The sequence below is a fragment of the Gossypium arboreum genome, chromosome 5 (assembly GCF_025698485.1).
Source record: "Gossypium arboreum isolate Shixiya-1 chromosome 5, ASM2569848v2, whole genome shotgun sequence".
Taxonomy (NCBI): Eukaryota; Viridiplantae; Streptophyta; class Magnoliopsida; order Malvales; family Malvaceae; genus Gossypium; species Gossypium arboreum.
Window position 1 is genome coordinate 10,064,559 of NC_069074.1, and position 69,156 is coordinate 10,133,714.

The window sequence follows — 69,156 nt, forward strand, 5'->3', positions numbered from 1 at the left end:
TTTTTTAAAATTTTAATTATCAGTTAATTTGGTTTGAAATTAGGTAATTAACTAATTAATCGAAATAAATAATATATATTATATATAATTGTTAACTTTTTGTTTGGTTATTAATTTTCAAGATTTATGTAGTGTTTCTAATATTTTATTTGTTGTTTTCACCTTCATTCAAAGGCGAAGCTAAGGGAGCTAATAGAGGTCGGACCCCCCTAAAATAAAAAATTATTATTTAGGCCTTTTAAAAAATTTTAAAATTTAAAATTAGTAAAAGTAAAATTACACTTTGCCCCCTAAATTTATAAAAATTTAATTTAATCTTTTAAAAATTATAAAAGTATAGACTATAAAAATTAAAATTTCATTCTATCCCTTAAAAATGTTGTTCCAACTTTACCCTTACCTTCATTTAAAATTTTTAAATCATTTCACTAGGCAAATCCGCCCCCAAAAAAAAAAAAGCAAAAGGGAGAATATTAATAAAAAAAAGAAAGATTTTTAAAAATTTGGTAGGGCCTAATTGAATAAAAGGATAATGCTTCTTAAATTAACTTAAAGTGGACCTCCTTAGTCTTTACTATTAAACTATAACTAGTGGAGGGGCTAGTTTTAGAGTAAGAGGCAAAATGATGGAAAGAAGAGTGTGACAATATATCTTTATTAATACCGTACAACCCATTCTTGTAGGTCTTCTAGCTGTACCAACTTCTATATAAATTCACAAAGAATAACAAGAAAACTGCATCCTCTTTACCTTTGGGTATTGCTTTCCCCCTTCATTTAGATTGGATAATAGAGCATTGTATCCCACACTTATGTATCAAATATAAATGCTTTCAATATGTTCTGTTATTATTATTTTGAAGTATTTATTATTATTATTATTATTGTGTGTGTAAAACATATTCTTTTAATGTCCTTTGAAGATATTTTTGTGAGTAAATTAAACTTTTTTTTAGAAAAAATAGGAATTTCAATATTGGGAATTAACTTTCTGTGCAAAAACTATGAAAACAATTTGTAAAGGAAAAATAAAAACAAAGTAGATAAGAGTTGATGTGAACAACAATTAGTCACGTAATAATTCTCAAATAATGCTGCATTTCTTTTGACAAATGAAATGGCCTTATAGTCAATTTGATAATTGAATCATTTAAAGAATCCAAGACTTCATGATTGAGCTTAAGCTGCAACATAATCCAATAAACAATAATAATCCCCCCACCTCCCCCAAAAAAATCCTCAAATCAAATTTGTAAAAAAATTAAAATTAAAATTATTATGTGATGCATTTAAAATTTGCAATCGAATTAATATATATAGAGGGGAGAAATCGGGGTGCTGGCAAGTTTTCGGTTCCTTAAAATAAAAATTTTACATTTAAGTGTTTTAAAATTTTAAATTAATAAATGTAAAATTGTCTGTAATCCTCTTAAAAATATAAAATTTAATTTAATTTTTAAAAAATTATAAAAATATAAACTATTAAAACAATAAAATTACATTTTTATTATCGTAAAATTACAATTTAATTTTTACTCCTAAATTTTTTTGTAATTTCGCCTTTAAATAAATTAACCAACTATTGGTTTAATGGCAAAATAGAGATACTTTAAAAATTAAAAGTGATAAAATAATAATTCACAAACAATACTTTGAACGAGAAAAGAATCTGAATGTATGGAACTTTATGTGAAATGGGACCAAAATAAAGGGCCCATTACGACATCAGCAGGTGAGCGTGGGAAGCAATACAAATACCATTATTTAAAAATAATACCATGTGATAGGAATAAATAAATATATTGAAATCTCATTAAAAAACGATTATAATATGAGAAATAATATGAACAGGAAAAATTATTGTGAAGAGCAAATAGGATGAGCATAGGGTAGGGGGTGACTCGACTCATTGTCATGCTTCAGCAGTCGGCTTTTTACGTCTTCCGAATTTTCATGTTTTCAGTCACCCTTTTGTCTCATACACCGCTGGCAAAAGTCTCGTTTCTTTTGACCTTCTTATTTTGAGATTATCATTTTTAAAAATTTTATAATATTTTATTATACTCTCAAATTTTGCTTCCAACTGTAAGAAAAAGGAATTTTTTTTTTTTTGAAATTTTCAATCCAATTTGAGCAGAGAATGAATCAAAGAATTTAGATTTTTAAGATATTTTATTTTGATTTTTTTTTACAATTTTATCACTATCATTAAAAATTTGTTTTAATCACTCGAGATTGAATTTTTCTTTTTTTGAATTATAAGAAGAGAACAAGGTCATAATAGCTACATAATTAACATGACTCGAACTAGACCACACTTAAGACGATGAATACTCTAATTATCAAGTCAATACACAAGATTCCACAAACAGTCTTTTTTTTTATTATTTTTTTTCTTTTTTTTTCTTACACTAAGCATCCAATCCCTTTTACTTCTATTTAAAATATAATATAAGTTCACATCATAACTAACAGTATATATTGAAAAAATGTTTGAAATGCAAAAAATTTAAAGAATATTTTTGAGCAAATTTTAAATATATATATTAAGAAAACGTTAAAATTAAAAACAGTTTTGAAATATTTTAAAGATAATTTAAAATATTTAAACATGTTAAATAAATAAAACATTTTTGTTATTAAAATCAAAACAGATTTTTATTTAATAATACAGTTTTGATTAAAAATTTCACAACTTCCCAAATAATTTACAACATTATTTAAAACAAACCATAAAAACAATTAATTAAAATAAATTTAAAAACTAATTAAGATTTATATTAGCCAATGTATATATAAAATAAAAAACAAACTTAATTAAGATATTATTAAATAAAATATAAAATAATTAACTAAATAATATTAGTTTAATGTTTTATTTTTATAAAATAGTTTAATATTTATGTCAAGTCAATTGAACTTTAGCTAAATTGGCACAGTTATAATTACAATAACCATAAGGATATGGTTTTGAGTGCTTTTTTTCACTGTTTGAGTTTGAAGGAGTTTATGGGTAAAAAAGGATATTGCATAAAAATAAATATTTATATTAAAAATAATACTTTAATATTTGTTTATACATATCCACGTTTTCAATTATAACAAATTTTAAAATATTTTTGATAACATAATTGTTAAAATTTCATTTTGTAAAACCGTATTTATTAACAAACATATAATGGATTAGTATAAATAATTATGTTTTAATAAATTAAATTGAATTCTATTTTTAAAATAACACGTTTTTGAAAATAAATTTTAAAATTAAATTATCATTTTTAAACTAATTATATAAATAACATTTTATATGTTAAAAATTCCAATAATTACACTAAATTATAATTTGTAATTTTAGTAAGTAAAAATAAAAAATATATTTTATAATTATAGTCAATATACATTATAACTCTATCTCTCTCTCTATATTCTATATAATAGATAAATAGATATAAACTTTAAAAACAGAAAAAATTTAATACAATAAAAAGTATTAAATAATATAAAAATTAGTAGTTGGTTAATATTTCACATAAAGATTTTAAAAATTAAAAATTATTTTATTTTATTTTCTCAATCATAATATTTTTAAAACGTTGTAAATTTTAATAAAAATTTTAAAATATATTATAATTCTCCAATAATTAATTAAAATTTCTTACATTGAGGTTGATTTTAAATTTGTTGGGATTCAGCAGGAACAATAAATGAAAACAAGTGAGGATAAATAAATAATTTGACAAGGCATATTTCAAAGTCAGAGATTGACGGGGGAGAAAAAAAAAAGTCAAAGATTAATATTCATTTAAGTTTTTGTTAACCTGTGTTTTTAAAATAATTTATTAATAATATTTTAATTGAATCAAATTTTATATGAAAAACAGTCACGTGAATTATCATATGAAAACTTTCTTCCCGCATGTTATCAAGCGGGAATTTCTAGAAACCACATACCTTATAATGAAGAATCAAACACTGATTGGGCTCTAATATCAATATTTTTAATTAATTATTTTTGTAAAATTGAAATGCACATGGAGTAAGAAGCACAGCGAACGAAGTAGGCAATTACGCCGAAACAAATCGCCTAAAAGATGCGGGTGGTTCAGAAATCGGCGCATGCGGCCGCGGTTATTTGTGAAATGGGTTAAATAAAATATTGTTTGAAATTTATTTTGTTTTTTAATAAACAACTTTTATATATATTAATTATTATACGAAGTTAAAGAAACAAAATATATTATTATTTACAGTAAATTAATTTCATGCACCATTTTGTCGTAATTTAATTTTATATTTTATAAAAATAAATAAATTTAAACTGGAGAACAGATATAAACAATTAGGATTTGTTTTTCTCAAATGATGAGATTCATTCATAAAAAATGAGTTACAATATAAAAAGCAAAGTCTCAACAATAGCAACAATACAAAATCCATGGAATGAACCCATTCGATCACAGGTAAGCCAACCCCCCAAAAAAAAAACCTTAATAGTGAATTGCCTTCTTTGTATCACGTAGTAAGTATTAAAATTCGAATTACTTAAACTGGTTTGATTCATTAAATACGTAGAGAAATTTATCTACTTAAAGTCTTTATGGTCTAATAAAGTACTTAAAATTTTTTTTTATACAATGCTTAAAATTACTAAAAAATATATAAACTAAAAAACGGGTTTGGACAAAAATAAAACTCATTTTATTAATGGCCAGGTCTCGCGTAGGAATTTTTTGCTCAAGTCCGATCCGATCCGAATCAACCAAACTTTTTTTTCTACTACCTTTTGCTATCATTTTGCTACTATTTTATTGTAATTATTTGAATATTGTATAACTCTTATTTTATTATTAAATTTGATACTATTTTAGAGGCATTTGATTATTAAGTTCCAACTATTTTAATATTATTTAAGTATAAATATTTTTAAAATAGATTTTTAATTTATTGAAAACATTTATTATAAAAATAATGTTTTAATGCATTTAATGTATTATATTTATAAAACTTATTTTATATAAAATAATAATAAAAAGTAATATAAGGGCAAATGAATTAGGCTCAGATTTAGCATTTTTATTTTAGACCGAGCTTGGACAGAATTTTAGACTAATTTTTGATCGATCCAATCTTGAGTCTAGAAAAAATATCTAAAATTTTTCATCAAATCAACCCGACCATGATCAGGCCTACTTATAACATTTTCTCAATCCTTAAATTTAAAAATAAATACGAGTAAAGTATATTCAAATTTATATTTTAATGTGTTGATAATAATATCAATATTAATTGAATTAATATTCAATATTTTCAAACTATAAGGGAGATAATAATAAAAATTTATAAAGTGGGCCTTTAATTTTTTAAATAAAGCAAAAATGTAAATAATTTACTTGGAAACATAATTTTCTAGAAAGGGCAAATCAGTCTAACTGACGAAGAAACTTGTCGACAGAAAGGAAATGAAAGTGAAAAGAAATCCACGCCGGACTTAAGTGGTGTCAGATTAAGAAATTTTATTCAATTAATCATCATTTCCTCCCATAATTATGAAGTTTATTATCTATTTAATTAAAATTATTACTTTTTAACAAGTGAACTAAACGGATTTGTTAAAATTCATCTTTTTAAAATTACGATCCTTTTAATAGAATCACCTATTATAAGGATTAACAAATTTGTCGATAATTAACTAGAATAAACTAACATTTTAATTTAAAACAGTAAAATTTTATTACCGAGTCAATCATGCGATTTGTTAAAATTATAATATATAATATTTTTTATTTATACTAATAATTATTAAGTAGTTTATTGAATTGTTGTCATATTTCGTGATTAGGAAAATTATAAAAATAATATTTCATGATTAAAACAAAATATTATTATTTTAGAGTATTTTAAAATTTTTATTTTAATAAAAATCAATAAAAATATATATGTAATGAAATTTGAACCCACAACAATTAGATTAATAAACTTTTAAATTTACCACTCAATTAAAGATTCAATGTAAATTATACAATTTTAATTTTTGGCCAAAATTTATACATTTTATTTAATATGCACAATTTATTATCTCTATCAGTTATATATCTATACTTATTATTTTATTAAGTGTTTTATTGAGTTGATATTACCTTCAACCGGTCACCAACTAAGTTAGAAAAATTATGAAAATGCCATTATGTAATTAAAACAAGCTATATTATTTAAGAGTATTTTAGTTTTTTTTAATTTAAAACAAAAAATCGATATAATGGGATTAGAATCCATGATAATTAAATTAGTAAAATATTAAATTTACTACTAAACCAAAGCTTCATTGTAATTTTTTACACATTTTATTTTACTATGCACGCTTTATTACCTCAATCATATATGTAAATATACTCACAAGTTAATCTAACTTATAATATATTTTATTATCATACATATTATTTAATGTTTTATTATGAATTAATCGAATAAATTTAAAAATTAAAATATGTTTTATTATTAAAAATATGTTATTAGTACTTTATTTAATTTAGAAATCATTAAGAATTCTTAATTTTAAAAATAACAAATATTGATAATTATTTTAATCAAATAATACTATAATAATTGATAAGATTTAATTTACTACATGCATTTTAAACTTCTAGCATAATCAATATAAACCACAACCTTATTTAATTCTAATATAAATTTTTATAAATTTATTTTATTTATTAACATATTATTATTATTATTGTTATTTAAATGTGTTGTACCTTTTCATTTTTAATTAAGTTATATATATATATATGTATAAAAATTAAATATTGTATTTTCTTAAAAGTATTATTATTGAAATGCGTATATCCAAAGTTGTCATTTCACTGTTATTATTTAATTTTATATATTAAATATTTTAATAAATTGAAAAGGCCATTCATCAATACTAATTTATTAAAATCATTAAAAAGCTAAAATAAAATTAGCTTATAAACTTTATCATTGAAAAGCAGTAAACTTACTTTTGTTGCATCAAATACATTTTTTTTTTTCAGTTTGTATCAAATAAGTTTAATTCTTAATTTTCACACGATTGTTTTATTTTATATTCAGAAAAATTCTTAATTCTTAATATTTATATTATTTATAAAATATTTAATTAAGTTAGTATTACTAATTAATCAACCACTAATCTATTTAAGAAAAAATTAATAAATTAATCATTTTAAAATTATAAAGTAATATATCTTTTAAGAATTATAAATTTTAAAAATCAAATAACTTAAATTATAATTTTTTAAAAAATCTAAAAATTTAATAACGATTAAATCGAAACACTTAATAAATTTTGGTACAATTTTGATCATTGATAGTTGATACTATTTTTTTTCTTATAGTTTTGATAACTCATAATATGTTTGTCATTATATCATATATAAAATAATAACTTATTAGAAACTTATTTCAAATAAGAGAAAATCTTGTACTTCAAACACATATGTAATATATAACAATACGAGGGAAATAGTTTGTGTAACGAAATTGAAATATATAAAATGTTAAAATAAAATCTTGATTAAAGTGATAAAGAAAAAGTCTTACTGATACTATTAACATTAGTTCAAATCTTAAAATTTGTGATATCGATTAAATTACACACTTTAAATAATAAAATAATATAAACATATAAATAAAAATAAAACAAATAAAACAGGATGAAACAATGTTTAATTAAAATTGAATATATAAAATAATAAAATAAATAGTTGATTGAAATAGTAAAAATATTCATAAAACTTGGTGGCATGAGTTTGAATATTAAAATTTACAATTTATTATTATTAGTTTTTAAAGATAAGAATAAGACAAAAATATACTTGTAATGATATAATTTATTTAGAATGTATAAGGTAGTTTTAGTAATTTATAGATTGAGTCGAGTTAATTTATTATGTTAATTCAATTACATATTTAAATAATAATAAAATATATAACTTTGAAAATATTTTATTTAAATAAAATTAAACTATTTAAATTATAAAAAATAAAAACAAACTAAACAAATAAAGCAAGAAACCCCCCCACTAAAAAAAACTCAAATTCCAGTAAAGAAACAAAAAAATAAAAAACGAAGTACAACGAAAAGGGTAAGGGGAGAAAACCAAAGAAGAAAGGAGGACGAAAACAAAGCGAGAAAAGAAGAGGCAAATTCAATCTATACTGCCCAACTGAATTAGAAGGAAGAATAAAATATTTGATTTAATTTGCAAACAAAGAAAAAAGAAGAGCCTATAATTGATGGGAGTTTCGACTGACGACGATATCCGGCACCCGTGAATTGAATGAAAGTTTTAACTTTTCCTCAGTCGGAAGATGGTCGATAGACCACCATTGTATCCGGCATTTGAATCGGTTTTCTTCAAGGTTTCAACTCCAACATAAAATTGTTTTCTAAAACAAACTTCTCTCTCTTTTCTTTTGTTTTGGTTTTTCAAATCTGGGAGAGTATATCGTGGCCGTCCGATTGGGATTTTCGATCATGGTGATGAGAGCTTGGATGGTGGTCGAAAAAGCTAGGAGGATCGTACGGACGGCTTTTTTTATGGTGGCGATGTTGGCGTCACTTCTAGCTTCGTCTCTGCCGTTGCTGGTGGCGATATGCGACATCGCGGTCCCTTTCCTTTTACTCTCAAGCTTCACGTGCGTCACGTGCTACAGTTTCCACGAGCACCTTCGTCGTTATGCTTTCAAAAACTCCTTAACTGATATCCCTCTCGTCTCCATCCTCAGATCTATAATCATAACTTGTACGATTCCATTTTTAATAACTTTTTAGCAAAAAAAAAAAAAAACTGCTAATTCAAAATTTCTCATTCTTTTGTTTTCTGGGTTATAATTGGCAGGTGTATATTCGTTGTGTGACGGTCCAGCGTTATCCCATGGATCATACTTAGGAACGGTTACTTTATGTTCATTCCTTTCGATTCTCGTACTTTCGGTTAAAGCATGTGTTTTTACGGTGATTTCTCAAATAGAGGCAGGGGCGGATGCAGAGGCATCGCCGGCTTATTCCATTGCAAAGCAAAGGCTTCATTTGAAGAAATCATGGGGGATGCCTGTTTTGTTTCTTTCCTCGGTAGTTTTCGCACTTGGTCACACTGTAGTTGCGTATAGAACAAGTTGTAGAGCAAGAAGAAAGCTTTTGCTTCATCGAGTTGACCCCGAAGCGGTAAGTTTTCGTGCTTTTCATTCCTGGTTCAGTTTCAATTTTTTTTTGTGTTTTTGTTTACATAAGGTAGCATTTCGTTATTGCTTTCGCTACTCTTTCTTTTTTCCTTTCTTTCGCCAGAGGCAAAATCCAGAAGATAAGTTAAAGTTTGGATTTTTTTCCGACAACTAAATGCATGATTTTACGTAATATATTGAAATTAAAGTTTTTCTTTGTTTTGTTTCTTTTCAACAACAATTAACTTTGCTTTCTGACTCAAAAAGCTAGCTTTAATTTTTTTTCATAACTATTCGAAGTTAATCTTTTAATGATTCTTTTGCATAATAAAAATGCATTTTTTTTTACGATAACATGAACTTATGTTAGAACTAATTTTGCATTTTAGTCGCTTGTTTCTGTTTAGTCTATAGTGATTTTGCTTTCTATCATTATCTTTATCTTTTTGTTTTTTAGCAATTATTTTGGGCACAATATTTAAGCGGCAAATAGCAATAACGAAATGGATTCCAAAAGATTTGGTTATCTTTTTCCATGAATTTAAGTTTGATTATTCTTTTTCTAAATTTATTGAGAAAGAAACTGAAATTCAGTGGTTTTAGCTGTTAATCTTCAAACTTCTATTGTTTTTCTTATTTTTGATAAGTGATACAAATATTTATTGTTTCTCTAAGTACAACTGAATGTATTTTTCATTCCATGAGATGTAAGCCAGTAGTTTGATTTTACATAGCTTAGACTAATGCAACTGCAGTGCCCTTTATAGCTGTTTTTGGTTCGTATTGATATTATTTTTTGTAGTAACATTCAAGTTATTGCAGGTTCTTTCATGCAAAAATGTTTTCTCTGGCTTTCAGAAGGTTCCCCGATCTCCCACTCCCTCTGCAGGGAGAACTCCAAAAAGCGATAGTGAAACAAGGAGAAAGCCTTTTGGGCAATCTCGCGATGAAGGGGAACTCCCTGTTAGATTACTTGCTGACCTAGATAGTTTATTCATTAAATTGCAAGGGGTTACCATTCATTACAAGCTCTGCTTTCCTGGTTCACCCCCTAGGTGTTTGTCATCCACTACCTTTCTAGAACCTAAAGTTAGTTCTACATCCCAAGTAACTCCTGGAAAGCTAAAGTTTGATAGGCAAGCACTTAGTGTGTTGCCAAAGACGCAATATAACCATCTTCATAGAAGCTATAGCAATCAATTCCACAGCTCTTCACTCTATGCTCCATTGTTGGATGGTTCCCCAAACTCTCCTGTTCTTTCTGAAGATATTCCTGTTTTAAGCCTTGAGGATTCAATTGCACAAGCTGAGACAAGTCATTTGAACTCTGGGACTTTAGAGCAAGATATAGAGGCAAATGTCCAGTTTGGCATTGTTTTAGTGCATGGGTTTGGAGGGGGAGTCTTTTCTTGGAGGCATGTGATGGGAGTGCTTGCTCGCCAGGTTGGTTGTTCAGTTGCTGCTTTTGATCGCCCTGGCTGGGGATTGACTTCTAGGCCAAGCAGAAGGGATTGGGAGGGAAAAGAGTTGCCGAATCCTTACAAGCTCGAAACTCAGGTCTGGTTAGGCACTCTTTTAAATGTTACTTGGTTCTTGTGAGTGAGCTGCATTTCTGGTGCTGAGGATGAATTACCAAGTTAAATGCCTTAAATTGTTTGCTTGTGCCATGTTTATAAACAGTTCTTTATGAGCGCTCTAGGGCTTACATTACACATAAAATACTAGAAGATCTTTTTGAGTTTTTAAGGACTTTCTTTCTGTATCTTTGTATATGAAGTTAATGACCTGTTATTTTCAGGTTGACTTGCTTCTTTCCTTTTGCTATGAGATGGGATTTTCTTCAGTGGTGCTTGTTGGCCATGATGATGGAGGCTTGCTTGCTTTGAAGGCCGCACAAAAAGTCCAAGCCTCAATGAATTCTTTCAACGTGAGTGAGCTTTCATGATATTATCAGTCTGGATGATTTAGACAACAAAATTTATCTTTACTTATATCCAGTATTTTGATCTAATGTTTCACTTACTCATTGGTGCTTTTATTGGTGCATAGCTACTTCATCTGTGAAATAAGAAAAATCTTAGGGCTGCCTATAATAAAACCTTGTTTTGTCAGAAACAGCATATTGTCAAATAAACAAAAAGGAATTCCATTTGTGTTGAGCCTGGAAGAGTAATTTGTAGAAGGGACTGGTTTGGTTGTTTTATTGTGGAGATTTTTTAAGGAGTCTCAGATATTCTCTATATGTTTTATTACAAGCATCATTTTGCCAATTTGACCTCTATTGACAACTTTATGTCAGGTAGGTAAACCCCCATGAATATTTACTAATGAATCCAAATAAAGAAGGATAGAAAAATTAAACCTTGGTATGTTTAAGTCCTTCTTTGCTCAATGAAAGGAGTGGCATTTTACATGGAGAGTAAACAGACCAAGAAGAAAACATCTAGAGGGGAGGATGTTTATTTATTTATTCCTGTCAGCTTTCCTGTTTTAATAGACTGGTTCCTGATGTTTGAAGAAACGTAGTTGTGGTTTTGACTTACTGGAATATAACACAATTAAAAGATCATTAAATTTGGAAGAATACACCTAGAGAAAAATGTTCAGTTATTTATTCTTCTCAGATTTTCTATTTCAATTTATTGGTTCCTGATGAGTAATGTCTAAAGATTTTATTTGTGATGTAACTAACAGAATATTGCACATGAGGTTTAAGTTAGATATTCACAAATTTGTAGCTGTATACTGGAGTGTTAGTTCTCATTGAAATTCCAAATTATATGCTTAACATTTTGTGAGATATTCTTTTAAATGTTTATGACCCATTTCATCTCTGTTAGTAGGAATGGCTTAAAATGATTAAGCTCGGTTCTTACTGTTTATCCTCTGTTGATTTGGTGGTTTACCCAGATTAAAATCAAAGCAGTTGTTTTGCTAAGTGTTAGCTTGTCAAGAGAAGTTGTCCCTGCCTTTGCAAGGATACTCTTGCGCACTTCACTTGGGAAGAAGCACTTAGTTCGTCCGCTTCTCCGAACAGAAATTACCCAAGTGGTGAATAGGCGTGCTTGGTATGATGCAACTAAGTTAACAACTGAAGTTTTGAACCTTTATAAGGTATATGTTCTGCAAAATTAAAAGTAGAATTGTTATCTTGCATATGAATGAGAGAAAATCTGAGAAGATGTTGTAGAATCAGGGCATCGGAGTCTCAACTGTATTCATTTTACTTTTGAAACAATGGTCTATGTTGCAAAATGAGTAAGGGTTTCTTCAAAAGAAACCATGTCAAAACCAAAAAGCATAAAAGTTCCAGGGTTAGTGCACATATGCAGAATGATGACATTGACAAAAAGTACAAATTTCTGCATTTGGATGGATTGATTTTCACAAGTCTCCGTGATTGCCTAACTTATAAACCTTAAAATTGAAAGAAAAACAAGGGGAGAGCAATTTCCATCTGTATTACTACAGTTCTATAAGCATAAGAACTAACACACAACTACTATGAGGAAAATTTTGTAGCTTTTTTTAGGCTCCTGAAATTGCAAGATATCTACTAGTTTGAAGTTTCAGTTTGTTTACCTATTTGATTTGCTGAATTCATCTTGCTTCAATCAGGCCCCACTATGTGTAGGGGGTTGGGATGAAGCACTTCATGAAATATGCAGGTTGTCACATGAAACAATCCTTTCACCACAGAATGCGACATCGCTTTTAAATGCTGTTGAAGAGATGCCGGTATTGGTCATTGCCGGTGCTGAAGATTCCCATATTTCTCTTAAATCTTCTCAGGCCATGGCTTCAAAACTTGTAAATTCTGTATGGGCAATCTTCTTGGCATATCATTCTTTTTCTATCCTCTATTCTCAAAATTTGAATATTCCAAGGATGGGCAATCTTCTTGGCATATCATTCTTTTTCTATTCCGAGTTGTAGTTTTTTCAAGAAATTTAAATTCTTTCACACAAACTCTGCTAAATTCCTTGTTGAGTGTTCACCTCAAAACAATGTTCTTGTCTGGACAGAATGTAGCCTGTTTCAGGGTTTTGTTACTTAATTAAATGTATTGTTCACTAAACAACTACCTATCCTGTGTTGCTGATGTTGCTATGTTTGTTGCGATGCAGAGGCTGGTTGCAATATCCGGGTGCGGCCATCTTCCGCATGAGGAATGCCCCAAGGCATTACTTGCAGCTATTTCACCTTTCATAAGCAGATTGCTAATCCAAACCAGAATTGCAAAGAGTCAGTAGGACACCTTTTTAACTTACGTAAGTAGGAGCTTTCTATCATTTTTTTTACTTTTGATTTTTCCTTCCACATCCCCCCTTTTCTTTACTTAGTTTCCAAACAATTTACCCCGAAAGGAAGAGAGAAAATTGGAGCTTTTTTTTTGGGTAATTTTGATGTGTTCTGAGCCTTTTACCTTAACCCCTAATTCTGAGGGGTGTTTGTTTGTATGTAGAGTTTTCTCACTTGTAATTTTCTTTTACATCTTTTGTTTTCCTTCCTTCTGATTTTGGGTTGTCCTTAACAGTGTTAAGTATCAACTAGTGATGCAATGTTTGACAAGTTAAATATTATTTGCCACGTAAAAGGAGTGGCAAAATGGCAGTATTTGTACATATCTTTTCTCAATATTAGCAATGAATACATATGAGCATTGTGTCAACATTCCAAGATATTTTGGATTTTGGACAGAATTTGTTTCTTGGTTTTAATTTATTTTGATTTTGGACATATGAGCATTGTGTCACCACTTTGAAAATTGTGCATAAAAAAAAAAAAAAAAACACTTAAAGTTGGATCGATCTTAAGTGACTCAATCATATTTTTCTTTAGATTGAGATATGTTATTTTACTGAAAATGATTATTATAATATTTCTTTAAAATTAATTGGATTAAGTCTTCTTCATTAAAATTTAATTAACTAAAATAAATATTTTAGTGATTTAATTTTTAGCTTGTATTAAAAAATATTTTATTTTTATCACTTTAAAATGGTTTTTTTTAAAATTTTGCCTGTGAAGTTAAAACTTTTAAAATAACAATAATAATGTATTAAATATTTTTAATTAAGTGATAAATCTAAAATTACATATGAATTTTGAGTTCAATGTTTATATAAGAATTTTAATTTTTTTTGTGATTTTATACATAATATTCTGATTTTATTCAATCTTCACAAAATCCTAACATCAAAATTGAATCAAAATCAAAATTTAATGTATATAATTTTATAAAATTATATATAATTTAATTTTAACCCTTTAACCAATAATTCCTAACTTAATTCAAATTTAAATATTAAAAATGTAAAATTTCCTAAATGTCTAAAAAGTACATAATTAGCTAGAATTTTGGGTTTTTAGATGAATAATATAAAATAAATCAATATATGCGAAAATAGGATAACAAGAATAATATTTATGAGAATAGGCAAAATACACAGTAAAATACGAGTGTCGCCTGATCAATCGGCTGCATCACTTTATTTCTAATAAAAAATTTATTTTTTGGGTGCAGTTGGATCAATCGGCGACGCCAGTCTTTTATATTGTAACTACTAGTTTTTTTTTAATATATGGGAAAAAAGAAAAAAATATTTTTTTATTTGGTGCTGCCAATGTGTCAAGCGACGCCCAAAAAGTTGAAAAAAACTCGTGTTTTAATTTTTTTTATATTAAAAATACGAACTCCTGACCAAATGGGGGTTGGGACCAAACCAAGCCCCTTTTATAATAATAAAAATTATTATTCTAAGTTTATTTTTAGCTGAAGTTAAAAAAAACTTGTGTTTTAATTTTTTTTCCGATATTAAAAAATAAACTAGTGACCAAATGGCCACTTCCGTGCCTGACGGCAGACATGGAAGTGACTATTTGTGTAAAGACCCGATAGTCGGGTAATCAAAAACTATTTTTTCGGGTCTCCGTTTTCGACAAACGGATTCATAAATATTTATTAAAAATATTTACGAAATTTATTGTGTAATTAATTAGGTTTTGATTAGGTGTGTAACACCCCTATACCATATTCAACTCAAGGAACCAAATATAGAATTATTACATTTGGTGCCAAAGTAATTCTTGGCTAATCACTAATGTAACAGCTCAATTTTAACCCTATTTGGAACGGTGGTTTCGGGACCCCGAATCTGAGTCAAAATAATATTTAAATATTATTTTCTATGATTAAAATGTGTGAAGTTGCTTTTGTGAAAGTATCGTTTAAAAATTTTTGATGTTTGGAGGTCGATTGATGAAAAAGGGTTTAATCGCGTAAAATAAAAATTTAAGGGTTAATGTATAAGGGCCAAATTATAAATGTTTTTATACTATGGAATATTAAGATTGCAATTTAGCCATAATTAGGAATTAGTGGCCGGCCAAAATGCATGAAATAGTAACTTGAATTGTTTATTATATATTATGACATTACGATATATTTTAATATATATTAATATATTATATTTGATAAAAGATGAAAGTGTTCATCTTTTTATTCTCATTTGGCCGAAACTAAGAGAAAGAAAAAGAAAGTCTAAGCTTTGGTATTTTCGGTCCTTGCAAATTCAATTAGGTAAGTGATTTGAGTTCGGTTTTTATTAATTTTTACGTTTTTGAGATCGTTGCTATGAATATTATAAAGCCCATGCTTGAAATTTTGAAATTGATTATGTATTCATGAAGTGTCATTGTTAATAGTTTGATGAAATTTATGTTTGATGTTAAAAATAAGATAAATGTGTTAGATTAACATTTTTGGTATTGAATATTTTTTTGGTAATTTTGAGCATTTAGGGTTAAATTTTGAAAATATTAAATTGAAGGATTAGATTGTGAAATTAGTGAAATGGGAGGACTTATATAAGCCTAGTGAACATTCGGCCTTAGCATTGTACATGCAAATTCTTTATATTTTGTATTTTGTAAAAATTGGATTAAATTGTAAAAGTGCATAATGTTAGGGGTGATTTGGTAAATTTCCCAATTATGTGTATTTGGATTTAAATGAATAAAGTTTTATTTGAATGAGCTTAATTTGGAACTTTTTAGATCAAGAACCAAAAAGATCGGACGTGGATCGGGGAAAATCAAAAATCGTTGAGTAGTCAAACTCAACTGTCCGTCGATATCCGAGGTAAGTTATTAAGCAAATTTTTGTGTTGTTGATATAAATTTAAATCAAATTAAGTAGAAGAGCTGAATTGAATTACATGAAAGATTGATGTTGCCGAATTTAAAAGAAATTGATGAACTTAAATTGACGTGTATTGAGTAATAGAATTTAGGCACTAAGTGTGCGAGTGTAAACGATTACGGATGTGAATCTTGCACTAAGTGTGCGAATGTGGTTATTGAGCACTAAGTGTGCGAGTTTAAATATTAAGCACTAAGTGTGCAAATTGTATATATATTTTCCGAGTAAACATTGGCGCTAGGTGTGAGATTTATTTGAGTAGTTCAGAAATGGTTGAATGAATTAAAGCTTCAAATTTCTTGATGAATAACTATGATGTATAGCTCAAGTTTGTGCAGTGAGCATCGATTCTATGTGATGAGTATTATAAATTGAAAGTATGTATAAAGATAGATTGGATTTAATGGCTTTGTGATCGAATATATTAATGTTATTCGATGATGAATGTTAAATGCATTGATTTTTTTTGTGTTTGTGAGTAATGTAGTATATTATGGTTGAGCAGATGCATATTGGGCATATGATTAATAAATTATTTTGAATGTGGTAAGATATTGATTAATTGATCTAGTAGCATGACTTAGTTAGATAATACTAGCCTATTAAGTTTAATTTGGAGTTGTTGAAGCTTATAACTTACTAAGCTATGGTAGCTTGCTTTGGATGTGTTTTTCTTGTCTCTATTTTATAGATTTTGGAAATCGTTACGTGCTCGGGGATCGTTAGTAAAGTCATCCACACTATCTTCAATATTTTGGTACTTTTAAAAGTTGGTTCGGTACTTATGGCATGTATAAGCTAATAACTCTTTTGGAGATGTTTAAATTTCATATATGTTTAATGGTTAAGTCATGCGAAAATGACTTAATTTACATGTAAAAGTTTGGTTATATTTGGTTGTGGTTTGAGTTTGCCTTTATTTGTGATGTCTAAATTATGTGCATTTGTTTATAGTAATGATCAATATGGTATATATATGTTGTGGTAAGTGAGTTGTTTTATATGTTATTGGTTTATAATCGAAAATTTTACTTATAATTTGGTCAATTGTGGGTTGGATATTGATATTCGGTGTTAATGGCAAGCATGAATATGTTTTAAGCTTAGTGATTGATATTTATATTTGGATTATTACCTACATGATTTTGCTATGTATATTGAATATATATATATATATGGTTTTATATAGATGTTCAAAATGATTGAAATGGACATGGTTATTTTACTTAAACATTGATGACAAATGATGCACATTTGGTCTTGTTATAATCTTATTTCATGCGCATAACTTTTTGTTAAGTACTTATATATATACACCTTATTTTGTTGAGTAAATATCAAGCATTGATGGCATTTGGTTTAACCTATTATTATTATTATTATTATTATTATTATTATTATTTGAATTAGTAAAATGGTGAATTGACCTTGTTAGTAAGTATAAACAAATGAGTTGTTAAGTTTATATTTAAATTTGGCTTGGCAACATATTATTATACAGTTATAATTTACTATATGAATGTTCAAAGGTTGTTGTGATCGTTAGGTAATACCTCATAACCCCTCTAGCGGCAGAATCGGGTTAGGAGGTGTTACAACTAATATATTAAAATAAAGAAGCGGAAAAATAATAAATTTAAATCATTTATAATTTAGTCCTTACTACTATTTGAAACATACTTGATTTTTCCTAAGTACATCCCATTCTATTCAAAATTTTAAAACGTACCCTCTTGTCGCTTGAAGATGTGATGAGATGAAAACTCATAATCTCAAATACAACTCTTCTAAACTTTTGTACCTAATTTGTGCACGGAAACAAACCGTACGCTAAGTATACACCCAGTGGTATTTCTAACAAACCGTACGCTAAGTATACACCCAGTGGTATTTCTATAATTCAAATACTTAAAGTAAAAAAAATAAATATGCACTATTTTACTTTCAATAAATCATTATGCATTTAAAACTTTAAATTTTCTTAGTAATATGTAATATCCCGAATTAGGGCCTAATCGGAATAGTGGTTTCATGACCACAAATCCGAGATAGAAATAATTATTTTATAATTATTTTGAGGTTTATGATATGAATGCATAATTGTGTGAAGATTTCGTGAAGAAATTTTGGGCATAACAAGTTTAATTTAAAGTTAGGGACTAAATTGAATAAGTTGCAAAATTTGCATTCTAGAAGTTTTAGTATGAAATTACTTTGAAATATTAATTAGGAGGTCTTAAATAGCAATTTTACCAATTTTAAGTTCATGGACAAAATTAAGACATGGAAGGAATTTTGGAAAGTTTAGTAGTAAGGGTATTTTGGTCATTTAGTTATTAAAATGAATTAAAAACAAAATTAAAAGCCAATTTTGTCCATCTTCTTCATTAGGCCGAAATTTCAAGGGTTCTCCATAGCTAGGGTTTGTTTCAAGCTTCCAAGCTCCATAGTAAGTGACTCAAGCCCGCTTTTAATGATTTTTACGTTTTGAGATCCCTAAACTCGATAAAGCTTATGTTAGCAATAATTTAACCTAGGGTTTATATTTGGAAAAATACCCATAGGTGAAATTTGTGTATTTTGATGTTTCATGATAGAATATAAAGTTTTAAATTATGTTAGACAACTTGTACTACTCGATTTTAAGCAAAACGAGTAAAAGGGCTTAGTCAGGTAAAAATACCTAATAGTCACAAGTACATGTTAGAGTGAGAATTTGATGTTGCCATAGAAGAGAAAAGTGATCAGCATGTTGTAAAACATAAGAATAAGGAATAAAGTTTAATCCCGAGCCTAGGGGCAAAAATGTAAATATGCAAAAGTTTTGCCAAAATTTGAGTTAAGGATTAATTTGATAATGTGAGTATTAAATAAGCTAAATGTGTTATTTTAGATCAAGAAAGACGTGGAATCGACCTCAATCGAGGAAAAGAAAAGATTGTGGACTAGATTGCAAAATCCTTGTATTTTGGTACCAAGGTAAGTTCATGTGTAAATAATGTAGAATAATGGTTATTTTTAAGTTATTGATGTTAATTATATGTTATGCTGAATTTTATTATGAAATGTATGCTTTGTGGTTAATTTCAAATAATATATAAATTATGTGAACTACTTGTTAAATATAATTGTTACCGAGTATTGATTTCGGCATTCTACGGAAGACGGCAAGGATAAGTGTTCGAGGAAAAGCCCGTTTGAACCTTAGGAATAGATTAGGATACAAGTGACATGTCACTAGGATGGTTGAGCATCCGAACTCGTTGAGTTGAGTCCGAGTTCACTTATGGATGCGAATGTCCGAACTCGTTGAGTTGAGTCCGAGTTTGTGAGATGTAACTAGGCATCCGAACTCGTTGAGTTGAGTCCGAGTTCACTTATGGATGCGAACGCCTGAGCTCGTTGAGTTGAGTCCGAGTTCGCTTATGGGCGGGTTACATGATTGCTTGATTGCATATATGGCACTTATGTGCAAGTTATCCATGTATCCGAATTATATTCCGATGTGTTCAACGGGTAAAGCTCTACTCAAATGGAGGAATATTTGAGATGTAAAGAGACGTATTGGTAAGTGATGTGAAATGGATATTTTGAACAGGTATGTATTTAACCCTCGGGTTGAGTATTGATACAACCACGATAAGGTAATAAGATGATGAAAAATGATTAGAAATGTGACATGTGTTTTAGTGATGCATGCTAATGTTGATTGGTATGACTGTTTGTTATGTTACTTATTATTTGCATATGAACTTACTAAGCATTTATGCTTACTCCCTCCTTCTTACTCATTGTAGTTTTGGCCAAGCCAGCTCAGGAGTCGGGATAGGTCGAAGGCTCAGTCACACTATCCGGAAGACTTTTGGTAAAGGCTTGTAAATTTAAGTATGGCATGTATAGCAATATATCTATTTTGTGTAAATGATCTTATGGTATGGTAATGGAATGGTTGAGGAAATGTTTGATAATGATAAATTATGAAAATGGTTAGTTTAGATTATGTTTGATGATAAGGAAAAATTAATAAGATACTTAGTGTATAAAAACTCATCAAAAGGGATGAAATTTGCCATAAACAGGATACTGCAGCAACACTGACGTGAGTTTGAAAATTTACTAAAATCATAGAAATTGAATTTGGTGATGGAATACATATCAAATTGAAGCTTATTATGTCTAGTTTCACATGAAATAAATGAAACAAGAAAAGGAATTATATGTTAGAAGATATTATAATTTTAGTGAAACAGGGTCATAGCAGTTTCTGAATCCCCTGTTCCAACTTTAAAAATTCACCATAAATTTTAAAGATATAATTAGGTAGTGTATTTTATATTATCAGAATCCTTATTGAGTCTATTTTCAGAAGAAATAAACCTCATATTCATATGAAGTTTGTACAGAGAGAAATATGGTTCGTAGTAAACAGAGGTCAGACCAGTCAAGTCCTGAAACAGGGGTAACTTTAACTAATAAACTGTACTAAATGGCCCAACCAAAAATTCTAGAAAAACATTAGTAGATAGGTATATGAGTCTAGATTCAGGGAAAATTTACGGATCTTGATTTCGAGTTTCGTAACTTGAGATATGATTTTTCTTGTGACTGTGATGCAAGTAGCTTAAAAGCTGCGAATGTAGAAATAAATAATCCAAAGTTCTAAATATGTTAAATTAAGCTTAGTAACACCTCATACTCGACTCCGACGACGGTCTCGGGCGTGGGGGCGTTACATAATATGTATCTTACTATATCAATATTCATTTCATCAATAACCATTTCATAAAATCATTATTTCATATATTTCATTTCTATATTTCAATTCAATAACTTATTCTATTTCATATCTAAAACCTTACAACGTTAGTCTTTCAATAATTATTTAAACCAATATTTTTCAATAAAATAATTATAATTAATTCATATGATTATATTCAATTAACTCATACACTATTCCATTATTTCCAATTCATTCTATTTTCACTTCTTACTTGATATTTTAACAAATTCATGAACCTTAAGTTTATACTTCAAATCTCATGTCTCAATTCAATTCATAATTCAACTTATAATTTCTTTCTCATATTTTTAATAGTACGATCAATTAAATTTATTTAATTTTCTCATTTCAGTTATTCACCCTATTAAAAAACTCGGACCTTGGTGGATACACGGATTCCAACCAAACGCACCAGTACGATACATTGTGCCTAAAACAGCACTTAGTACCTAATCAATATATCGGAAATAGTATCGATACATAAAGTGCCTGAAACGACACACGTGGTGTCTAATACGACACATATAGTGCCTGATCGGCAAAGCCGATAAATTCTCATACTCTTTCAATCCTATGGCATGCCAACTATATCCGATTAATAGAGTATTCAAATCATTTTTCTATTTCAAATTCACTTTCCACTTTCTAATCAATATACAATTCAATACCAATACATATTTCAGATATTCACATATAATCATACTTCTATTCAATTCAAACCACTTTTCAATCAATACACAATTCACATATTCACGCATATTCATAATTTAATTCACTTTTATTCAATTCATATTTTTAATTCATTTTCCAATCAAATTCAAATCACTATTTGCTTTTCAATCAAATATACCTTTCAAATACTCACATATTTTCTTCATTTAATTCAATTTGATTCAATTCAAATCATTTTAGTTTCCAATCAATACACTTTCAAATATTCACATAATTCATAATTCAATTACTTAATTCAAATCACCTTTAATTTCCAATTTGTTCATGTTCAATTTCAATAGCCATAAACATTTTTGAATCAATTTCATTCAAATTAATATTATCATTTCAATTGCTTACCTAATTTTACTTACCATGCATTTTAATTAAAATATAACAAATAATAATAAATAGATTTGAATTATAGTAATACAAACCGTGATTTCTCATTTTTACTCATTGTCCACTTTTTCTTTTTCTTTCTTCGCGGATGCCTCGGGTGTGATATTGGCAATTTGAATTTGAACCTTGAAAACCCTAAATTATTTCTTTTTCTTTTTCTTTCTTCTTTCTCTCTATTTCGTCCATGCTATTATGTTGTTTTAATTTCTTTTTTTCTTTACTTTACTATATATATAATATAATAATATAATATAAAATATATAATAAAATATAATAAATATCTTTATTTTTAATAATATAATATATATTAAACTTAAAATCTGAGATTTTAAGGATTAACCGCCTCAACTTATGCTTTTGGTTTAATTTCCTTTTAGTCCTTTTCACTTTCTTTATATTATATTTGTTTATTACTTTAACAATAATATAATATATAATTATAACAAATATCTATTACTTAAATAATAAGTAATTTTATCATCACTTTACACTTGTCTTTATTTATTTTATTTTATAATATAATAATAATTAATAAATATCTTTTACTTATTATTTAAGAAAATATACAAATATATTACAAGTGTATTTTCATGTATTTTACACATATTTATTGTCATCACCATACATTTGTCACTATTTTAATTTATTTAATAATAATTTTAATATAAAACTATAATAATATATATAATATATAATAGAAGAAAATCATTTTCTTCCCATTTGTCGCTCACCTAATGAAATAGACATAATTGCCTATTTAATTCTCTTTATTTTATTTTAATCTATAATTAAACTTTTACCCTTTATTCAATTTAGTCCTTTTCTTAATTTTTCCTAACTAAGTTAAATTCACCTAATTAAAGCTTAATTAAACACACTACTAGACTCATAAATATTTTTAATAATTATTTACTTAATTTGGTTTATTAAGACGGAGGCCCAATAATACACTTTTCTAATACCGGTGAATTTTGGGTCATTATAAGGTGAATTAGTTTGAATTAAAGTTAATTAGGTATAAGGATTAAATTGAATAAAGTATGAAAGCTTAATTATAGAATAGAGAAAAGTTGAGGGACTAAATAAATAAATAAACCAAATTGTGAAAATTGTGTTGTAAAAATAAAATACATGTGTAATAAATATATATATATTTGCTTATTATTTAAGTAATAATTATTATAATATAATAATATAATAACATAAATAAAAGAAATAAAACAAATAAAGGAATGAAAAGAAAGAATAAACAAAATAGAAGAAAACGAAATAGGGATAAAGAAAGAGGAAAGAAAAAGAAAAAAAAATTAGGGTTTAAAGGTTTCAAGCTTAAGTGGGACGGGTATAGTGTGTTACAATTTGGTCATAAGTTCGTATTTTTAATATTGAAAAAAAATTAAAACATGAGTTTTTTTTTTCTAGCTAATCTTTTTTAAAAATTGGTTTAGCCAAGTTGTCAGGCAATACCAACCTGACCGAAGTGACTATTTGGTCACAAGTTCTTTTTTTTAATACCAAAATAATTAAAACACTAGTTTTTTCAGCTAATTTTTTTAAAACTTTTTTCGTGCCTTCTATTGATCCAACTGCACTTAAAAAAATAAATTTTTGTTAAAAATAAAGTGATACTGCCGATTGATCAAACGACACCCGTATTTTACTGTGTATTTTACTTATTTTTATAAATATTATTTTGTTATCTTATTTTTATATATATTAATTTATTTTATATTATTCATGTAAAAAAAAACCCTAGAATTTCATTAAAAATTCCTAGAAAGTTCTTTTTAAAAGGCCCGTAAGAGAAAGGCGCGTGGAAGAGAAAATCCCGTTGGTAGCGAGTAGGGTGATTCAGGCGCAGGTTGAGCCTAGGCCAGTCGCCCATGAACTCTATAAACAGGCGGCATCCTTAATTTATTTTATTGTTCCAAACGAATAATATTCACATATATTTGTACTCAGCAGTTAATTTCCTTTCCATGAAGCTTGTCATTGTCATTGCAGCCTTTAATTGCTTTCTGCTTTTCATATCACTAATTTTCAAATAGAAACTTATGCTCCCCGTATCAGTATCACCCTTCCTTCCTTGAACAAAAACAAAGCCCCTCCCCCGCCCCCAAGAACAAAAAAAAATAATCAATTTCATTCTCACTTCCTTCAGTCCGAATACATTTTACGTTTTTGGGTTTTCCTTCCTACCTTTCTTTCTAGTAATAATGTAATATATTAGTAGTTTGTAGTCCTTTTTCTTTTTTCTGTGTGATTTTGGATGTGTTTTTTAAGTATTTTTTGCATGAACAGCGACAATGTGAACATGTAAACATTGTGTTCTTGTACTGTAAAAAAAGGAACAAGTATTTTTTTTTATGCACCCTTTTTGTTTTTGTTTTTGTTTTCTTTGTTTTTTGTTAATGCAAAATGTCACATATCAGAGAGAAGAATCGAGAAGAAAAAAACCTTGGGTTCAAATGGGGTACTTCGATAGGGGCTGGAGCGAAGAACAGCGACATTATGTTTTACGAGTCCTTTATCTTTAAGGGTGAAGAGTATTTTGTTTACGATTGTGTTTACTTTGACCTTGGACAACCCGAAGCTTCCATTGGTAAACTAGTGAAGTTGTTTGTGGGTCCAGACCATGTTAAGAAAGTTAAGGTTGTTTGGTTTATGCGTCCTAGTGAAATCAGGAACTATTTGGGTGATTATGAGCCTCGATGGAACGAGATTTTCTTGGCTTCGGGTCATGGACGTGGGGTTTCCAATATCAATCTCGTGGTAATTATCTCATCCGTTTTTATTGTTTATTTTGTTCTAACATTTTCTTTATTTTGCTTATTTTTATAATTTTAGTCATCATTTGAAATTGTTCTCGTGTCAATTTATTTGTCTTGATTGTTATATAGTTTGACTCTGTAGTAGGCCTCGTTTTGACTACTCATGATGATTGTGATCGATCATAAAAATGTGCAGCTTTTGCAATTGAGTGTAAGTTTTATGGCAATCAAGATAATATGTAAATTAGTTATGCATGATCTTCATGTTTTTACACATGTAGGAATCGATTGTTGGAAAATGCAATGTCGTCTGCACATCAAATGATCATAGGAATCCACAAGCATATTCTGAAGCAGATTTGAGACGGGCAGACTATTTCTTCTGCTGCGTTTTCGATGTTGGAGAGCTTGCAATATCGGATACTTTTCCTGATATGGTGGATAGAGTTAAAGGTTAGATTATTATCTGCTCCGAAATTTTAGATTGAAATAAACACAAGCGATGCTGTAGAAGGATTATTTGTTTCTCTGAATGTTTGCAGTGGAGCACTTCTTCAACAAGAAAACAGAACAAAAGCTGTTAGGCCGAATCAATCTCAAATCAAATGTTAAGAGGCAAACTCAAAGACCAAATTTATCTTCCAAGATAAAAGTAGTAACAAAATCAAATGGTGTTACTGTAAAAGATGATAATTCTGGTAGTAGAGTAAGCTCATTGGTGAAAGGTGATTTCTATGTATTCTTTTCTTTGATAATGTATCCGTAAACTCAATAATTAGATGAAATTAGATTGCACTTGGCACTTGCAGAATCAAAGGTAGAACCAGTTAGCATGACCAAGCAAGTGCATCTTCCAAGTGAGAATATCCCAGTAAGGCCTAAGACATCCAACTCTAACAGTAGTACTCAGCATAGCGAAAGCTCACAGTGCGAAGCTCGAGATGAAATTGATAAAGCTGAAGTGAAATTTCCTAAAGATCCACTTACTAGCCCTGATGAGGTCCAGCCTTACAAAAAGAGGAAGCTTTTTCTGGATGAGAGGACAAATGATAAAGTTCATAATTTTGATGGTCAACTAGGACATGATAGGGGTATAAACATTGATAATCAGCTTGTACAGGTTTCAAGAGTACCAGATGATGTACTTTCCACATCTTTTTAGTATGAGATATCGACTTGTATGTTTCTCTTAGGACTTTGGCAACCCTTCTAATATCTTCCATTTTGACTGTTGCAGGATAGAAGGAATTGGTTCGAGCAACAAGTGAGTTGAAGCCTTTTTTCTATTACCATTCACCATTATTTTCTCTCTAGTTGTTTTTCCAAGTTTTCATGTAGTTGCTTCATCCTTTTTTTTTTTGTCACCATATCTCTAAAATGTCTCCCAACATAGTTCATAGCAGATGTTTACCATTCATATAATCTTTTGTAAACATTATCCTTGCTACTTTGAAGTCTTTTTGGTGTTTCACCTTCTTTTGTGATATATAACTTTCATAGCATGAAGTATATTAGCTTAAGGCTAAAGTTTAAACATGAAAATTGGTCATTTTTGAGATAGACTGGTTGATAATATCATCTCTTGATAAGTTTTATCTTTTTTTATCTCCTATATTTCATTAGCCTTGGGAGCAAAGACTTGAGAGAGCTCAGGAATCAGGTAGTCTGGTCTCACTTGAAAATGTGGATCCATCCTACACGTCAGAAGAAGTCGAGGTTTGTGATATTTTTCTTGGTTACTAGTTCATAGTGTCAAATTCCTTGCTGGTGATTTTACTTGTTTATTTTTTAATCCATTAAATAATATTTTTATTCATGTAATTAATGTAAATATATTGTTCAGAGCATTGAACATAATTAAAATATTTCTACAATAAACAATTTCCAAATTATAATTAAAGTTTGAATTAAAATAATAATGAAGTTTGAACTTTCTTTTAATGATATTTTAGTTACTAACTGAATGAAAATACTTAAATGTTAAATGTTAATGCATTTTTTTACAACGGTGAGTCCTAATTTTACATTATTGAAGTGCAAGTCAAAACCAAATAAGTTAAATCTTAGTGAAAGTGTAATTTTAATTTTAATAAAATATTTTTCTAATTTTCAAAATTTTACAATGAAAATAAAATATTATTTTAATGCTAATTTAGTAATATAATAAATAATAAAAAACATTTCTTCGGTTCAAAAGTTTCTCCAAAATCATGCTTATATATGTTCTAGATTATAGATTACTCAAATCCAAAAAAAGTAGTTTGTGTGGTATGAAACTATTGTGAATAAAATTTTAGATTAAAGTTGTTAAATTACACATGCATGTTGCTATTCTGCTTGGAAATGCTAAGTATATCATAATCTTGCAGAAGAGACTTTGTTGAAGTTTCCTGGACCCAAATATATATATTCCTCATCATTTTGTTTACTAGTTTATCCGGAATTTCATTGTCAGGATCTTGTTTGGCATGCATTTAATGAGAAGGTTGAGGCCAAAATGATAGAACAGACAACATTTTCTTGCCCTTGCTATGGTACATCACCTCCTTATGGCTTTCATGCTCAAAGTAACTTTGTGTAACAATCACATGAACTCATTGGTAATTGATCCTTGAGTCATCTGTTCTGCAACTTCAAGCCTGAAAGTGTGAGAACAATCCTGTGTTTGAATAGGTAAGGCTCTTATCATATTCAAGTCAAAAGAAGCAGCTAACTCAGCAATTTTCCAATTAATGAAGAGATGCTTAATGCTAGCTGATGGGAGGTATTTAATAAGTTCATCATATTAGATTGTTTTCCTTGTTTTTCATTTGCAAACTTACAAATTTTCTTTCAAGTTAGATTGTTGCTTGCAGATGAAGAGGGAAAGAATAGTAAAGAAAATGGGGAAGTTGTAATTGATAGGGTTGCAACAAGAACTTAAAATTTTGTATACGTTGTTAAGCACCCAACATAAGCATGGAGATGTTCGACTTAAATATAAGATAACAAGAACCTCAAAACTTAATTGATATGAGATATAACATTTCTCGACGTGTGGTTCAGCAAGAGCTTAGACATGGGCAAACCCACAAGAGGTGGACAACCTCACGTGGGGCAATAAAATAGAATAGAACTCAGGCTTTGATATTACATTGAGTATCTAGACTAAAACTAACTGGTAATAGCTGAAAAAACTGTTTAACTTAATATAAGATGATAGGAAAACCCTAAGTTGAACACATGTGAGAGCACTGTATTAGCATATCCACATGTTTTAGTAAATATCAATAACATTTTGGTTCATACTTTCATTATACATAAATTGTAAATTGCCTTATAGAGTTCTTGATATATTAACGTACTGAGGTATTACTTTGTTGGCAGAAGAGGTGTACTAGTACTACTAATGGTTTTCTTTACTTGCAGACCACTAATTGCGAGGAGAGAGTCTTTGAGGAAGGGTGCCAAAGTGGGATTTGTTGGCCATCTTACCGTTGACAAACTCCAACTTCAAAGGCAGACTGAAGATATGGTAAACTTAATTTTTGCATCAACTAATTCATGCTTTGTTGAAGTATCATCTGCTCTTCTCTTTCATATCGTTTTAACTATGCTTATTTGTTTATAATTAGGGTCTATTTGAAATGTCTTTTTTTTTTTTTTATCCCAGAAAAAGGCAAAGTCAACATCACATGCTTCTCAGCCCAATAACATTGAATTTGATATGGGAATGGAATGGCGATTGCTGCAACTACAATCAGATATGTGGTGGAAGGCATTACATGAGGTGCTTCCAATGCCATCCTAACTTCTTTCTATTTACTTACGTGCTTATATAACTTAAACCTTAAAGTTGAGCACAAAATGAAGATTAAATGTTTATTTAGGTATAAAATAAAGACTAAGAATTGATTTATAATGAAGGTCCAGCCTTTTTTTTGGTTATTTTAGCTAAAAAAGAGGAGACAATTTTAGTAAAAATAGGTTTTGGAAATAAGAATGGGGTTATACAAGATTAAAATAAGCATGCTATAAAAGTAGATGTTATGGAGACAATTTACCAGCCAATTTTCCCATTGTATTAACCTGTAACTTAAACTTTTCTGAGGGGGCTAAACTGAACTTTTACCATTTTTGGGTGGCCAAGGCCAGTGCCACCCCTGCAATTTGCTCATCAATGTTATCCTATCCTACCTATAATTTTTTGTTCTAAATATGACCTATTTGGATTTAGTTACATACATTATAGTTCCTTTTCTATTTTTACTGGTTTCAAGATTGTTATATCTCTGGTTTTCTAACTCCTGTCTCAACAGCGACAAGCAAAGGAGATAGAAGCTGTTAGAAACCAGCTAAAGATGAAATGGCAGTAGATAGCAACCATTTGGAGGTATTAACATATCTAAATACAGGCAGGGTTCGAATCTTACAGGAAGGATTTTGCTTTTATGCATCGCTAAGATGTATACGGATTAGGACCCCATTAATACACATATCATTCTCCATATTCAGGTGTGGGATTCACATTTTTGTTGTGAAACCGTACTTGTGAGTGGTGATTGAAAAGCAATGAGAGGAGATATCTAGGCAGACGAGATGCATGCGATAGGGGTGGCCTTTATTTTGGATTAGCATACAATACTTGTAGAGTCAAACTCAGCTAGGTTAGGGGAGTTTGTGAAATTAGAAATGGGATGAGATCTTCCAATTTTTGTGTGCAAGTTCTTTCCGAATCCTATTTGGCTACCTCCCAGTTTCCAGCTGAACAATGTCAATACGCTTATCAATGTACAAGTAAAAAATTCCTTCAGTTTATGAACATTTATTTCTCACGATAAGCTTATTATGACTTAGATTCATAGTCCTATGGAGGGAAATATATTATTGGTAATTCAAGTTTTTGGGTCTTACATTCAGTGTCATCTGGCTCTTTAATCACCAAATTATTAAAATGATATTTTTCCTTACACGGGACTAAGAGGCATGAATCTATCGTATTTAAGTTTTGTGTGATTTCATGAACAAGTAACGATAACGTTATTTACTCTTACATGAAGAATAATGGCATGGCAGAAAAATTGAGCAAAGGGAGATCAATGAATAAAATTGAAGCAATGGATCTCAGATCCTTAAAGCCATCTTTCTAATTCAAATCCTTTAAATTTTCCATAAAAACATATCAGCGGTATGTATTAGAATCGCAACTTGAAGCCATCTTTCTAATTCAAATCCTTAAATTTTCCATAATTAGCTTCTCGAAAACAATTTATCCACCTTGTCCAGAAACAAGCAGGCCCCAAAAACATTTTTCAGAGCTTAATATGGCTACAAACAAAATCCAACAGAGAAACCAATTAACATACACTACTCCTTAGAGGATTTGTTGATAAGCGACTTGTGAATGTGCGGGATAACACCACCTCCGGCTATGGTTCCCTTGATCAAGGTATCAAGTTCTTCGTCACCCCGAATTGCAAGCTGCAAATGCCTAGGCGTTATACGCTTAACCTTCAGATCCTTGCTTGCGTTACCTGCCAGTTCTAGCACCTCTGCAGTCAGGTACTCCAGTATGGCAGCAGTATATACAGCAGCTGTTGCTCCAACCCTTCCATGTGCATTAACTCTTGTCTTCAACAGACGGTGGACACGACCCACCGGGAACTACATTGAGTGCATACAATACAATAAGAATCATCTCATTATAACTTCAATGAATTAACTGTACATCTACTAGAGAACAAAGTGTAATGAAATATCCAGTCTATCTTCCATCTTAAAGATGATGATTTATGCCTCATCACATACAGAAAACCCAATTTATCCAAAACAGATGCAGAATACAGCCTCACTTCAAACGTGGAGAATTATGCTGATTTGGGAGACTTCATAACTCATTAACCAAAAAAAAAAAAAAAAAAAAAACAGCTACATTTAGCTAAGAAGAAAGACAAGTTCAAGGTACTAAAACGTCCATCGAAAAGCTTCCTAGCAATACTTAGTCTATCGAAAATTTATGAAGAATACAACCAATTAGCACAAGTTCAGGGTATTAGGTGATAGTAGAGGGTGATCAAAACAATTATGAGTCTGAAAGGATAGCAAAACCAATATCAAGGTGGAACGAGTTAAGAGCTCTCAATGTGGAATAAGACATCTCATACAACTAACACGCATATCAGTTATCACTATTGACAAGAACTTAATAGGCATCCCTTTAATGTTCTTCAACAATATGGACAACTTCGAAATTGAAAAAATTTTATGTAACAGAATGCTACTTTTAGTATGGTCACAAAATCACCTATCATGTGGCTTTAATAGGCAAAATTTCAATGTAGCAAGTGGTTATATTGTTTGAGCCTATTTTCCAACAACTGACTCTTAACGCTCCTTTGCCAGAACATACCATATAGTATGGTCACAGATCTAAAACGCTATGACAATTGAAGGTTTCGATGATGAGGCAAACCACTGTTATCAACATAAACAAATTTTCCCAACTCCCCAACCCAGCTTCCCCCCCCCCTTTTTTTTGGGCCCTCATCATGTAAATGACAATTAATAAGGCAGAACTCAGGACCATAATTATTCATAGAACACTGTCCCCTTTGCAACAACTAATATCATAAAACATGTAAATATTTTGATGAATGAAGGCAATCCACAAAAAGCACAATTGTTCATACGCTCAATCCAAACATCAACAGAGGCAATGGCTACCTTCAGTGCCGTCCATTACAATAAAATTAAAACTATAAGCTTTTATTTATAGAGGGCATTTAGCAAGACCATGGGACCCAGAAATCAAAATGAACAGAAACGTGCTATGACGATTGGACTTGCATCAAAAGCCAATATTTAAAATTATGCCTTAACATAGCAAAAAAAAAAAAAAACATTCATTTCCATATGATGCAATAGATCAGGCAGATTTAAAAAAGAAACAGCAAAACACTAATGCAAATTCCCGCTTAAATAATTCCTCTAATAATTTTAGAAAGCCTTCTTCTCAAATAAATACATAAATATTAACAATTGCACGGAAATCGACATGATAATAACTTAACAAAGAAAAATCTCCGTTTCTTGACCTGAAACTATATTTTTGGCAGGAATTGGAGAATGCTTCATAAGTACAAATCTAATACACGAAAACAAAAGCAATAAAAAAGAAACAGCTGATTCAAACTGAAAATTAACCCCCGGGGGGCGGGGACACAGAGAGAGAGGGACCTGGAGACCAGCACGAGATGAGCGAGAGATGGGTTTCTTCTTGTCCTTATCTTTGTCTTTGGCGGATTTGCCAGCCGTAATCAACCCTTTCGCTCCTTTACCCGACATTTCCACCAAAATTACTTAGGGTTTTTATTTATTGAATAATTAATTTTGTTTACCTGTTGGAAAATATGTGCTTTGCTTGGGAAGAAAAGGCGAGAAATTGATAACGTTGATTTGAAGAGAAGAGGAGAAAATAGGCTTATGAATAAAGTTGTCCTTTGGACTGCGAATAAGAAGAGAGGAATGAAATTTCCCAATGAGACCTTCACAATATCCGGCCCAAATTGAATCGGATCCAAACTTCATCTTTTAAAAGGTGGATTACACTCGTATGCTTGGAAATTGCCTTTTAAGTAAACTATTTTTATTTAAATTTAATTATATTAATATAAATAATATTTTAAATTAAATACTTGTAAATCTTCAAATTTTTCTCGACATAATAATTTATTTATTATATCATTTTAATGTGTAAGGATTATGAATCTAAGAACTCCATTATTTTATAATAGAAGAAGGCTTCACTTAGATAAATAATTTATATACATATTTTTTAAATTTTAAGGAAATTGTAAAAAAAGAGAAGAATTTAAACACTTTGGAATTTTACTGAGAAGTAAAATAAAAATTGAAGTATGTTTATAGAGAAATAAAAATTTAATCCAAATGTATTGAAATTGTATTTGAAAGGACAAAATTAATAGTAAATAAATGCCAAATCAACCTATGGGTCAAAAACTAAAAATTCATTGAAGTTAAGTTTGTTGATATCAGATTTTTGGTTCAATATTTGAACAATTTATCCTCCATTTTCATATAAAAAGTAAAATAAATATATAGAGAATTTTTATTTTTGAAAATAATCAAATAAAATTTATCTCATGTACTTTATAAAATTTTATATTATCAATATTTTTATATATCAACTAATAAATTATTAATATATACAAAAATTTCGAATCAGATTTTTAATTCAAAATTAAATTTGTATCATCGATATAAATGAAAATACCAAAAATACTTAAATATTAATAATATAAAAATTGTAAAATGTGTAATACACATCGAATCCATCATCTTTATAAAATAATCATCCATATGTTCTACATATTTTGGTGTCTCAATTTTCGGCTTTATGAGCTTGGTTTAGAGTGCACAAGTCACATGTTTAGGGAAAGTCAAAATATATTTTAGAAGGATGGAAATTAAATTTTAAATTTTAAATTTTAAAATTTAATAATTATTATTTTATAATTTAAAAGAAATAAATTAATTTTTATTATTTTTAAAGAGATAAAATATATTTTTATTTTTATTAATTTAAATTTTAACTTTCTTTTAAATATTTAAATAAATAATTTTCCATTTTAATGACATCAGGAACTGTGAATCCAAGTTACGCAATTGTGTCCAAGGCCTAGTGAGATAAGGAGCAAAAATGGAGTAATAGAAAATTAAAATACAATAAAGAAAATATAAAATTCAAGAATATGGAGAAGGAAATTAATTTCTCATCCTAATAAACGATGAAAATAACTTTTAACGGTCAATTCATAATTGATTGGAAATGTGATTTTTATTATATTTAATTTATAGGAAATTAAAATAATCTTTTTGGGGCAAAAGAAACCCTTCCTTGACGACTCCGTCATGTCCCCATTTTGCACTTTTTTGTGACAGCTTACCATAAAAAAAAGTGCACAAATAAATCCAAAATAAATAAGTCCCTCCGCACTCTCTTCCATGCAGTCCACGTGTCCTATCTTATCCACTTTTTCACCTTTTTCAAGAGCTTCAATATTCTCTAGTCGTTCCGACTGTAATACTTGTGTAACCCACCAACCATAGGGCTAAGATTTTTCCACTGTGCCTATATACCCTCATACCACAAAAGGTTCCAACGAGCCTAGCCCTTATAGACCGCAGAGGATATTTTCCCGATCTCAATCCACAAGACCTAATGGTGGTCTTTTCCCCTCTGCTTCATTTACCAAAAGCTCTCACCTCTCTCTCTGAGAAACTCTTTGTTTTCCATGGCGACAACTCTTGCATTCTCCCTCTCAACCCCGATCCGGGCCTCATCCGGTTCACTTCAAAGACCCGATCCAAGTCGCAGAAAACCCGTTTCTTCCTCCTCCTGGTGGGCTCCCCTCTTCGGGTTGTCCTCCAACCCCGATTACCTCAACGATGGCCATATCGGCGTCACATCGGAGAGAAATCCTGAAGTATCCGAATCGGACTTAGATCCGGGTCGATCCAGATCCAAATCCACTCTCAGGTGCTTCACCGAGGAGAAAGCGAAGCAACTTCGCAGGAAGACAATGGAGAACGCGTCGTTTCACGATATGATGTACCACTCGGCGATCGCGTCTCGTCTTGCGTCCGATACGTCGGGTTGGCCGGTATGTGATTGAGGCCTAATAATTGCCGGGTTAACGGTAAGAATAATTTGTCGAAATGAAAATCTATGTGGAAATCCTGAATCCTGCGTTGTTGTTTTTTTATTATATTCGTCGGAAATCTGGGTTATGTTTAGTGTTTGTGTCAGTTTCGAGGAAAGAAAGTTGATTGTGCTTTGTAATATTGATTTTAGACCGTAGGATCGGTGATGCATTTGTATCTTTAGGTGTTACGGAGTCGATGAGTGACTTCCGTCGCCTCGTATATGGTGGGACCCATAGTCGTTGTGAGTGCCTTTTTGATGACGTGGAGGATGATCTTTTTTTTATGGTATACTAATATAGATCTTTCCACGTCAGCTTTGTCCAGGTGTGCGGGTCCCACCGATCTCTGTGGTTGAATAAAGTAGTGGATTATCTGGTACTAAGGTGCATCTCTCATGGATTGAAAGAATTTCATAATCTGAGTTCGTCATAAATTGATACGGCGAACTATCCAGTATCTTTACACGTTCAGACAATTGGAGTAAAACATAAAACTCATGCATAACCCAGAAGGAAAAGTAATTCATTGAATCTAAAACAAAAGCTCTTTTATCACATGTCTCCCTTAAATATTCATTGAATCAAAATTGATGTGCTTCGAGTGGGCTGTTCCTTCCAATAATCTTCACAGAAAAGTTGCCTCCATGGCAGACCCTAGCAATCAACGCTGGCTACCAACATAACTCGTCAAAAACCCAATTAGGGAGCCCGTTCATTGGTGTAGGGAAAGGTCTAATCGCTTACAATAGGAGTAACATTACAATCTAAATTTACTCTACTTTCAAAATATTATATTTTCATTATTTCTAGTAATAAATAAAAATTTAGAAATTTTAGATGAAGGAAAAATTAAACACATTTCTTTGTATATGAAATAATAAAATAAAAATATTAATAATTACCTGATAATTAAAATAAAAAACAATTTATTAAGTGATTTATGAATAAGTTTCTTTTGGCCGAATACATAATAAGTTTAGAGTGTGCGTGTTTATGAACAAGGATTTACAATATATATATATATATATATATATATACGGTTTCTATGACTTTCACATTTTGAAAAAAGACAACCCTTCTCAAAAAGTTTCCTAAGGAAGTATTTTTGGTTTCTTAATATATCCATTTGAGCAAGTTTAGTAATTGATTTTCGTATTTTGTAGATCTATTAAGAGGTAGTTCATAACTAATTTTACTTAATTTTATATAAAACTTAAGCAAAACTAAATATAATAATTAAATTTAAAATTTAAAATATTGAATATGAACCTCAATTATTGTAAGTGTTAATGTTCTTAAACATGTTTATATTTAATCATATTATAAAATATTAATATAATAATTTGTTTTAATAAAATATTTTATTTAATTTTTAATATCAATAATAATTTAAAATTTTAAATAACATTCTTAATATTTTATTGAAATTTCTATACTATTACATTTTATAAATATTTTGTAATGAATATTTTACGTATAAAATATGAATATTTTAATAATATAAAAATATTTTTCAAAGATCGCTTAACCTTACTTACCCTTCTTGCTCCATTCTTTTACTATAAATTTTAATGTAACTTCAAATTAAATTCTAATTAGGTATTGATTTATTAAATCTATGTAAAATATTACTATATTTTAAAATAAATTTTGATTGTGAAAAAAGTAATCATATAATATTTTATAATAAATATAATTTATATTAAATTTTCTTCATTAAAATAATTTTTAAAATGATTTGAAGAAATTCTACCATTTACACAAAATCATTAAACAAACATATTTTTAAAAATTGTTCCAATTTTAAAATATCATTCTCCAATCAAAAACACAATCTTAATTTGATGAAAAAAGGTCATCCAAAATAAAAAGAACAATCTCATAGTTCTTGATTTATAAAGATACGTTATTAAGTACTCTTATTTTATTTTCTCATTGAAGTTGAGTTTAAATTCATATTTGAAAGATAACTATCCATATATAATAATAGATATATAAATTATCAAGAAAAGAGAAATCATAATAACATTTCTAAACTGTCCAAACCTCACGAATGAATAAAAAGTTAGATTTACATTGGATCTTTCTTAAATCTTCCGTCTTATGTGCCTCCAAATATCTTCCTTTGTTGGGGTGGCAATTTCCCACCTGAACCTCACCAAGCCTATAAATTCGAACCGCACCGAGAGCCCAAAATTCCCGGAAAGTTTGCAAGAGCCAGCGTGACCCGAAGAAAACATACAGTTAACCCAATCATCGGCAACGTCAGCTTCCACATTTTCCGAATCTGTCCTCTCTCTTTTGGCACTGAAAGTGAAAAACAAAATCGTTTTTATTGTTTGATATTTCTCAAAAGAAGCTGGGGCGTGATCACCAAAATTAAAACCTTCAGATCTTTGAATTCAGAACTATGTGGAGAAGGCTACTGATTCCACAACTAAAAACCCTAGCCACAGTTCCACGCCGATCCCCTTCTAAAACGCCGCTGCTTCAGTTCAAATGTTCCGTTTCTCCATTGCCTTCCTCATCGCTCCTCACTCGCCACTTAGCTGCCGGGTCAGGTAACTCTAATTTCCTTATATCACTCTCAACGATTCATTTTGGTTTTAAGCATTGCATCCGTTAGGTAGAGTCTTATAAATTATATAAGTGTTCATTTATATCTGTATGAATATCTTAAATCATCATTAATTAATGGGCTTCGAAATTACGAAGAAGATAGAAGTTTGAGTTTAGTTATTTATTTGAAAAGCATATTGTCGATGGGGTATCCGATATTGATTTCCTGTTTTTGTTTTTTATTTGATAGGTTGTATACACATGTGAAAAAGAGGGTTGAGGATGTAATGCCCATCGCCACTGGTCATGAGCGCGAGGAGCTTGCTGCTGAGCTTGAGGTGATGTTTCCTCTTACGGTGTCTGATTCAAATTGTCGAGTATATTGTTGTAACTTCTAAACATTATGACTAAATTTTGATATCCTTTTTTTTTTTTTGCCTTTCTTTAGGGAAAGAAAATCCTTGAAGATGTAAACAATCCTGTCGGTCCTTTTGGCACAAAGGTTAGTATGTAATGCCTTTGACAGTGTATTACAATAGAAGAACTCGTGTTTGACCATGTGCATTATATCATATGGAAACAATGACAGACGGCGTTTTAATTAGTGAAAACAATTTTTCTGCTGTGTTCTTTGTTGCATTCATTCTTTTATTCTGTTTGTTTGTGGTTTTCTACATGGCTTCAAGTGCTCGGAATTTTGTGCACTTCCATTTAGATGGTTTGCCTTTTACCTAATGGTGATATTTCGTGAAGCTATTTATACTTAAAACTGTTATTTGGTTTTTCATAATGCAAGTAAATTATATACCAGAAGATGTTAGCAGGTGCATTATTTTGTACTATTGCCACACTCTTTTCGATGTTGTTAACTTATTTGAATTGCCTTCCAATTTTCTGTTAACTTAGTTTTTGCTTGTATAAGTTCGAACTAAGGTTGTTCTTGTATGTTTTCCTCATAATTTTACAAAATTTCTATTCTGCTTGAACAATAGTGAAGCTCATTTGATTTACCTGTTTAAAAAATGCAGAGGATGAGCATGATGGTGTTTGGTTTTGGCTGGAGAAAGGCAAGCTGCATGAGTGTCCAGTTTGTTCACGGTATTTTGTGGTGAGTGGATATCTTGAATTAGAAAACATTGATTTTTCTTTAGATTAAGCTGATATATTTGATTTCACATCCAATATCAATTTCTTTGTATTCGTTGGACCCATATCCAGCTTAGAGGTTTCTGTTAGCCCATTCATGAATTCACCAAAAACTCTGAATTAGTTGTTAATGATGTGGGGAGTTATGGAATAAATAAATAGTATTAGTATTATTCTCAGTTAGGCCTCTAGGCTATAGTCAACTAGCATGGTTGAAAAACCAGTTGGTGCAATAAATAGCTTATATATATATGGGTATTACTTTGGTCAGCTGGGTTCTGGTTACTTCATCTGTAATTCTGTAAATATGATCAGTGAATGCAACAAACAATTATTTTTTAGATTGAGTTGTAAATGTTTTAAGATATCTAGACCGTACCTGAAGGGAGTAATTGGAACTACAACTCTTATCTGATTTTTTTTTGCCACCCAAAGCCCAAAAGTTTGAAACTAAGGTTGTGGCTCCAATGCTATGACTGAAGCGAGTCCTGGACGCTTTCATTCCATTCCCTTAGTCTATTGCCCTCTAAAGCAATTAGGAAAATGAATGAAATGGCATTCTTACTCTTCCAGCCTTGTTGAACCTGTGCAGAATTCGGTTGTTTCCCACATTTAGGGTTTTCCTAACTATTTCCACTGTTATTTTGCAGTTGGAAGTTGTAGGTCCTGGAGGACCTCCGGATGGACATGGAGACGATCATCATTTATTGCAACTCAGTTGTTCCTATTGGAATAAAATTGGAGTAAGATGGAATGATGTCCAGTATACGGTGCACCTTCAAATGCTAAAATCTTCATGTCTTGTTTGATTCCAATTGGGCGGCAGTTGCCCTCGCAACATTTGAGATGGTATGACTTTTTCTTTTTTGGGCAATCTAGAGACGGTGGTCTGTTTGAACTATGAATCTTCTTAGGTGAACTTTTAATGCGTTGGCAGATAATCTATGGCTGCCTTTCCATTGTTTCGTGAAAGAAACTTGCTGGCGTTAAACCATTATTCTGGTTTTGCTGGCGTAACTTTGGAATATTGAATCTGAAATTCACTGGTAACTTTTCATCAGATGCTCCATTTTCTTTTTCATCTCTCAGTCAGTACCCAAAATATTCCCTTAGCTCAGATCAATGTCCTTGTCAGTTGGGAATTGTTATCTCACGCAGTTTTAGTAAATACGGTTTTATATCATGGTGAAGAAGATTTATATATTTCTATTTCAGTTTTGAGTAAGGGTGTGTTCATCTTGCATTAAATTAAATAAAAATTTAAAATGCTGAATGTTCCCAGCATTAATATGTGTATATATATATTTAAAAAAATTCAGATTAATTGGTTTATCGAGCAGCTTGAAGGGCATAATTTTTAGTTTCTTCTAGTTTGTCAATTTTCTTTTCTTCCCTACAAAAATCACGGGTGAGTCATTTTCCATTAAACCCAATTAATGAATTCAGACGATCCTATTTGACTAATGCATTAGTTAATGAGTTGATCTCAATACTCGATTAATTGTATTAATTACACCAACATGATTTTGAAATATTGGTTAAATGAATGAGCCTACTTGAAACTATGGCCAATTAAAATCCGTTCTTAGCCATCATAATTTAACCAAGCCTATTCATTCAAAAAACTTAAAATCATTTAATGTGTAAATTAATTTGATTTTAAAAGTTTGTAATCAAATTAACCCATTGAGATTCACTAAACCAATTTTATATCTTTCACTCTTAGCCATTTTCTAAAACAAAAGCGTGCGTGGATTAGAAGCTAAAAACAACAAATACAAAGGACAGGAAAATGAAACCTGAAGAAAGTGACATTCATATTCTCTGCAACTTGTATTCTAACCGTCTTTCCTCTAGAATTCTGCAATATCTTATTATTCATATTAATTTGCTAGAGATTACAACGACAACGAAAAAACCAAAAACAAAAAAGAATTAGATTCAAAAATCCCCTCACTTTCCGGTTAAAGCTTTTATATTGCCATTTCAAGTCTTCACTATCACATCTCCTTCCTCAATATTTAAGTTTATAATAAAATTGTTTAACGTTCGCATTTGCTACAATATTGTCTTTATTATTATTATTATAGAAATGATATAATATTATTAATATAATACTACATTAACTTACCTCACAAAGTGCACTAGGAACATTGGTTAGCAAGACTCAATAAATTAATTTTAACATTTAAGCTACAACCGATCATCCCTCGTCCAAATGTGAAGGTTCTTGCTGTGTTAACCGTGTTCATTTTTAATGTTATAAAATATGTCAATCCGACATAACATATTTTATATGGTATAAATAATAAATATATAATAAACATTTAAAATTATTTATATCTTGAAACTTCTAAAATTTAAATAAATAAATATTTTTTTAAAAAAATAATTGAGACTCACAATGTACCATATAGTACACTTTATTTTAATTCTTAATCCATTTGTACTATAACAAATAGATTTTATTCTTTTTAGTATTTGACTGTAGTTTTAAACTTAAAACAAACAAACCCGAAAACAAGAGAGTGTGAATCCCAGTAATGGAATAGCAGCCTCTCGAATCATTTATCTTCTGCTTTCTGAAAAGACTTACAAGTTCTAGGGGCCGTCCAATTAGACCCACAGTTTATATATTACATCAATGCCTTTTGCATGTAGTTAGATTGTCAAATTTGTAATGCTGGTTGTGTGAATTTTTCTTATATTTATGATTCTCTCTTTGTATTGATCTTAACAAATGATATATATATATATATATATAATAATGTAGGTATAAACTCATTTAAAAAAAGTGATATATTTAGAGAATTATATTTTATAATAATTTTCGATTATGTATAAGATGTAAAGATAAAAATATGAACACAATCTTTTTTTAAGAAACATAAAAAGAATCCATACATATGATATGTCAATATCCCATTTAAATTTAAGAACTAATTCTATATCTTCGTTCACATTGCGAGGAATATCGTGTTGGGGTCGAGATAAATTCACAAAATTTTTGGAGGCAAAGTTAAAAACTGTTGTGTTAAAAGAGATCAAATTGATTTATTAATTTATAATAGGGCCAAAAATATAATTTCATTTAACAAAGAGGCTAAAGTGACTTAATTGCAAAATTATTTTTGTAGAGGTACTAAATGTGCAGCTTTTCCATTTGTCTGCCCCTGACTGCGCCCAACTTTGATTTTTGGAAAAATGTTGGTACCCTAATCTTTTAACCTATATTCACTAATTAAATTGTTAAGGACAAAAAGAACCCTAAACCTTCTATAAATTCTATATGTTTCCGAACTGTTGTGGAGCAAGCTCAGTCCATGCTTACATGAGAACCTGCTTTTCGACCTATACTCTTAACTAAATGACCTAGATTTGGGTGAGTGTTAGACATACGGGGCGAATCGAAAGATGGCAGACAAGGGCTTTGGGCCCTCTCCGATAAAATAGAGAATTTTTGTTTTTAGCCCCTTTTAGAAATTAATAATTTAGTTTAGTCCTTTTAGCATGATCTTTTTATTTTTATTTTTATCCCGTTCCCGATAAAAGATTCCTACCTTTGCCCTTGTATATACGTATGAAATTTCTTCCCCCAAGTTTTATCCAGCTTTGCAACAGGACTACTTTAAGTTTTCTCATTTCTGTTTTCCGTTGCATCTAAAATGCAAAAACTACGAATATGGTTACAAACATATAATATATATATTTATGTACAACTGTTTTCTCCCATTTATATGAATATAAATGGCTTGAAATGACAAAAAAAAGGGAAAAAGAAAAAAAATAATAGTATGTTGTTATCCTTTTGGTAAAATAGTATGTTGTCTAAATAGCTTTATACAAACAAGTTACTCCAAATAAAGCCGCTTTCTTTGTTCTCATATATATATATGTGTGATGTTAAAACCATTGGTTTTCCCAGATTTCAAATCAAATAATAAACAAGCTTTATCCAATACCTATAAACATCAGGTAAGCGGACTTTTTATATTAGTAATAAATTAGGCAACACACAGAGGTAGTGCCAACAGCATATGTTGTTTATCACTCATAATAACCTAAAGAATGAATGAACTAAACCCAAAAGATTAAGCATCATTCCAATGTGAGTGCGTGTAATATGTATATATACTTGTTGACATTGATGCTTGCCCCAAATGAGTGTTTGGTAGCAAGTAGGGGTAAAGGAGTTGACAATGAAAAAGTTGGGCCTCATTGTTTTCTAGACAACATGGGGAAAAAATTACTGAAAAGTTGACCTATAAGGTAATGAGATGTGAGCATTCAACACCATAAACCAATTGTCGCTTGCCATGTCAGCAATATGTTCCCCTTTAGTCAAACCAGTTAAATATAGAGTTTGCATGTGTGTCGTGACATTAGTTGGATTGGATGAAATCCACCAAACCTAAATTTCTTTGGAGGTTGCATTTTGTTTGGTACAAAAGTGATGGAACAACATGGGTTCAGAGACAACATTGATATGAATGAATATGAAACCAGTTAAATAGTGGGTCTGCAACTCTGCAATTTCCAATGGTATTAGTAATAGTAAATAGGCTTTTTAGCATCTATGTTGCTTCCAGCATAGCAAATAAATAAAAATTCCTTTTTTTTTTTAAGTCAATATTTTCATGTTAACCTTTGCATAAATATGAAGGAAAACAAAACTTTTATGGTGGGAACTGAGCAAACCAAAAATAATGGTGGCAAGCAGAAAAGGAAGATAGAGGATCACATGCTTTTCTTTTCTTGCTGTCTCTTCCACAAACAAATTGAGGTTGGTAGACTTTACAATACTAATATATATATATAGAGAGAGAGAGAACAAAAAAGCAAACTTTACAAAATATATACGAAAAATCCCCCTCAAAAAAAGAGAATGTAATTAGTTTATACATATTTCTGTACGCATGTATACATGTGTATGTATCTAGTCATGAGTCATGGAACCTTTCAGTATATTTCCCATTATACCATGAATTTGTACGGATGTATGAAAGTTGAAATTTTTCTGAGTTTTTATTGTTAATGGGTATCGATCAAATCATCAAAGAATTCATAAACAAATGATTGAAAGAAAAGATTTATCTTTTTATTTTTTTTCAAATTTTGATTATTCTTTTTATTGTTTTCAGTAATATTCTGTTGAGTTGTTGTAGGGGATTTTGCTTTATTGTATGGCCACTGCCCACAAGCATAGATTCTCTCTATATTGCAAATCTTTATTAAGGGGATGGATGATGGAGTGCTGGCGCTCTGTTCTGCTCGGATTCTCTCTACTATTGAAAAGATCATTTGCTTTTGTCCTTGCCTTCCTTTTCAAGGATGCCCTTCCCTTCGCTCCTTTTTGAGTTTTCTAGGCAATTTTTAGGCTGAGTTTGTAGCCAGCTGCACTCAATATTCACCTGTTTTATTCCATTTTCACATTGCCCTTCCTGCTTATAAATAGGCAATACCCCTTCTGGGTTTTCTTCATTGTGTCACCTCACACTTTGGCCTGCTCTTTACTGCATTCTCACAAGTACTAGGAAAACAAAAACATGAGTTATTCATATCAGACCGTCGGCTCCGGTTTGCTGCTTTCTTTGTGTTTACTCCTTTTTCTCAATGCATTAATTTCTGTCAGATATATATAGGGATTGATGATGCCTTTTAATTATTGGATTCATTTATAAGTTCTCAAATTAATGTTTTATCTTCTTTGAACTTAACCTTTTATGGGTGCCATTTTTTTAGGTAGTGGAACTGCTAGAAAGACATTCGACTTTGGAAGGACGCATGTTGTTCGACCAAAAGGAAAACACCAGGCAACTATAGTCTGGCTTCATGGCCTTGGTGACAATGGTTCTAGGTATTATTGCTTCTCTTTTATCCTCTCATTACTCAGTTGCTGTATTGCCTTTTTGATTATCAAATAAACCCATCTTTGGATTTACAAAACTCCTGCATTTGTCACTTCGTTTACTACAAACAATCTGCTGAAGAAGCATGATATGTGTCCTTTAGTATCTAGTTCATATCCATATGGGACAACCAGGGTGTCAATCGCTTTTTCTATAAACTTCATTCATTGAATCAAAACTATCCCATCCCAAACATGAGAACCATAAACAGACATACGGTTTTGTGCCATCCTTTTGAATTTAAGCAAAAATCCTGTATCAGAAGATTGGACTTTCTGAATCATTAAAGAAGAAAAGTTGTTTGAGAAAGTCAGCATGATTTATTTATAAGAGGGGCCATATCATGCTATGCTTTTCACTGTAGAGTTGTTATGCTTTCTTTTCATTGTACTATTAAATGGAATAAGTTGGATGGAGATTGGAGAAAGCAGTGCAGCTGTGAAATAATAATATTCATTATATTATTCTTCTTTATTTGTCTCATCTGAGTGTTAAGCTCAATTTGGGAAAGCCTCTAGATGTGAAAATGAGTATATTCCATGTTCATAGATACTGGACCACAAACTTAACTTGATTTTCTCATGCCAAATTGACAAAACGTTATTTATCTTTTTGGCTAAGGATATTCATGTTTGTTTATTATTATTTGTGTTTCTAGACTCTTTTTTACTTAATCCCACAGCAATAAAGCACAAATTCTAGATTCAAGGTAAAACAGGTTTTTATCACTAGCTTTTTACTCTTTATCACCTTGCATGGACAAGAGTGGCAAATTTGCAGCTATTTTGCCTTTGGAATTCTTACTGCTCTCATATTATGACCTCTTCCCAGTATTTGAGAAAGTTTTTATTTCCTTATTTTCTTTTTCAAAAAAAAAAAAAATAGAGAAGCTTTATCTCCTGTTGCATTTTCATGTGTAGCTGAGAATAGAACACAGAAAGTCAATTAGAAAACTAGCATTTTTATCCTTATCTTTCTTCCTGTTGCGTTGCAGCTGGTCCCAGATTTTGGAAAGCCTTCCTCTACCAAATGTAAGGATGCTTTCATAAATTAAAAATTATACTTTCTGATACACATATTGCTTCTTTGTTACTTTGATTCAGTTATGAATGTTGTGGATTTGAAGCATATATCTAGGAAGTTCTCGCAGAGTCATTCCTGTACCTGTAACCGTATCTATGTCAGACATGAATAGTTCAAGAGAAATAATTCTTATATATTTCTCTTGATTCTATTGTTTCAGATAAAATGGATTTGCCCCACCGCTCCTACTCGTCCTGTGGCCATTCTTGGGGGATTTCCTTGCACTGCATGTAAGTTAATTTTTGGTTCTTTTAATCTAGTCTTGAAATAAGCACTATTTTGTAATGCTTGCCACTGATATAATATTTTTTTTAATTGCTTGCATCAGGGTTTGATGCTGGTGAGCTTTCAGAAGATGGTCCGGATGATTGGGAAGGTTTAGATGCTTCAGCGGCACATATTGCAAACTTCTTGTCAACAGAGCCATCTGATGGTATTTTCGAAGGCTTTATTTTTGTTATCAACAAAAAGATGTATCCTACAAGATTCTAACGCAAATTTCTTTCAACAATAAACTAAAAAAATGCTTTAAATTGAACTTCAAATCAATACCTGCAAATGAAGTAGCGGTTTAATTTTTACCCCTTTTTCAGTTCTTAATTTTTGAATAAAGTTTAGACTTGAGTTAGAAATAAACATTTACTAATGATGGAATATGCTATCTTATGCACTATTTATCCTCCTCCCCCAGACTGTAGTCTTTTGGTCTTTGTGCCATTGTCTAATGTTTCATTTCGTTAACTGTATAGAATATTAAGACGATATATAAATTGATGTTTTAAATACTTACCATCATGTCAACTTTGTTATGACAGTTAAGGTCGGTATCGGAGGCTTTAGTATGGGTGCTGCAATGGCCCTCTACTCTGCAACCGCTTATGCTCTTGGAAGGTATGGAAATGGAAACCCATACCCCATCAGCCTAAGGGCAGTTGTTGGATTAAGTGGATGGCTTCCAGGTTCAAGGTATGGCATCTTGCGGGATTACTTTTCTAAAGAAGTCATTTGTAAACTATTTCATGTCATGTTTTCTACTTCTTTGACATGCAAGCATGAGATTAGCTATTTGCTTGGCAGGGGATTAAGGAACAAAATAGAAGTATCCAGTGAAGCCGCAAGGCGTGCTGCATCCTTGCCTATTTTGCTTAGCCATGGAACCTGTAAGTTTCTTATGTCTCGTTTAAGCAAGTATTGCAACCTACTTCATCTCACAGTTCAAAGGCTTTGCGGACAAGCATTAAATTTCTCCGTACCATGTTTAACATGATCTGATCCTCCTATAATATCTATTGAAGGTGATGATGTTGTCCCTTACAAGAATGGTGAAAAATGTGCCCAATCATTGAGTATAGCAGGATTCCGAAACCTCACTTTTAAAACCTATGAAGGGTAACTGCATATGTTTCTGCAATAACAGTAATTACAGCTCATTGCTAATTGACAAACCATGCATGATCTGAAGTATTGCTTGATTTGGGTGTTCAGGATTGGACATTACACAGTCCCTAAAGAGATGGATGAGGTCTGCAATTGGCTTACAGCAAGGCTGGGGCTTGAGGGATCTCGTTAACTGTAGCACGGCACCGGTTTATAGTAGAAGCTAATGGAAGAAGAACAGAAGAGGGAAACAATAATGTTGGAGAAAGAGAGATAAAACTGCATATGTATAAATAAGGTAGTTTAACAAAATGGGTTGCTAGGGTATATGGTATAGTTGAAATAGCCCTCTTTATATCCCCTTTTGTCTCTTGTATTTTTTTTTTTAGCTGTGCTGAAAATAAAGTTTTGAATGCGTTCACAGCAATTTGGTATGGGTTATAATGTGAAATGTGAAATTAGTGGCATCCATTTTCTATTTCCATATCCAGAAACTTTAACTCTCGATTATGATATATACATGTCAAAACTTAAGCGCAGTTTGTTGTAGCAAAACTATGGGACTTTCACTTATATCTCATAGAACAAGTCCTATACTTGGGAAGGAAAAGAAGAAACAGAACAACAACTAGCCAGCAAGCATCAAACATCGACCTCTCCTTTCATGTGAATCCCTCAAAATTGTAAGACAAGACAACTGATGGTCGCCTTCTTTATCTTTGGGCTTTACCAAATTTACCAGTAATGTTTCTCCTAATGCACTTAAAAAGTTACTTTTCTTTTTTCTTTTTTTGCCTTTTTTCCTTCATTGTTATGAAAGGCCATTGATGCAGCTCTTAATGAAGATCAGACAAGCTGAGATTTAATTCTTAGCTTTGCGTTTCAATGGGGATTCACTGATTATATAATCCATGTGACAGTTATATGGGAAATTTGGTGGCACCCTAAACCTCACCATACACTTCAATAAATAAAAAAATTAAAAACAAAAGAAAATGAACATTTCCTTCTCCCTATTTCATGTACGTGATGTTGGACATCAAGGTCGTGCTTCTTCCGGTGGAAATATTTTTTAAAAAAAATCTCCTAAAACTTTTCACTGTTTGTTTGTGTAAAATAAATTTCATCAAACTATAATGTTTTTCAAGTCAAAGCAAATACTTGTCAGACAGTGTCTTACATTTAACAAACCCCTAACTCTTGTGAAAACGTCATCACTGATGTCTCTTTGTGTTCAACGGCGGTACCCTCAGGCTCAGGTCATTATATGTGGCTTTTTTTTCATTTCAAATATAAGAGTTTCCTTGGTACGAAACTAGAATATATATTTGTTCATTAATGTACTTAGTACAAAATATGTAAAAGTTAAATTTATTATTTCGTAAAGTTGAGCAATGTAAGAACAAAAATGAAATTGTTAATAAAAAATTATAAATTTCAAATTAAAATACAAGTCTCTCATTTTATTTTTGTTTTTATGCATTATCATTAAATATCTCTTCTTCTTTTTTTTTTTTTCTTTCCTCTTGCTTTTGGTTTTTGCCAATTATAATCCTCTTTTTTTCACTCCCTTGTTCATCATCTTTCTTATTTTCTTTTTTCTATCAATTAGCAAGATCTTTTATTTTTCATTTTGTCATTCATCCTATCATTCAACTTTTTTTACGCAATCAAATACATGGTAATGGTTCTGCTTTGTTTCTTTTTCTTGTTTTCTTAGTGCTTGTTTGCTAAGAAAAAAATATTATGATGTGATAAGGTGGCTTTGGAACAAAAAGATTCACAATTATTTTTATATGATTTTGATTATGTTGTAACTGCATGTGTATTTTTTTTATTTCATAAGTAGCTCTAAAAATTGATATGTATTTTTCAATATTTTATTATACCGCTATAAGATAATGTACCAAATAATTTTTCATATTATAATTAGTATTGTATTTATGTTAATTATCCATTCTCAAGTGATATTTGTTAAAAGTAAAGAATGAGAAACACTTATCTTTTTTATTTGAAAGTTCATTTCATTCCATAAACAAAGAGTATAAGTAAAGCATGAACAAAATTTTTATATAGGCAAAGGTTAACAAAGCCACAAACCCTATTATAAATAATAGAGAAAGTGATTGAGCACCTCAGTCTCATACCAGACAAAGCCTTGAAAGGCAAGTGAATTAAATTTTTATGATGAGAAAAAGAGCTTTCATCGCTTGAAACAAGTCTCCTTACCTAAATTGAAAATAAAAAGGACTTGAAACAAACAATTTTCACAACAAAACAATTTTAGCCATCAATCATAATGTGATGAATTCCTATGTAGTTCATTGCTCCTTTGATAGTGAAAACATCTTTGACTTAAAACAACAGATGCAACGAAACCTAAATAAAATCGAATTTCCACGTAAACTTGATAAATCATAAGTCACTCAAGATTTAGAAAAAACGAGTCACCATGAGACCTAAGCATTATGCTAAACACTGCATGACACAATGGCCCAAACCTTGAGTAAAAAAAACACTAATTATTTTGATGCCTTGTCCTTTCCTAACAGAAAAAATTGGACGAAATCGAGCATGGGAACAAAACTAGAGTTGGCCACACAACAACCAAAAACTAAAGACTTGATAAATCAAAACGTAGCCATTTAAGCTCTCCTATTGAAGAATGGAGCGAACTGGTGACTTAAGTGGAGAAACTGCGAAGTGGGTAGTGTACAGAAGAATAGGCAGTGGTTGGTTGGAACAACAAAGCGTTGGCGTGTGAGAGACCGAATGGAAAATATCGAAGAAAAATTAAAGGGACCTTCTCAAACGAAAACGTTGGAATTTAAGGGAACCAAGAAAGATTACGGACCACACTATTAACAAAGGTAATACAAGAGTGAAAGAGTTCTTCTCGGTTGCTAAACTTAGACTGAAAAAACGGCTAACGCCAATGATAAAGGTCTTCCTTAAGAGTGCAAAACGAGAGAGAAAAGTAGGGAGTTTAAGATCAAAAAGATGAAAAAAAACGTTGGTAAAGAGTCACACTACGCTAAGGAAAATCTCAATAAATTTTGTCTTTGATTTTATGATGGTGGGCTTTTGAATTTGCATAGTCATATTGCTTATGGAGTTCTATACAAGGATAGAAACGTAAATTAGCATAAGGTAAATTAGATGGATCAACTCCACGCTCAAGATGTTGTTATCGTTAATTGAAATGAAATATCAATGCCTACATCCTTGCTCATTGTTTTACCCAATGTGTATAGAGTCAAGTCTCAAAATGATTATAATAGTATAATTTACTTTTAGAGTAATTTTAGTTTTGCAAGTCAATCTTTTATTTTAATTCTTTTATTCACATTTGATAATTATATTTATTTTAATTTCTGGAATTAAAAATATAAAAATAATTAAAACAACACTTTGTGACTTTGAGATTATGAGCATCATCAATTAAAATTAAAATTTTAACGACATAATACAATATTAAAATGTCACAATACTTTAATAATTATATTATAGTTAAACTAATTAGATCATTAATTTATGAATAAATTTATTTAACCGGTTCAACCATTAAATTAATAATAATTAAATAACTAAATAAAATTCACAATTCTTTTAAAACATTAAATCAATTCAACTCGTTCAACCATTGATTTTTACCTAAATTTTCAATTTTATTTTCAATTTTACCGATTTTGAATAATTTCTGATTCAATCGGTTCAACCCTTTATTCAAACCAGAATATAAATTGATTCTTAATTCAATTAGTTCAATTGACTCATCTAATCATGTTCCAATAACACTGATCACATATTAAATTTTAATAAAATCTAAATTCAATGGCCAAAATGAATATAGATGTCAAGTTCAAATATCAAAATGAACTTAAAAAATACTAATACAAAAATGAATCTAGTTGCAAAAGTTAGAAGAAAAATTATATTATTCCTTTCCTTCTTTTTTTTTTTTTAATCTTTCTATTCAAGTAAAGCAAGTGCTAAAATTTCAAATGAAAGAAATGTTGATTTATTAATATTCATCACCCTAAAAGTTTTGAAAAGAATTACTAACTTGCAGCACCTATGATACTCAACGCTTCAGCTGCATTTTACGAGTAAATGCCATTCCATACAACATCACAGGTAAAAGGAAAACTAAAGCAATTAAGATTCATTACAGATTTGATACAGATAAACATACTATCAGAAATCTTTTTTTGAAAAAAAAATAAAACCAATAAAATGGTTTCATAACATCCATTTCTGGAACAAATATTGAATTTTGATAAAATAAAATAAATTTATGTTAATGCTAAATTTTGTTAAGTTTTTCCATGTTTGTTTCGCTCAAAATAATTTCTGAAATAAAAAGAAATGTTTTACACAAAATCATCCATCAAAAGCACTAGAAAATGAAGAAAATAAATTCATTTTCTGAAAATTGCTTCCAACAACATAATAAACAATCCCCACACTGCAAAAAATCATAACTTATAAATCACAATGGAGGATAAAGTTTTTGCAAAAGCACATGATATTTCAAAAGCGCAATTGATGTTTCAAACATTAAACATTGTTTCTGTGATTAAAAAGAAAAAAGAAAAGGGATAACAATGGCTTATCTTCCTACTTCCAAGTCTGACATTTAATAGACCTAAACACTGACACTGACCTCCTGCTTTTATTTCCACCTGCAAAAAGAAAAAAAAGGCATGAAAATGATCAAGGACATAAGAGAAAGCTAAGAAACATCAGTTAACATTGAAACGGAGCATAAAATCCTTTGTACCTGAGACTGGGATAACCATTAGACAATATGCTCCAATCACTGCCCATCATTGAACGTGGACCATCTCGGTGTTCGCCATCGCAATCCACCTTGACCACGATGAGTTTGGTCAGCTTGCAAACTCTGACGCCTGCCTTGGGGAATTCTATCTGATGGTGAATTGCGATTCCTCCAATGGAGAATTCCCTGTGAGCCACGATGTCTACCTGGAACTCTCTCTTCTGGTGTAGGATTGTTGCGGTGACCAAAGAGTGCTCTATCTGGTGTGGAACTATTATTCTCCCTTGTACCATGATCAGATTCTCGATCATATCTGAACCTCCTATTCCCTGGTCTCCTCCTAAATCTATCATGTTCATTATTTCTTGAATCACTAATGAACTCAAGTGCAAGTGTCAAGTATGCAAGATTTATAGTCAACCACGAACGAAAATCCTCGAGATTTGAAATGCTTTCTCCATTACTTTCTTCCCCAGCAACTGGTTGGATTGAACTCAGCATGTCCTCATAATCCCTTTCACGCTCCAACCTAGACCAATCACGCTGTCGTTCTGGATCAACTTCAGTTGGCCGGACCAAAGGATGAGCAGACCTGGCATGCTTCCTGAGTTCACTGTAAGTCCCACTGAAATCGCATGTCTCTGACGAACAACTCCTGGGTTTGGAGTTCATAAACTGACGTGCAGCTTCTACCACGCTCCAGCCATAAATCTCTCCTCGACAAAGAGGGCAAAGAAGCTTTGGCTGCTTATCACTACCAGCTTCGGTTTGCTGATCAAAAAAAGGCAGTGGATTCCTCCAACCATCGGAAGTAGAGGTCAAGTTTCCCAAAGGAATTTCCTGCAACATAGCAGTGGAAGGAGACGACACCGATGACTTACAAAACTGATCAAGACAATTTGAATGGCGGTAGCTTGTATTGCACATAAAAGGGCGACAGCCCTTTTCAAAGGAAGAACACCGCAAAAGTACAGCATTGTGTGGGTGTTCCATGCAAATAGGACACCTTGCATCCTCCCACTCTTTAACATCCTCGAGTCCAAATCCTAGTTCCAACGGATCCTCATGTTGGCATTGTTTGGCATCCCTGCCCCTGGAACTACATGGGTAAGGAGAGACCCTAGAGCGTTCAAAAAAAAAGGAACCAACCCTTCTATCCTTTGGCATTTTTTTTCTGAAACTTTAAAAAATTACCAGTAACAATTATCTTAAAAATCTGCCTTTTTTCAACACCTCTATACGGCACTCTTTGAATCCCTAGGATAATAATATTCAATTTATGAGATCGAAATTCATGTGTGAATAAATTACAAATATGAAAATATGCATCAATTGCATCGCTTCAACCATTTCCAAATTTCGTATGACATTTATTATAAATTAAGCATGAAAATAACAAGTCAAAAACAAAAATTCAAGCACATTAAAACAAATCCAGATTCAGTTATGATCATATAAGCCAAATAAATTAAATTTTATCCAAAAAGAAAGGAATCAAACCAAAAAGATTAATCAAGAACAGAATTATTCCCTTAGGTTAACAAAAAAAAAAAAAGAGACAGAAGTAAATTAATCATAAAACCAGATGCAGTTTGGATGAAATCTAAAGGAATCCATAGGGTTAATCGTTAAAATTAAGGTGAAATTAGACGATTGCTTAAGGTTCGAACGTACCAGAGATTTCTGGAAACAGGAGATTGGAATTTTATTTGAAAGGAGCGTTTCGATGGAAAATAAATTAATTAAAAGAAAATAGTGAGAGAGAGAGAGAGCGCGACAGGGAGAGAGACTTTCGAGGTCTTTTAAGAAGCAACAACAGGTAGCCACCTTCTTGTTGGAGAGAGACAAGTGAAAGTACTTAATAGTCCCAACCCAAAGATAATGTTTGGTGGGCATTTTTGGTTTTATGTTTTCCAATTCAACTTTGATTAAATTAGCAGTTTTCCTTAACGTTGCAAAAAACCTTTTATCATCTCAACTTAAATTCTTAATACTTATTATTTTTAAATTTAAATAAAAAAACCTTTTTAATAAGAGTCGGGTAAGTCCTGCCCATATGTAGTGCGTACATAAATGAATTATTATTAGTTAGTAAATTATAGTTATGTTTTGATTTTCACCATTTAATTAAAAAAATTACAATTTTATTTTTAAATTATTAGGTTATTAAGATTTTTTTTAATGTTTCACTAGTATACTCCAAGCGAGGATTTAACGATCAATATGGTAGATCAATATCAATCGACGAGTAAAAAAACATATTTTAAATCTATGTTAATTTAATGATCAATATCGAAGATCGGAGAAAAATCATTTAAATTTTGATTCACGATTAATAATATCCAAAATTATTTTATTAAAAATGAATTACAAAATGAAGAAGAAAATTAATTTTCAATTGATATAGACAGTGCGAACAAATAAAAACATGTAACTTTAATTTTAATAGTCCAATAATATAAATAAATTTTTTGAATAGTTCAGTACTTAAGTTGTAACTTTTTTTAGTCAAGTAATCAAAACGAAAATTTAGTCATAATTTAGTGACTAATGGTGTAATTTATTCTAATTTAAATATAAAACCCTTTTTAAGAATAGAGTTGGATCGGGTACAACCGGCCCATAGTGTAGTGTGTGTACCCTAAACCCGAAGTCCAAAGCGCAAAAACCCTCGTTCTCCCGTAGCTTTTTCTTCTTGTTGTTTCACTTCTTCCTCATCACGTCTGCTGCAGCCTGCACCGAATACTGCAGAAATTTAGAGGTCCTTCTTGTTTTAATCTCAAAGAAAGAATAAAGGAGTTTGGGTTTGGTTCTGTAAATGGGGAAGCAGAAAGTGAAACCCCTCCTTACATGTTTCACTCAAGAAGGTGATTATCTCGCCATTTCGTCTCCGGATGGAACTGTTAAAGTAATTCTCTTGTTTCCCCCTATCAACTTTTTCTTATGTAGGTTGTCGATATCTCATAATGTTTGCTTTTTTCTTTTTCTTTTTTGGAGTCCTTTTATTGATATTTTATTTCCCTTTTTTTTTTTCCTTCCTCATGCAAAAAGCAATTGTATAAATTTATAGTTTGTATAAAGAAGTACCGCTACCTATGTTTGTTCAATGCTTATGATAAGGTGGTTGGTTTAAGGGCTAATCCTATATTGGAAATGTTGTTGCGAAGATCAGTTGTGATTAGTGGTAGGTACTGAGACAAATAAACATGTACAAGGAATCAAGCACTCTTTTTATAATCTGTTCAAAAGTGTTGCGTGGTGAAAAGTAGTTTTCCTCATTGAAATGTTACTCTGCCAATATGTACATTTGTCTTGATTAGTTGCAAGAGATATTAAGCAAATGTTCAAACCTGTGAAATGAAGTTTGTTGTTTCAAGTCACTGAATCATGAGTGGTTAATCCAGATTATGATCTTTGCTGAGGAATGGTGGTTGTTTCTTATCAACAATAGCCATTTGAGTTCTCTCATGTAGAAGCTATCTCAAGGGGTTATGGCATCAGTTAATAAAGGTTAAATGAAGTGTGATAAGATGCTGGTTGCTTTTTTTTAATTGATAGCAACATCACTGTAGGGTAGTTAATAGAAATTGTGAACATGGTTGCTTGTAACTTGATCATTGTTGTACTATGTAATTTACTTGGGATTATAACTCTTATTGCTTAAATGTTTTCTTTGCCATTTTGGTTTCATACTGAAGATTCTGCATTGTTTCAGTCTCTCTCTGGGGGTGTAAATTGTTTCCAGTGCCACCTGATAGAAAGCATTACATAAGTATTGTTTTCCCCTTACATTGGCGAAAATTCATTGCACTTTTGCAGATTTGGAGCACAAGTACTGGGAGTTTATTGGCAGAGTGGAAGCAGTCAGATGGCAACCTTCCTAATAGTTATTCCTGTATGGCTTGCAGTTTTATCCCAAAGAAGGTAGCCCCAGATTCTCTTGAGAGCTTTCTAATGTTCCATGCCTTTTCAGTTTTTTAATCATTCTTCTATTGTTTCTGTGTCGATAATTTAGCATAAAAAGGGGAGTGGAACTTGCTTACTTGCTATTGGATTAAATGAAGGGGACATCTGGATTATTGATGTCTTAGCTGGTGACAAGAAGTGGTCATCTACTGGTTATTATCCTAGGTATGATGATAAATTTGTTAAGAATTATTGTTGCCAAAGTGCTTGGAGGTTCCTCATTTCCATCTGATTGCACCTTGTGTCTATCTTTGTTTATGGTGAAATTTGGTCCCTTTTCTTCTTTATTCTTTTGCATGATTTTGAGTGAACACACTAAGCATGTGAAATTTATTCATGATTATCTTTTTCTAGTGGATAGTTTAGCTGATATTGAGCCATTATTTGTCCAGTGGAATTGCTGGTCTTTCATTCAGAAATAAAGGTCATAGTCTGTATGTCATTGGAAGCAATGGAAAGGCATCTGAAATGAACTCAGAAAATGGAGATTTGATAAGGGAGTTCAAAGCTGCCAAAAGGTCCATCACTTCTTTGACATTTTCACAAGGTCAGTAAGTTATGAAATGTCCACTGCTCTTTTAACTCACTTTCTGTTCCTTGTTAATTATTTTTTCAATATGCTTTTCAGATGGAAAGTATTTGGCTTTGGCCAATGGTAAGCTTCGGGTCTCCAACCTGGAAAACGGGAAAGAGCTTCTAAAGTCTCCTGATGATTTGGTGAGTTACTTGTCTGACGTCTTTAGTGATTTTCCTTGTATGCTTGAGGCATTGATGGTTTTTATTAATTTGTTATCACAGGATCCTGTGCAATATATAAGTATATCCAATGATGCCAAGACAATTGTTACATCAGGGTTTGGGGAGACAAATCTTCAAGTCTGGAGTTGTGATTTGAGTTCCAAAACTCTGAGTGGTGGCTCTGTTATTTCAATGCCTCGCCCTCCGATAGCTTTTGAATGTAAGAATAGTGGTAGTGACGAAGATGGTTCTGTGATCTTGGCACTTTCGGAGTCTGGTATTGCTTATGTTTGGAATTTGGACTCCGTTTCCCAGGATGATGTTGAACCAACGAAGATTACTGTCAAACTTGATAAAGCAGAGGGAGACCAGCAGAAGAGTGCAGGCTCAAGGAAAAGTCGTATTCCTGTTATCTCAGCTAGATTACATGCTACAGGCATGGACCAACAGCTTGTTGCCCTTATTGCTTATGGTCCATTAGATTCTCCACAGTTTAGTCTTGTGAATGTTAGCAAAGCAGGGGAGAATATTGTTATAAATGCTGTGGATCAGACTGAAACTATTCAAGAAAATGGGACATCTTTGTTAAAAGGTGGGAAATTTGTTTTCTAAAATGCCTTTTATAATAATCCATGGTTCTGCAACTTTGCTTATTTCTTAAAGAAAAAATCTCAATATTTTATTTTGAATGGTCAAACTTTATATGCAAATATTTTGAATGGCAGTTGATCCAAATGGAAAACCAAATAAAAAAAGAGCTGCTCCTGATCCAGACCTTGCTACGACAAGAAGCAGAAATGATACGGGTGAGGGTTGATACATATTTCTGGATAAGAATCTGTTTTCTTAAATTGAATGGCTTTTTCTTTTTTCCTACTTCTTTCTCCAAAGTATCTGTTTCTTTGTCCTAATGGTTTTTGGATAAGAATCAAATCATACAAACCTCATGCGCTGCCTCCCCTTCCCCTGCTCTCTCATAGGACTTAATGACTCCAAAATGTTTCTTCCCTTCAAACAATAATTTCTATAGAACTTAGCATTTCAATTTTGTGAATGTATGTCATATGCTTGATGTATCAATGTTTATAATAAAACCCTTGGCCAGGAAGAATAAAATATTAAAATATGATGTTTGCTATGCTTTCTTATCTCTTTGTATCATGCACTACACGGGTTTGATTTTGCTATTCATATTGTATCTTAATCCTATTGAGAGAGCAACATGTCTTCTGAGGAAGCATCTTGTGTATGTCAAATGAGGCGATACCAAGAACACAGTATAACTTACTGCATTATCGGTGTAAATATGATACATGATTTAATGCGTATCAGATCTCTATAATAGTTGTTAAAACAAGCACTTTTTTCTCTATCTTGAGATTTATTTAACTTGTGATTTTGGAATAGGTCATGGAGAGAATGCTGATGGAGTTCTCGTCAATGATGATCCGAGTGAGCCTACCATGGCTGAGAAACTTGCAAGTTTAAATTTAATAGAAAATGGAAAAAATGAAACCAATGAAAACCAAGAAAGAAAAGAACCCTCTACCCATGGCAAGCCTCCCATCGCAGATTCAGTTAATGTTCTGCTTAAGCAGGCACTCCGTGCTGACGATCGTGCACTTCTGTTAGATTGCTTATACACTCAAGATGAGAAGGTCAGCTCATACTGACTAGTCTTTTGTTGACGGAAGTTTATGTATAACAGCAACGCTAATATGAAAACTTTGCTCTTTCTCAGGTTATTGCAAATTCAGTCTCTCAATTAAATCCATCTGATGTTCTCAAGCTTTTACAATCTCTTGTATCTATAACTCAATCAAGGTAATATTTTATGTGTTCGACCAACCATGAATTACTTTGAAGACATTTGTACTCTTCCTTTTTCCTTACTGTTGTAATTGTATGTAAAGTCGATTCACTTACTGCTGATCCTGGAGAAAACAGTGATGTTAACAAAGTCTATTCACTCTCTGGTGGCTCATTGCTTTTCTTTTCAGTTTTTTTTTTCCTTTTCTGGCCCACTGCTTTATTGTTAGATAGCATAGTTCTCTTGATTTTCATTTATAACTTCTGCTGAAATTTTATACACAATATTTCTAAATTAACACAGGGGTGCAGTATTGGCATGTGCGCTTCCTTGGATAAAAAGTTTACTTCTTCATCACGCTAGTGGAATTATGTCCCAGGAATCCTCTCTTCTTGCTCTGAACTCTTTGTATCAGGTCAGATGGGATTATAATTATGGACTGTTCTGTTTAAAAACATATATATTTACATCTTTTGAACTTCAATCATATTACTAATATTCATAATGTGAATGCTTGTTTTTATGCAGCTTATTGAATCTAGAGTCTCAGCTTTTGAATCAGCTCTTCAAATATCAAGTTGCTTAGACTTCCTTTATGCAGGGGTATGTGTTATGTTAAGGTTTGTGGTGATCGGAATTATGCGTTAATTTTTTAGGACTTATGTTCTTGTTGTTTGCGATTTTGATGACAGATTGTTGAGGATGAGTTTGTTGAGAATGCTGCAATTCCAGTAATATTTGAGGACATGGATGAAAGTGATGAAGAGCAACCGGAAGATGCAATGGAAACTGATGATCAAGAGAACGAAGATGGGGAAGCACTTGATGAAGCATCTGATGGGGTTAGTGATTTTGAAGGGATTGATGATATGAGTGACTGAGTAGTAACGATTGGTTGGGGTTCATTCTGTTGAAAGCTCATAAAGTGATCTGATAACCATTGAAGGAAGAAGAAAAGCAATGAGTTTCACAGACCATGACCTTGTTTCTCATCGGAAAATACACTGCATACTGATTAAGGAAAAGCAAACGGGAGGCATCCTACAAACAAATTCGGAGTTTAAATTTTTGCTCATTCATGTTTTACACCAGGAAGCACACGTACTCGTAGGAGAGGAAGATTTGATGCCAACTTGCAGGTACTGTTGCTATAACCGGGATTCTTTAATGGAAGTTGTTCCTTTCTTGAACAAATACCGAAAATCCCATTGTCCTTCTCAATTTTAGTATCTCTCCAGAATTTGCAATTTTCATCATATTTGCAGGAATGTAATAGTAAAACTTTCTCTAAACCTTTTTTTTTTGTAGTATTTATAAGCATGTATTGTTCTTTAACATGGTTTCATCTGCATAAGAAAAGTGAGATCTTAAAGAGCTTTGAGAGCTTGGATTTGCTTCAATTAATGTTAAATTCTTTTTGGTGCACACTTTACATCATTCGTTTTTAGGCTTTTGTTTCTTTAGAGAATGAAAGTCTGGTACCATATAAAGAATCTTCTGGGGAAAAAATTAAGACATATAGTGGAGAGTATTTTAAATAAATAATTTATTAATTAATGGAATTTTAAAAAAGGGTTTCATTTTAGACTCGATTGTTTAGGAAAAAATTATAAATTATTTAAATCTGAATTATAATGTCTGGTCTGAACCAGAAAGGCATTGCCACTTTATTTTCGAAAATTACGGACAACTTTTCTTTTTTGTCAAATAATAGTAACTTCTATATATGAAACATAAATTTCTGCCAATTAATACTCAAGCCATAACATGCCATTGCCAAGTGTTGGTGAATGCTTAGATTGAGGTTTACCCATAACAGCCTCCTATAAATTCATTTCACTTTATTCATAATTCAAACTAAAATTTCCTTTTCCTTAAGAAAAAAAATGTCAGGACAAAATACATCTCAGACTTTTGCAAACAATGCAACCAGTCAAGCTCAGGTTGTTAATTCTTCTTCTTCTTCTTCTTCTTCTTCTTCTTCTTCTTCTTCTTCTTCTTCTTTTTTTAAAGATGTTAATTAAACATTAAAGGGTGGTTTTCATATATGAAAACTAATGAATGGCATGTCCTTCAACAGTTAGCGAGGGATGAGATGTTGAACCAGGGCTCTCAAGCTTCTGATCAGACCTCTTCTTATACTTCCCAAGCCACCAACTTACTTCAGCAGGTACCCATCCCTCCTTTTTTCTTTTTTAAAAATTTCGGATCCTTAGTTAAAATAATCAATCACTCATGACATGTTTTTCCTCTTTTTTCCGGGATATTAATCATTCTGGTGCAGACAGGAGAGCAAGTGAAGAACATTGCACAAGGAGCAGCTGATGCAGTAAAGAACACTCTGGGTATGAATAAGCCCACCAGCACCGATCATCCAAGCAACCCATCTCCTCCCAGGACTTGAAACCCGCGTTTCCACTCTGCTTCTCTGCTTTCCCTTGCTTATCCTAGTCACTCGCCATCTATAAATAGTTTAATTATTTTATTTGACATGTTGTAAAAGGTCCTAAGAGAGTGTTGTCTGTAATGTGCGTTAAATGAATTAATGCAATTAAAGTTTGATTGATTTTATCAACTTGATTTTTAAGGATAGAATGTCATTCCATAATGATTTAATTATGCAATTTATTGTTTAAATCATAATCATATCAAATATAAATCCTATAATTAAATCTTTGGATTACATATATTATTATATGACTATTCCAAATGAGTCAATAACAAGAACTAATGTGCTCGATCAAAATCGAGTACAAGATTCATTATATCCGAATTACAAATGTAACTCTTATTTCATTAATCTAGAAGTTTGAATAAATTACCAAATATTTAAAAAAATTATTAAAAGAATTTTTAAATTTAATAATTACTACTTTAATTATTATAATAATAAGATAAATAATTAATTGGGTTGTAATAAGTTCAAAATTTTTAATAAGCTTGAAAATACCCTCATTCAAAGCAATTCAGTGAAAGGCTTCCTCCTAAATTCTCCCAAACATAAATTAAACCACTAATTGACTTGAGTTACACATTAAATGTGTATATATTTATTTATTTCAATAGGAAAAAGAAAAAGCTCATTTTTTTTAGGGCTGGGATCCGCGGTGCAAGTGTGTATAGATTCAGAATCAGCAGCTAAGAACACAAACGAAACTCACTTATCAAAACAATGGCCACGCCAAAATCTGATTCTACTCCTAATCCTCATCTTCGTTCTGATCCACCATTCACAAACCCCACAAAGGAAACAATCCTGCTTGGCCAACCATTAACCGACTTTTATCCCAACATGGTCAACTTGGAATCCAACATTTGAAGCTCTTGCATCGAGTAGGCGGTGGAGGTATAGGAAATGTATTTGTTTGTAAGATTAACAACACCGCCACCGGTTCCCATCATCATCATTGCCTTTCTGCCATGAAAGTAATAGATAGGGATGAACTCAGAATTAAAGAAAAGTTGCATAGAGCTTAACATTCTGGGAATGCTTGATCATCCTTTCCTTCCAACATTATACGCAGCGTTTGATTTCTTCCACTGTTCATGTTTGGTTAGGGAGTACTGTCCTGGTGGCGACTTGCTCACTCTTCTGCAACGCCAGTCTGATATGAAATTTAGTGTCCCATCAGCTACGTAAGTCTTCATATTGCTAAATCTATATCTGTTGAAGATTTTCCTTGAATTTTCGGAACTCCAGACATAACCCAATTGGTTCTTGTAATCGTAATTTTGTGTTTGTAATGGTATAAGAACCACTGGTGTTGCAGATTCTATGCAGCTGAAGTGCTTGTAGCATTGGAATATCTTCACATGATGGGTGTAATTTATCGTGATTTGAAGCCAGAAAATGTGCTTGTTCAAGAAGACGGTCGTATTATGCTCTCAGACTTCGATCTCTCCCTTCAATGCGACGTTTCACCCAATCTTTTAAAATGTAACGCCAGTATCATGGACAAGGACTACAATTGCTACTCTCATCTATCATTGTCTACGAAGAAAAACAAGCTCGTCGTGGATATTCCGGAACCTGAGGTCGAATTACGGGCCGAGCCGACTAATGCTCGATCGAGTGTATTTGGCTCCGGAGGTGATACCAGGATTAGGCCATGGAAGTGGTGTAAATTGGTGCAGACGCGAATTTAAAGAGACAGGAAGGGACCTTGGTCCCAAAAATGATTTTTTTTTTTTAATTTAGTCTTCCTATAAATAGATAAATTACAAATTAATATATATATAGAAATTGCACTTTGATGTCATAATAAAAAGAATTAATCCAATCTTCTTATCAATAAAAATATATACAAATTAATATGTAGTAAAATTTCACTTCCTTCTCATAAAAATAAAAAGATTGATGTTTAATTTTTAAAAAAATATAAATTATAAATTAATACATAATAAACTTGATTTATCAAAAAATTATAATTAAATTTTGGCCGCTACTAAAAATTTCTGGATTTGCCTTTGGTGAGCATCGGGAGTCCTTTTTGAGGTGATAGTGAGGGGAAAACTTTGACAAACATCCTACAGCAACCCGTAATATTTCCCAGGATTTGTTCAAGTAAAGGTAGAGATGGGGAAGGCGCATGATTTGATCAGAAAGCTGCTGGTGAAAGATCCAAACAAGAGAATGGGGGGGGGGGGGGGGTGTTGTTGAAATAAAAGAGGCATGGGTTTTTGAAAGGTGTCAATTGGCCTCTAATTTTAACACTTAAACCTCCACAAATAATCATTTAAGGAAAAGCTGAGTTTTAATTCCCCAAATCAGATCAAACTTAATAGTAGAGACGCAGTGGTAGTTCTATCTATAATGAAAGCTTAGAGATGTATTTATGTATCAAAAAGTTACTAATAAAGGGTTTATTAATTTATTCTCATTATAGCTTTTTATTATAACTAATATTTATAGATTTTATTATACCCCTTTATAATTCTTAAGTAAAAAGATAATACGTTTCAGCATATTCGAACTACGACCTCCTAAATTAACAACAATACTAACACCAATTAAATTAAAACTCAATCCGTTAAAACACACTACTTTTAAAAATAACAAATATTATTTCATGAGTACTTTTTATTTTTTATTTTTAAATAAAATCTAAAAACACATAAATTATAAGATTTAAACCTAAATCATTTTAATTTTCACTATCCCAATTATACCATTTTAACCAAAAATGCGTATTTCCTTAAAACAACTTGTTATAAATTTGTCGGTATATAATTTTTCAATTGCAAAAAAATGAGTCCACTGTAATCTGTACGTAGTACACTTGGGTAAGTGCATGCAAATAAATGGGTTCAAAGCGAGGGCTTCCCCCCACTTATGAAACTGTCTGGAACTAAGGACCCAAATTAAGTGGGCTTGACGTAGCCGACAGCATAAAGTTCTACATTTCCTTTTTTTTCTTTTCTAATGACAAATGACTTACATGTGATATGGTTAATTAATTACATAAAATTGCATGCAATGTAAGGTTAAAAAAAAGCGCAGGTGGCATTGGTTAATGCAATTATATTTGGTGAGTGACCTTTGTAATTTTATTATTATAGTGAAATATAATTCTATGTGCCATGAATAAACCTTTTTTTTAAGCATGTGTCATGAGTAAACTTGATGATACCACATCATCAAAATATGTTACTATATGTATACATGAAGAGATGCTAAAAAAACATTAAGCAACAGAAGAGCGTTAGCTTTTTGTTTGCTTGAATCATACTTGAGAGGGTTCACTCTTTTTGAAACTGGTATGCCAAAATGCCAGTCTTATATCTCGGCCCCTTTCCTAAACCTCTAAAGTAGTAGGGAATTTTAAATCTCCTTTTTCAGATTTTATATTTATATAATATGATTACTCTAGCATGAATCATCTTAATTAACAGGTCAATTATATCTGCATTCAACTGTAAGTATGTTTAATTTCATAACCCGACAATAAATGTATAAATTATAGCTATTTTTTGTACCAAAAAAATCTTTTATATATTGACTATTAATCACAAGTGGATCAAAATATAAAAATATGCATTTGTATGAACTTTACTTGAGAAGTCTATATAATTTCAGGGATAATTACATTATTAATAATTTCTCTTAATAAGAATAATAATTTTGTAATTGAACTTAAAAGGAAATAAAGTAGAAGGAAATGTATGCTTAAGCTAATAAAAACACACGCCCAGCAGAGCAGAGCACACAAAAAGCACGGCAAAAGAAAGAAGGGGAAAATAAATTAAACATATGATGGAAAGGATGCATAGAGATTCCCAAGGCGAATCCCTTCCCACCACTTCGCTTTACAGTTTGCTCTCTTCTTCCTTTTCCCTTCTTCAAGAGAATGGACGACAGTTCTTTTTTTTTTTTTTTTTTCATTTCCTCCCTTCACTTCATTCATTCATTCATTTTTTTTTTTAATCTTGGTTTTGGAGAGAGAATGAATTGAGGGGAAAAAAAATAGTTATGGGGATTTTATGTTATATTTTACTGTAATTATAAACATAGTGTTTAATTATTATATTCGTAATTCATAATAAATATGTGAAAAAAAACATGTTAAATATCACAATAAACGATAAAAAAGGGGTGGTGGTTTTGGGAGATAAAAGAGAGAAAAAAGAAAAGAAAAGAAAGGAATAGTGAATAAGCAAAGCAGGCGCAGAAAAGAGAGAGAAAAAGAAAAAGAAAAGATGGTCAAAATGAAAACCTCGAAGGACTTGTTATATTCCATCATCAGCTTCAAACCCCTATCTTTATTGAAACTCTCCCTTTGTTCTTCTTTTTTCTCTCTTTTTCATTTGCCTTTTCTTTTTCTTTTTTTTTTTCAAAATTTTTCCTCTAAAAATATCAAAGTTATAATGAAAATTGTGCATGCATGATTCCATTTAGTTGCCTCCTTTTCTAATCTTTATTTTTCTCCTCTTTGATACTGTATGTGACTCATCAATCAAAGTAAAAAATAAATGTGGCATGAATGAGAGACCCTTTGGAAAACCCTAATCACGTTATTTAAAGTTATTTTGTATTCTATGAATACCAAGTCCATTAAATCTTATACCTGCTCTAATTTTTAATCACAAGTAATTTATTTATAATATATATATATATATAAATATAAAGTCTGGTACTTTCATGGAACAAATCAGGGACTAAAACCCAAATTTAGAAAGGATAAACACAATTCAATGATTCATGATATAAATAAAGCAACCCTCTTTATGAACCAACACATACAAAAAAAAAAAAAAAACACACCAAACCCAAAAGACTAAAGCGAGTTGCTCTTTAACCCCATTCAACCCAAAACATTGAAACAATGGAAAAGCAGAGAGGAGACCCTTCGTTTGCAAAACTTAAATTGCAGTAGCTATAATTTTTTTCTCTATTTTTTAAGCAAAACATCTCTTGTATATAAAATAAATAAATAAATTCAGTTGTAGTTGTCTAAATTTTGAATTTCGGTATCTGTAATGTTTTTTTTTTGTATTTTTAAATTAAATCTCTTTTGTAAAGAAATCCTGCAAATTAAATGTATGTTAGAAAAAAAAAATTGGGTTGGTGATAAATTATAGGAAAATCCGCTTTAAGTACAAAAAGGAGAATATTCAAATATATTTATATGTAAAGGAGCAACAATTTTACTCATATTTATTTGACTGTCGATTCTCCAAAGTATGATTGAAAGAGACATGACCTAAATAATTGAGATCTAAGAGGTGGCCTGGCCCGTGCCATTGCCTAGATTTCATTGTCTAGAATATTCCTTAAACGCCAAGCAACGCTTGTTACCGTTCTTTGACTGTCAACTCAATTTTATTTTTGATACGTGATAACTGATTTTAATATTAACTAAATATTAAATATATGGATTAATTTTAAAAGGTTAAAATATGTCTCAAGTACTTGGTATTTATTCTTCTTATTTTTATTTTTCATATTTAAAATACATGTTTATTTGTTAAAATTGTTAAAATTTTTCTATTTAAATTCAAATTTATTATAACATCATTTTTTTATCATATGGTAATCAATTGAGTTTTTATCTTAAAATATTATACAAGTGAATTTAATAGAATAATTTTATTTGTGTTTTCAATTAGATTTAAATTTTAAAATATAAAAATTAAATTAAATAATAAAAATAAAATAAAGAAATTAAATTTCATTTAATATTTTTAAATAAATTATCTCATACACCAACCCTGTAAACTCTACGGTTATTTTTTTTTTCACAAAGTGTACAATAATATAAGATAAAAAAATTCTGATTTTTTACCAGTTTGTTTTATAATTTTAACTTAGTTTTGCGATTATATATTTAAATTAAAATGGTACAGATTTAGAAAAAGGGCCCACATGGGAATGGCCAAAAAGACCTTTTCCTAAGGTTCATGCATACTTGAATGAAGAGCAAGGTTGGATTAGGTGTGTTGTGGTTATAGGGTAACAGGAAGGAAGGGGGGATACGGATATCCCAGTTGGCTTTTGATGTGGATCCTCATTTTGTTGGGCTGCTGCCTTCCCCTGCCCTACTTGCATCCCACTGCCTCCCCCCAATATCAAGCCGTCGCTATCCCCACCTTCAGCTCTGTTTGACTACACTATCAGGAACGCCGTTATATTTTATTCCAACGTGACTAAATTCGTCTTATAACACAGGTATTTATATTTCTCATTTCTTTGAAAATTATGATTGTAATTTAATCCTATTCAACAGTTAAGATGCAAGTAAATAACAAACTCAAATCATAAAATCTAAGGAACTCGCTCATCGTTTTCATGCCATAATTTGGCTTGTTAAACTTGTAAATTAGACTTACACGTGTCTACCTGTGCATATTTGAATTATATTTACTATATTATAGTTCTAATGACTTGTTCGGTACAAGAAATAAGAGGTACCAAGATGTAATTTAGTGAGCGAGCATGAAATTTAAAATTTAATGGCCTGGGTTAAATATTTAAATCTGTAAACTTATTGCTTTAACCATTATTGGAGAGCTGTTGCGAATTAAAAGGTTCATTATCTCAGAGGCACTAATTTATTGGTTGCGTTACTTATGTTATTCAAAAGAAAAATTCATAAAATGGATTCGAAATATTGATCCATTAAGGAAAAAAATCACAGTTCACAAGACATTTAGTAGTGGAGAAGTAATAATATTGTACTATAATCCCTCACTTTAATGTCGCAAAGGATATTTGCATTGGGTTGCAAAAACATATATAAAATAATAAAATAAAAAAGAGCTCAATCGTTTCTATTCACCCGAAAACCGATGCATCATATGTATATGTCCATGCACTACCAAAACCCTAATAAAAAGAATGCCAAGCCAAAGCATTTATTGAAAGTTTCAAAAATTTTCTGCCCCAGAATTTTTCTTTATCTCTTTTCCTCCTTTACTAAATATAAAAAGTATTTATATTTCATTTATCAAGGTTAAATGTGAATAACACGTAAAAGTAGACACACACAGCTAGCCCTCCATTTATGGTCTAAGCATTATATATAAAGAGGCCTTCCTCGAGTCGTTTCTTCAAGAATTCCTTCCTACTCCATTCTCTTATTTAATTCAAACTCACTACCTTTTCCATTTTTCTAATTAAGGTTAGTACTTCAAATCTTAATGCTTTCTTTTTCATATTTTGCATTAGCTGTTGAATTAAATGTGTTTTTTTTTTTTGGAGAGTAGAAAAGAAAAGATGAGCAGGCCAGGAGATTGGAACTGCAGGTCGTGCCAACACCTAAACTTCCAAAGGAGGGACTCCTGCCAACGCTGCGGGGAATTCCGGTCGGGTGATCACTTCGGTAGCTACGGTGGTGGGAGGGGTGGCTCCTCCTTTGGATTCACCACCGGCTCCGACGTCCGACCTGGTGATTGGTACTGCACTGCGGGAAACTGCGGTACCCACAATTTCGCCAGTCGTTCCAGCTGCTTCAAATGTGGTGCATTCAAGGACGAATCTGCCGGAGGTTTCGACAGCGACGTTCCGCGTTCTAGAGGATTTGGCGGCGGTAATCGATCCAGCTGGAAATCCGGCGACTGGATATGTACCAGGTGAATTCTCGTTATCCTTTTTTTTAAAGGTGTAAATACATAATATTTCAATTATAATGAACTGAGAGAAGCTGTTCTGTTCTTCAACAGCTTTAGTTGCTACTGTATATCTTTCCTTTCCGTACTATAGTTTTCTTTTGACTGCTTTCCAAAGAACTTTAATGTATATATTTGAACTTATTCATACAATTATCTTTAAAAAAGTTTCGACCGATCGAAAGTAACTTAGGTGTGTGTATATATATATATATGATGGATGAATGCAGGTCGGGATGCAATGAGCACAACTTTGCTAGCCGAATGGAATGTTTCAGATGCAGTGCCCCAAGAGACTTCACAGCTAGAACTTCATACTAAATACAAGATATCCAGTTTTGGGTATATTTTTTTAACTTTTAGTTTTTTCATGCAAATTGATTGCAAGTCTAATTAATATATGTGGCTCTTGACTTGGCTTAGGTGTTGCAAACCAAGAGAGACTCAAATGAGAGAAGAATATTACTGCTTTTGTTTTTCCTGTTTAATATATTGCTTTGGGGGTGTGCTACAAGGGTGAAGAAAACAGGGTGTAAAACCCCTTTGTTTGATCATCACTACAACCCATTTGTCCCTTAATTAAATTAATTAATTATTTAGCATTTTCTCATGTTTTCCCCCATAAAAATTACGACAGTCCGGTAATTTTTGTGATGATGATGCTTTCTGTTGTATTTTTTTTTTTTCTATTTTTATTATTATCAGAGAGAGTTTATTAATTTATATTTGTAATGCATGGTGCTTGGCTTTCTTAAAAGAAGATGATTCTCTTCTCTTTTTCCATTACTAGAAATTATTATATGCGTTAACTTTAGTAAAATAATAATTTACGTTACATGCCACTACAAATATGCTTTCAAAATATTACTATTAATTTTATCTATCATATTTGAATATATATCATAATT

At 31.0% G+C, this 69,156-nt stretch overlaps 11 protein-coding genes and 1 long non-coding RNA gene across 18 annotated transcripts; 10 read left to right on the plus strand and 2 right to left on the minus strand.

The window, feature by feature from the left end:
- Positions 1–8,039: 8,039 nt before the first annotated feature.
- LOC108489917 (uncharacterized) lies at positions 8,040–13,873 on the plus strand. Its single transcript, XM_017794662.2, has 7 exons — positions 8,040–8,783; positions 8,880–9,205; positions 10,024–10,758; positions 11,000–11,128; positions 12,112–12,315; positions 12,820–13,020; positions 13,329–13,873. Exons 1-7 carry the CDS (start codon positions 8,516–8,518, stop codon positions 13,452–13,454), a joined length of 1,989 nt encoding a protein of 662 aa, XP_017650151.1. The 5' UTR covers positions 8,040–8,515; the 3' UTR covers positions 13,455–13,873.
- Positions 13,874–15,656: 1,783 nt separating this feature from the next.
- Positions 15,657–20,380, plus strand: LOC128293315 (uncharacterized). Of its 2 annotated transcripts, XR_008283490.1 has the most exons (4): positions 15,657–15,784; positions 16,261–16,345; positions 19,299–19,384; positions 20,203–20,380. It is a non-coding gene; the product is annotated as an uncharacterized LOC128293315 (long non-coding RNA). The 2 variants fall into 2 exon arrangements; XR_008283491.1 differs by lacking the exons at positions 19,299–19,384; positions 20,203–20,380 and adding an exon at positions 17,097–17,393.
- Positions 20,381–24,411: 4,031 nt separating this feature from the next.
- LOC108453786 (protein ANTI-SILENCING 1-like) lies at positions 24,412–29,870 on the plus strand. 2 transcript variants are annotated; one of them, XM_017752085.2, is made up of 12 exons: positions 24,412–25,070; positions 25,351–25,522; positions 25,612–25,794; positions 25,879–26,210; positions 26,307–26,333; positions 26,693–26,785; positions 27,525–27,603; positions 27,743–27,833; positions 28,478–28,583; positions 28,722–28,838; positions 29,368–29,441; positions 29,564–29,870. In XM_017752085.2, exons 1-11 carry the CDS (start codon positions 24,717–24,719, stop codon positions 29,422–29,424), a joined length of 1,611 nt encoding a protein of 536 aa, XP_017607574.1. In that variant the 5' UTR covers positions 24,412–24,716; the 3' UTR covers positions 29,425–29,441; positions 29,564–29,870. The 2 variants fall into 2 exon arrangements, with proteins under 2 accessions (XP_017607574.1, XP_052884584.1); XM_053028624.1 differs by having other exon boundaries at positions 29,368–29,870.
- Positions 29,871–30,267: 397 nt separating this feature from the next.
- On the minus strand, positions 30,268–32,611 carry LOC108453787 (probable histone H2A variant 3). The gene is made up of 2 exons (XM_017752086.2): positions 32,285–32,611; positions 30,268–30,712 (listed from the first exon to the last, which is right to left on the minus strand). Exons 1-2 carry the CDS (start codon positions 32,390–32,392, stop codon positions 30,416–30,418), a joined length of 405 nt encoding a protein of 134 aa, XP_017607575.1. The 5' UTR covers positions 32,393–32,611; the 3' UTR covers positions 30,268–30,415.
- Positions 32,612–34,176: 1,565 nt separating this feature from the next.
- On the plus strand, positions 34,177–35,156 carry LOC108450473 (uncharacterized). Its single transcript, XM_017748114.2, has one exon. The coding sequence runs from the start codon at positions 34,363–34,365 to the stop codon at positions 34,741–34,743; it is 381 nt and encodes a 126-aa protein (XP_017603603.1). The 5' UTR covers positions 34,177–34,362; the 3' UTR covers positions 34,744–35,156.
- A 1,562-nt stretch (positions 35,157–36,718) lies between these two features.
- Positions 36,719–39,538, plus strand: LOC108452156 (cytochrome c oxidase subunit 5b-2, mitochondrial-like). 2 transcript variants are annotated; one of them, XR_008283273.1, is made up of 6 exons: positions 36,719–37,334; positions 37,583–37,670; positions 37,781–37,834; positions 38,361–38,440; positions 39,129–39,327; positions 39,416–39,538. XR_008283273.1 is itself a non-coding variant. In XM_017749912.2 (5 exons), the coding sequence occupies exons 1-5, from the start codon at positions 37,273–37,275 to the stop codon at positions 39,139–39,141; spliced, it is 297 nt and encodes a 98-aa protein (XP_017605401.1). In that variant the 5' UTR covers positions 36,719–37,272; the 3' UTR covers positions 39,142–39,538. The 2 variants fall into 2 exon arrangements, 1 of the variants encoding a protein (XP_017605401.1); XM_017749912.2 differs by having other exon boundaries at positions 39,129–39,538.
- A 3,970-nt stretch (positions 39,539–43,508) lies between these two features.
- On the plus strand, positions 43,509–47,314 carry LOC108452104 (uncharacterized). The gene is made up of 9 exons (XM_017749850.2): positions 43,509–44,055; positions 44,221–44,335; positions 45,382–45,418; positions 45,631–45,700; positions 45,799–45,903; positions 46,286–46,436; positions 46,548–46,630; positions 46,766–46,859; positions 46,956–47,314. Exons 1-9 carry the CDS (start codon positions 44,025–44,027, stop codon positions 47,038–47,040), a joined length of 771 nt encoding a protein of 256 aa, XP_017605339.1. The 5' UTR covers positions 43,509–44,024; the 3' UTR covers positions 47,041–47,314.
- A 4,043-nt stretch (positions 47,315–51,357) lies between these two features.
- LOC108449927 (uncharacterized) lies at positions 51,358–53,430 on the minus strand. 3 transcript variants are annotated; one of them, XM_017747310.2, is made up of 3 exons: positions 53,305–53,430; positions 51,631–52,887; positions 51,358–51,532 (listed from the first exon to the last, which is right to left on the minus strand). In XM_017747310.2, exon 2 carries the CDS (start codon positions 52,795–52,797, stop codon positions 51,667–51,669), a length of 1,131 nt encoding a protein of 376 aa, XP_017602799.1. In that variant the 5' UTR covers positions 52,798–52,887; positions 53,305–53,430; the 3' UTR covers positions 51,358–51,532; positions 51,631–51,666. The 3 variants fall into 3 exon arrangements, with proteins under 3 accessions (XP_017602799.1, XP_017602800.1, XP_052885075.1); XM_017747311.2 differs by having other exon boundaries at positions 51,631–52,810; positions 53,305–53,408; XM_053029115.1 differs by having other exon boundaries at positions 51,631–52,804; positions 53,305–53,398.
- Positions 53,431–54,233: 803 nt separating this feature from the next.
- On the plus strand, positions 54,234–59,569 carry LOC108453817 (uncharacterized). Of its 2 annotated transcripts, none has more exons than XM_017752137.2 (12): positions 54,234–54,538; positions 55,450–55,554; positions 55,646–55,761; positions 55,989–56,143; positions 56,225–56,313; positions 56,395–56,926; positions 57,060–57,140; positions 57,742–57,992; positions 58,076–58,158; positions 58,448–58,559; positions 58,673–58,747; positions 58,837–59,569. In XM_017752137.2, exons 1-12 carry the CDS (start codon positions 54,449–54,451, stop codon positions 59,023–59,025), a joined length of 1,878 nt encoding a protein of 625 aa, XP_017607626.1. In that variant the 5' UTR covers positions 54,234–54,448; the 3' UTR covers positions 59,026–59,569. The 2 variants fall into 2 exon arrangements, with proteins under 2 accessions (XP_017607626.1, XP_052885125.1); XM_053029165.1 differs by having other exon boundaries at positions 54,234–54,497.
- A 319-nt stretch (positions 59,570–59,888) lies between these two features.
- LOC108451195 (late embryogenesis abundant protein 1-like) lies at positions 59,889–60,787 on the plus strand. The gene is made up of 3 exons (XM_053029032.1): positions 59,889–60,087; positions 60,225–60,314; positions 60,429–60,787. The coding sequence occupies exons 1-3, from the start codon at positions 60,031–60,033 to the stop codon at positions 60,546–60,548; spliced, it is 267 nt and encodes an 88-aa protein (XP_052884992.1). The 5' UTR covers positions 59,889–60,030; the 3' UTR covers positions 60,549–60,787.
- Positions 60,788–61,375: 588 nt separating this feature from the next.
- On the plus strand, positions 61,376–62,290 carry LOC128279262 (protein kinase PINOID 2-like; the record flags this gene model as incomplete). Its single annotated transcript, XM_053027460.1, is given in 3 exon segments — positions 61,376–61,617; positions 61,619–61,780; positions 61,915–62,290. Coding segments are annotated over 3 exon segments (780 nt in total), but the record flags the coding sequence as incomplete, so codon positions are not given.
- Positions 62,291–67,614: 5,324 nt separating this feature from the next.
- Positions 67,615–69,026, plus strand: LOC108451892 (uncharacterized). The gene is made up of 4 exons (XM_017749598.2): positions 67,615–67,761; positions 67,847–68,212; positions 68,479–68,590; positions 68,672–69,026. Exons 2-3 carry the CDS (start codon positions 67,857–67,859, stop codon positions 68,567–68,569), a joined length of 447 nt encoding a protein of 148 aa, XP_017605087.1. The 5' UTR covers positions 67,615–67,761; positions 67,847–67,856; the 3' UTR covers positions 68,570–68,590; positions 68,672–69,026.
- The last annotated feature ends 130 nt before the right edge of the window (positions 69,027–69,156 follow it).

Bases quoted from the DNA above. Each gene is read 5' to 3' on its own strand.
- LOC108449927 (XM_017747310.2), bottom strand. From the start codon at position 52,797: ATGCCAAAGGATAGAAGGGTTGGTTCCTTTTTTTTTGAACGCTCTAGG.
- LOC108489917 (XM_017794662.2), top strand. From the start codon at position 8,516: ATGGTGATGAGAGCTTGGATGGTGGTCGAAAAAGCTAGGAGGATCGTA. The intron at 8,784-8,879 runs GTACGATTCCAT...TATAATTGGCAG, and splicing joins CAGATCTATAATCATAACTT to GTGTATATTCGTTGTGTGAC. The intron at 11,129-12,111 runs GTGAGTGAGCTT...TGGTTTACCCAG, and splicing joins CCTCAATGAATTCTTTCAAC to ATTAAAATCAAAGCAGTTGT.
- LOC108453817 (XM_017752137.2), top strand. From the start codon at position 54,449: ATGGGGAAGCAGAAAGTGAAACCCCTCCTTACATGTTTCACTCAAGAA. The intron at 54,539-55,449 runs GTAATTCTCTTG...GCACTTTTGCAG, and splicing joins CTCCGGATGGAACTGTTAAA to ATTTGGAGCACAAGTACTGG. The intron at 57,993-58,075 runs GTCAGCTCATAC...GCTCTTTCTCAG, and splicing joins TATACACTCAAGATGAGAAG to GTTATTGCAAATTCAGTCTC.
- LOC108451195 (XM_053029032.1), top strand. From the start codon at position 60,031: ATGTCAGGACAAAATACATCTCAGACTTTTGCAAACAATGCAACCAGT. The intron at 60,088-60,224 runs GTTGTTAATTCT...GTCCTTCAACAG, and splicing joins ATGCAACCAGTCAAGCTCAG to TTAGCGAGGGATGAGATGTT. The intron at 60,315-60,428 runs GTACCCATCCCT...ATTCTGGTGCAG, and splicing joins CCACCAACTTACTTCAGCAG to ACAGGAGAGCAAGTGAAGAA.
- LOC108453786 (XM_053028624.1), top strand. From the start codon at position 24,717: ATGTCACATATCAGAGAGAAGAATCGAGAAGAAAAAAACCTTGGGTTC. The intron at 25,071-25,350 runs GTAATTATCTCA...TTACACATGTAG, and splicing joins TTTCCAATATCAATCTCGTG to GAATCGATTGTTGGAAAATG. The intron at 27,604-27,742 runs GTACATCACCTC...GTGTTTGAATAG, and splicing joins ATTTTCTTGCCCTTGCTATG to GTAAGGCTCTTATCATATTC.
- LOC108451892 (XM_017749598.2), top strand. From the start codon at position 67,857: ATGAGCAGGCCAGGAGATTGGAACTGCAGGTCGTGCCAACACCTAAAC. The intron at 68,213-68,478 runs GTGAATTCTCGT...GGATGAATGCAG, and splicing joins GGCGACTGGATATGTACCAG to GTCGGGATGCAATGAGCACA.
- LOC108452156 (XM_017749912.2), top strand. From the start codon at position 37,273: ATGTTCCGTTTCTCCATTGCCTTCCTCATCGCTCCTCACTCGCCACTT. The intron at 37,335-37,582 runs GTAACTCTAATT...TTTATTTGATAG, and splicing joins CCACTTAGCTGCCGGGTCAG to GTTGTATACACATGTGAAAA. The intron at 37,671-37,780 runs GTGATGTTTCCT...GCCTTTCTTTAG, and splicing joins AGCTTGCTGCTGAGCTTGAG to GGAAAGAAAATCCTTGAAGA.
- LOC108452104 (XM_017749850.2), top strand. From the start codon at position 44,025: ATGAGTTATTCATATCAGACCGTCGGCTCCG. The intron at 45,701-45,798 runs GTAAGTTAATTT...TGCTTGCATCAG, and splicing joins GGGATTTCCTTGCACTGCAT to GGTTTGATGCTGGTGAGCTT. The intron at 46,631-46,765 runs GTAAGTTTCTTA...TATCTATTGAAG, and splicing joins TTTGCTTAGCCATGGAACCT to GTGATGATGTTGTCCCTTAC.
- LOC108450473 (XM_017748114.2), top strand. From the start codon at position 34,363: ATGGCGACAACTCTTGCATTCTCCCTCTCAACCCCGATCCGGGCCTCA.
- LOC108453787 (XM_017752086.2), bottom strand. From the start codon at position 32,392: ATGTCGGGTAAAGGAGCGAAAGGGTTGATTACGGCTGGCAAATCCGCC. The intron at 30,713-32,284 runs GTCCCTCTCTCT...CACTCAATGTAG, and splicing joins CATCTCGTGCTGGTCTCCAG to TTCCCGGTGGGTCGTGTCCA.